The 72,089-nt window shown below is 46.0% G+C and overlaps 2 protein-coding genes across 2 annotated transcripts; one reads left to right on the top strand and one right to left on the bottom strand.

Annotated features, from left to right (window-relative positions):
- Window positions 1–19,506: 19,506 nt before the first annotated feature.
- On the bottom strand, window positions 19,507–59,470 carry FBXO15 (F-box protein 15). The gene is given in 10 exon segments (XM_049698136.1): window positions 19,507–19,880; window positions 21,347–21,471; window positions 37,868–38,010; window positions 38,976–39,058; window positions 40,236–40,362; window positions 43,532–43,741; window positions 44,309–44,551; window positions 48,065–48,169; window positions 52,195–52,305; window positions 59,343–59,470. Coding segments are annotated over 10 exon segments (1,545 nt in total). The 3' UTR covers window positions 19,507–19,610.
- A 684-nt stretch (window positions 59,471–60,154) lies between these two features.
- Window positions 60,155–67,598, top strand: TIMM21 (translocase of inner mitochondrial membrane 21). The gene is made up of 6 exons (XM_004280007.4): window positions 60,155–60,737; window positions 64,226–64,288; window positions 64,384–64,481; window positions 66,737–66,810; window positions 66,897–67,002; window positions 67,098–67,598. Exons 1-6 carry the CDS (start codon window positions 60,437–60,439, stop codon window positions 67,191–67,193), a joined length of 738 nt encoding a protein of 245 aa, XP_004280055.2. The 5' UTR covers window positions 60,155–60,436; the 3' UTR covers window positions 67,194–67,598.
- The last annotated feature ends 4,491 nt before the right edge of the window (window positions 67,599–72,089 follow it).

The raw sequence follows: 72,089 nt of genomic DNA, 5'->3' as shown, positions 1-72,089 counted from the left end.
TCCTCTGTTCAGACCTTCAGGTGTGAGGGATTGGCATGGGCGGGCTGAGGGAGGAGGGGATTGTATGAAGGTCAGAGGAAGAGACTTCCATGCACTTTTGTTCTTTCACAGTGTTCTTGAGAACTGCCCACTGATGCAGTAAACGAGATTACAGGTATATGTACATTTATATATTACAAAGGTTTCTAAAATTTAAATAAACCCAAACTTTATATACATTAAAATACAATCAGGAAATCACTGTTTAATTAATATAAGTCTGTGAAATATGGTATGTCCTTACTAAGAAACAGTAAAGATCTTAAAATCTAATATAGATAGATGATAGACGATAGATAGATAGATATGGATGAAGATACGATGATACATATTGATGACAGTTTTAACTGTCATATGAAATATTTCAAGCACAGTCACTTGGTTACTTCTTAATATTTTGCCGTAATAAATATCACTTTATTTTGTTAAGTATTCTCAGTCCCTCAACCCTCTTTCATCTCTCTCTACCCAAATTTAAGCACTTATTTGAAGTTTATCATTCTCATGCATGTTTTTAATGCCTTAAATGAATTTTCTATGAATGCATGTTTCCATAAAGTATATGCAAGCTGGTTTTGAAGGTTTTTAAATTTTATATAAATTGTATCCCACTGTCATGCTATGTCTTTGAGATATGTTCATGTTCATGCATGTAGCTCCAGTTCATTCATTTTAACTGCTGTACTGTGTTAAATTTTATGAATATACCACAATATTTTGTTCGGTTTCCGGCTGATGAACATACAGGATTTCTCCAATTTCTTGCCATCACAAACAACAGCGTCATAAATATTAAACATCTCTCCTTGTGCACATGTGCACAAATCTCCCACCGGTATATACTGAGAAACAGAACTGCTGGATTGTAGAGTATGCGAAATTTAAGCTTATTAGAGACGCAGAATTATTTTCCAAAGTGGTAGCACCAAGCCCACCAGCAGAGCATATGAGTTTCTAGTCTCCACATTCTCACCAATACTTGGAATTGTCAGATCTTTTCATTCCTGCCAACTGAAGAGTGTGAACCGGTTCTCACTCGGGTTTAACCTGCACTTCTCTGATGCTGCGGATCACTGTTCGTGTGTCCAGTGTGGATCCACAGTCCCTCCCCTGTGACTTGTCTGTCTATATCCTTTGTCAATTTCCTATCCAGTCTCTGGGCTTCAGCTTACTGCTTTGAAGGAGTTTTAATATATTAAATATACTTAAATATATTTAAGTATATTTACTTAAATATACTTAAATATATTTATACTCAATAAATACTTTAATATATTTATCAGTTACATGTTTTACAAATCTCTCTCAGTCTGTGGTTTGTCCTTTCATTTGTTTATGACTGGAAGTTTTGTTTCCATACAGTCGATTTAATCCTCATTTTCTTCTATGGCTTGTATTTTTTATGACTTTTTTATTTAAAAACCATCCCTACACTGAGGTTAGATATTCTCTGATGTTTTCATTTCAAATTTGAAATTCTGCTTATGTCTTTGGTCTACCTAGGATGTAGTTTTGTGTAGAGTGTCTAATTTTAATTTTAGTTTTCTGCATATGGGCTTCCAATTGCTCCAGCACCACTTACTGAATAGTCCATCATCTCCTTCTGGTTTGTAAGGCTACCTTGCCATAAATTGCTTCCACTGTACACTATTTTTCTTCTGTGTTCTCAGTTTTGTGTGTTTATAAATCAGTGTTTTACCCTTCAGCTAATTTCCACACTGTTTTGATCACTGTAGCTACAAGATAAGTCTTGAAAGCACCTCCAGCTACCTTCTTCCTGAGAACTGTCTTCTCCATTCTTAGTCTTGTAGTTTTCCATATGGCTTTTTATAATAATTAGCTTGTCAAGTGTAAAACATTTTTTGCACTTAGATTGCAATGGTATTGAATTTGCAGATTAATTTATTGGGAACTGACACTGTTAAGAGTCGGTCTTTCCATCTATAAAAATGGTAACTCTATATTTACTTAACGTTTCTGTTGATGTCTTTTGACAGAGTTGTAAGTTTTTTCATAAAGGTCTTGTATATCCTTTGTTGGGTTTTTTCCCAAGTACCAGAGAGTTTGTTTTGTTTTGAGTGAATTTCTTGGCAATTACAATAATATATTATATAATTAAACTTTCTGATTGTTGATTTTTAAAAGGAATTAAATTGATTTTTACAGGTAGATATTTTATCCAGAAGTCTTGATGAAGTCTCTAATTTTAATAATTTCCCAGTGGGCTAGTTTGGGGTTTTGATGTAGAAAATCATATCATTTGTAAATAACAGTTTGATTATTTCTTTCTAATCCTTATTCATTTTTTTCCCTCTTTTTCCAGTACTACTGCACTACCTTGGACCTCCATCCAAAACCCTTACACAAAGTTCACCAATGGACAAAACTAAAGCATTTAGGAATGCATACTTTTTTTTTTTTTTTTTTTTTTTTTGCGGTACGTTGTGGCCTCTCCCGTTGCGGAGCGCAGGCTCCGGACGCACAGGCTCAGCGGCCATGGCTCACGGGCCCAGCTGCTCCGCGGCACGTGGGATCTTCCCGGACCGGGGCACGAACCCGTGTCCCCTGCATCGGCAGGCGGACTCTCAACCACTGTGCCACCAGGGAAGCCCCAGGAATGCATACTTTGATTAGTAAAATATGAGGAAAACTAAGGACGTGACAACCTAGAAGTCAGGACAGCGGTTACCTTAGGGAAAAGAGAAGGCGTTTTGATGGGAAAGGCACCTGCGGAGAGTTGTGGTAATACTGGGTGAGGGTCAGTCATGGTTTTGAATTATAGTGATCCATCAATCCAGGTATTTTTCCCGCATGCAATTTTTATATATGTGCTACAATTTACAATTTTTAATTGTTTTAAGGATGAACCGGACAGCAGTCTCTGTTTTCACATCTCCAGAACAGTTGACCAATATTGGTATTATCTGGTCCTTGAATATAAAGTGAAAACTCAACTTTAAATACTTTGAACTTGGTGGGGTTTTTTTACATATGGGGGTTTGGTTATTAATTGAATTTTTTAATGATTATATTCGACTCACATGTTCCATTTCTTATGGAATCAATTTTTGCTGTATCTTTCTAAAAAATTATTAATTTTGTTTTCCATTGAAATACACTAGTTCGTAATGTTATCATATTTTTAAGTTTCTGTCATATTGGTACTTTTGTCCTCTTTTCATTACTCTTATTTTTTATATCTACCCCTTTGAGGCTGATTTTTATTTTCCTGTATGTACTTTGTTTTGTACTTTTAAAATTTCTTACAGGGCTTCCCTGGTGGCGCAGTGGTTAAGAATCTACCTGCCAATGCAGGGGACGTGGGTTCGAGCCCTGGTCCGGAAAGATCCCACATGCCGCAGAGCAACTAAGCCCGTGCGCCACAACTACTGAGCCTGTCTGTGCTCTAGAGCCCGCGAGCCACAGCTACTGAGCCCACGAGCCACTGCTACTGAAGCCCACATGCCTAGAACCTGTGCTCCACAACAAGAGAAGCCTGCACACTGCAACGAAGAGTAGCGCCCGCTCACCACAACTAGAGACATAGCCCGCACGCAGCAATGAAGACCCAATGCAGCCAATAATAAAATAAATTTAAAAAAAATAAAATAAAATACTCTGTAACAAAAAAAAAAGTAATAGAAAAAAAAATTTCTTACAAAAAGCATGTATTACTTTTATAATCAATAAGAATCTAAAAAGTCTATTTCAAATTTAGGAGGAAAAAAGTCAGGCCTCTGGGAATTCTTTCATATGCGAAAAAGCACCTCACCAGTCAAAAAATCTCACACTAATGTGTCTAGTTCACAATCTAACATTTCACAAATCAGATTTGTTTAAAATGTACTTCTGTACGTGAAAATGGATGTCCCATGACACCTTTTAAAATAAAAACGATGCAGGTACAGGGATGACTATCAAAGGAAACAGATTCACCTGTGTGTCTGCATTGTCCCAGGGCTGCGTTGGCTCCTGTGCGGAAAGGGAAGCTCATCGACCCCGTGTCCTCACTCACGGTCCTGAAGACACCGTTTCACTGTCTTCATGACCATCGGCTGTGGTGTCTGGAGTGGTGATTTATGAGCTGTAAGGTTCCCAGATTACCATGAGGAGTGGATGGCATCCTAGTCATGTACCTCTTCCAGAGCCTGGCTCCGGCTGAGGAATTTCACAAGAGCTATGTTCCCCCAAAACAAAGCTATTAGCTTCTCTGGACACACACGACCATAAAATGTGCTGGGAGCAGAGATTTGGACACAATTTCCAGTATTCATTTGCCTCTAAAAATAACTTGCCTCGTCCCATAATCAAAGCACCGCTTTTCCAACGGACGTACCAGAGATTTAATTGTTTGAGTCAAGTCAGGAAAAGACGCGTAGTTGCATTTGCTTCTACCAACTCACTTGGATAGCACATTTGTTGACTCCCTACCAGGTGACAGACGACATCAGTGCATCCCAGTAGCTCCTCTCCTTTGATGAAGGGTGAGGCCTCACCAGCTCAGCGTGCCCCGTCTGCGGGCTCCGTGAGCTCGCTCTCCTGCTCAGCATCCACCTGTAAGTGCCACCCTTGAGGTCACTCTGCAGGTGGGCCACAGGGTCAGAACCAGGACACAACAGCCTTCACTCCCTCGTCGGTGCGCAGGTGGTAGCTGGGAACACTGCAGCCGCAGTGCAGCCACAATGCTCTCAGCTTCCTAAAATGGAACGTCCTCAGCTGCATCCTGGCTCCCTCATCCACACGGCCAACGGCTTCCTTTCGAGTTCCAATGCTTCGGTTGTGCAGGAGAAGGGGGAGGATGACGTGGCAGCATCCACGCCATCTGCAGCTGGCTGTTACATATACCAGATTCCCGACCCCAGGATCCCATCACTGGCTTCCTTTCACACGGAACAACGTCTCTGAGATTCCAGTTCAGCAGGTGGAGAACAGAGTTACGAGCCCATTTTTAATTCAGGGGGAGTTTCGATTTGCTCACTGAAAGCTGTCCGGGAACTTTCATTTGAGCTCTGATGATTTCGGCCTATCTTCAAGTTAAATAGACGTTGGAGGGTGAAAACAGGGAATTTACTGTTGAGCCGTAGACCAATTTTATTACAGGCTGCGGCACAGTAAATGCTGTAAAGAGGCAGGTAATAATTTGTACCCACTCCGTACTCAGTAAACACTGGTTGTATTGGATTCGATGACTTGGGAAGGAGCTGAACAGAAGCAGCTCTCCTCTATCACAGCTGTGGTTTCTTCTGTATTTCTCGGCACTGGACCCTGTCCTCCACTGGACTTTCTAAGGAGGCACATTATTAGCTCCACTGGGATTTCTCCTCTCATTACTGCGCGATGTCAGACTGCACGCTGCACCAGTGGGACAGGAAGAACACAATTATCTACCTGGTGGCCTTGATTTACAATTCAGAACTCTCAGGAAATACTTTCCCAGAAAATTATCTTTGTTAACGTTTCTAGCGTAAGGAGGGGGAGAGGGAGTTTGCGGGCACAAGATATGCTGGCACACTGAGAGTTGCATCCGGTGTTTGTCACTACCAGCGGCTAAATCCACACCTACCTCTACCCCCACTTCCCCCCGGCAAATTTTATACAGGGAGGACCTCTGTCCTGTCGCACCATGCTTGGGCCACACCGGACGTTTTTACTTTCATCGCTCATTGATTTCTTTGGAGAACTCCACTCCGCGGGACCCAGGACACGCGGATTCTCGCCGTGTAGAAAATGCACGATTGCCTGCTCAGAGAGCGGCGTGCTCTGCCCATCATGGGACCACCGAGGAAACAGCACTGAGCTCCTGGTATCGAGCTCCCGGAACGTTCCCTTCTGGCTCCTCTACCCGACCGGCCGCATCTTTCCTAGTCAGGCCGGGCCCTCCTGGCAGCAGGAGACGCCTTGGCTCGGCCACAGCGTGGACACTCCCTCCCTGGAGGTCACAGTTCCCAAGAGAGGCCCTGGCTAGGCTGTGTGCATCCTGAAAGCAGGGAGGGTCTGAGGTATCCCCAGGTACATAGACCAACACCCCCATGTGCTAGGAGCTTAGTGAGGGTTTCATGAATGGATTAATGAATGAATGAATGAACGCACACATGCATTCCTCTTAGATTCCTTCTGCTAGTGGCAGTTTCTCAGGTGGAAACCTACAAACGTCAGTTGTGCCCTGGTGGACTCAGGGCAGATAGAGAAGGAAGAGTCTTCCTGCCCTGACCAAGCACCATTACACAGGATCGGATATCCATTCGTGGCTTTCAAGAGGGACATTATGTTTATTCAACGAGCACTTAGCAAGTGAGTCTTTTATGAGCTAGACCAGCGTGAAGCTTCTGGGACACTGTCCCAGAAAACCAGCCAGGGTGCAAGTCATCTTACCCAGCCTCTGCTTCTCTTTCTGAGCCCTTCTTAGGACCGTTTCTCGCTGCGACTCCCCACTGCTCCCTCAACCCCCAATCTTCTTGACCGTGACCCCCGACCTGGCTCACTCCACACTCTCCCGGAGTCGGGAGCGCCGCGTAACCTCTCCTCTGCTCTGGTTCCTGACGCTCTGGTGACGACGTCGGCCGTGAGGGGCTGCCTGGAGACCGGTTCTCGAAGTGGGGTCCCAGGAGCAGCAGGCTTGCCTGCATCCAAGAACCTGCCGGCAGTGCAGGCTCCAGGGCCCCACTGCAGGTGTTCTGAATCAGCAATTCTGCGGTGGAGCCCAGCGAGGGCATTTTAACAAGTCTCCCCTGACTCAGCCGTGAGCTAGACGGTGCGAACCCCGGCTCGAACCTAACCTAACAACCCCGAGACCCTCCTGGGTGACTCTGGCCGAGAAGGGCAGTTCTGGGGCTCGGAAAAGCCCTCAGGAGGGACGTGTCTGAGTGGAGACTGCAATCGGGGCGACAAGCACTGGGGACGGGAAGTGGGGACACTGTGCCACCAGGGTCCCCAGGGAATCGGCACCAACGGGAGACAGCATGTGTACGAGTGATTTGAAAGAACTGGCTCGGTTGTTTGTGGGGACTAATAAGTCCAAAATCCATCGGGCAGACCTGCAGACTGGACCCTCGGGCAGCAGCTGTGCTGCAGTCTTGGGACCGAAAGCCACCTTCTCTGCAGGCAACCTCAGGTTACTCTGAAGCGGCCGCAAGATAACAAAGGGTCATCTGCTTCACTTAGCGTCAGCGGACCGTAGGTGTTAACCACCATCTACAAAATACCTTCCCAGCAGCAGCCAGGTTAGTGTCGGATTAAACCACAAGTACCCTAGCCCGGCCGCCGTGACACATAAGACCACCCACCACAGACTCCAGGGTGGAGATTTTCTGACGACCAGCATCAGAGCAGACGGTCTCATCTAAGACTGCAGTTCCCCGGGACCCCAGTCCCAGCAAAGGCAGAAAACCTGAGGTTTCAGCATTACGTCTCAGCCCAAGGATCACATGGCCTGAGGGTAACATCAGATCAATTTTGCTGCCGACACGAGTAACTGAAGTCACAAAATAGTTATTGAACAGCTACTAAAGACACAAAATCAGGCACTGGGGATATCCAGTATGTAAGACAAAATCCCTAACCTGAAGTTTATTGAAAATCATTAGCATAATTATTAAGGAATCTGAGTTTGATGAATATTTATTAAGACATTGTGTTCTTCATTAGCCTATCTACTGCTTTAATCATTTAATTACATTAATTCCCCCCCCCATCAAGAGAAATAGTTGAAGAATTATGCACGGGGGCAAAATCTCCTTCCCCAACATTCCTGGAGAAATCTGGGAAACAGGACAAGCACTTCTGCTCCCAAATTTCATTAGGAAGCTAAACTGTCAGAAAGTACTGCACAGCGCACAGCGTAAAAAGGAAGCGCTAGTGCCAACTTGGAGGCTGTGGCTTAGACACAAGGCATGGGTGAGGGATCTGCCTCCTCCATCCCCACAGTCCCCTCTGCCAAGTTCCGGGGCACAGACTGTTCCAAAACGTTCCCTGTGCCCACCTAGCAGCTCCACGTCTGTGCAGAAACAGTGGAAAGGGGGAGGACGGGAGGTGGAGTCTGGCCCCAAAGCCACGTCCAGTCTGTGCCTGAGGCTGGAAGCACAGAGGGGACAAGACCCAGGATCCTAAGTTCAGGGCACAGTAAGCTACCCTTTTGTAAACAGAGCCACTCCCTCTAATTAGGGCCTCACTACTCCAAGTGTGATCCCCTGGGAGCTGGTGAGAGATGTGTTAGCTCCGGGCCCACTCGAACCTACTGGATCCCAAAATGCACTTTATCAATATCTGCAGGTGAAGCATCAGCATATCAGGACACACCTGAGAGCTGCCAGTGGGCAGACGCGAGGAGGTGAGCAGAGGAGAGCTGCAAGGGTGAGGGACACACCTTCTCCTTCCAGACACCCCTCCTTTCAAAAAATATTTAGAGATTTAAGCCTGTAAGCCTAACAAAACCAACCTAGAGTAGGGGTTGTGCTACTCAGAGGAGAACCTCAGCTCCTGGGGAACTCAGACACCTTGCCCCCCAGCCCATCCTCCACCCACCCCGTCCCTGACCCCGCTCCGCACCCCCCCACTCCCTACACACCCCATCCACGACCGCAACACACGCACGTTTTCTGTTGTCCTTCATCACCTTCCCGGGCTCAGTTCAGCCACTGCCTCCAGTCTTCCCTGACTTGGATCAGAGCACGGCAGTTATTAAGTTAAATCTAAGGCAACAGCCGCTTCCACGGAGCGGGGCGCTGGTCTGCTTTCACCCCTCCTAGATAGGCAGGGTAAGAATTAACCTCCCGGCTCACGCCAGCCCTCGCACTGCACCGAGAGGCCCTGTGGCCCACAGTGATCAACTCTGGAATCCACTGCTCCTTTCAGGGGTAGGGACAGACTTCGACAACTAAGCGAGTTTAAGAAACCTGCCCCAGGTCACAGAGCCAACGCGTGTCAGAGCCAGGTATGAGCTCAGATCGTCCTGCGTGGGCCGGTACCCTCCAGGCCAGGCCGCGACGCACGAGCTCTCCTAAACCATGACCCATAAATATCCCTTCCAGCCCCACTGAGAAGACAAGTGCCTCCTGTTAGACTTTTGCACAAAAACATGTTTCACCCTATTTCTACAGGACGGCAGGAAGTATACACACCTAGGGTCATTTACAAAGGGAAAACATTATGGGTTGTCATGTGTGAAACCAACTAAGCTGCGTCCCGCAACATATTAATTTAGAAAAATTAATAACAACGAGCTGTATAATGTACAAACTCTTTCGATGTTATTTCGATAAACTGTGCCCATCTGAGCTGCCAGGCGACACCATCACAGCCTGTTGTCCAGGACTCAGCCACACGCAATGCCCCTAACAACACACAGCAGTACTGACGGCACCTGGAAACACCTCCTGCCTAGCGGGTACCAGCTGGCGCTGCATATGCTACCCAGGCACCGGCACGGACTGAAAACGGGAACTGCCGAGATCACTGACAAACATCAAAATGATAAGATTACACCCCAAAAGGCCTGTGAGAGACACTGTAACAATGATAGTATATTTGACTCCACTGAGGGAAAAGGAGAAGAACCCCTGGACTCAGGGGTGCAGCCTGCCCCTCATACCACTTCCCCCCGCCCTCCCTGTTCTCTGAGCACCCATCCCACTGCCCCGCCCCCCATCTCCGTTTCTCCCCTCTGACTCCCTCTGCCTCACCTTCTCCCTGGCCTCCACTTTCCCTTTTCACACTCTTGTTCAGAACCTTTCATTGATGGTGAGCATTTGGATAAACGAGCTCCCTCCTCAACGTGAAAATCAGGTCTGCTGAATATTGAATAGGAAACAGCTGGGGATTTCTTTCACATCTTTTTCATACTTTCTTTTCCATTTTCTTTCCTCCCTTCAGGCCCTTTTTTATGCTCTTCTCCCGACCCGACAACCTCAATCTTACACAACAAAAATCAACCCGTATTTGCCTTCCCAGCTCCCGCCCACCGAGCCCGACCCTGGGCCGGGCGGCTCTACAACCGGCTTCACCAGTCAGTGCGGTAGGTCGGTACCGCTTCAGCTTTGCATCTGCAGCCCCCAAGGCAGTGCGTCAGCACCCAGGGCAGCGCCCCGCGCTGAGTAGGTGCACAATAAATGTTTGCTGGGTTTCCTTCTTAGGGTCACTGGTCGTTGCTGAAGGGGAAAAAGCTTTCCCCTCTGTGGTTTAGGATGAATGCCGGGAGGTATGAGCAGGACCTTGCAACAGAAAGGTCCCACGGGCTCTGGGGTTCAAGGAGAACCCACGCGGCTGAACCCCAGAGCCCGCGGGGAGTCAAAACGCTCACGTTCCTCTGCCCTTTCTCAAATTTCATAGGCTTGAAGGCAGCCCTCAGTAGTCTGTCCAAGGAGCCATATGCCAACTGCTGGCACGGGGCCAGGTTTCAAGCCCGCACAGAACATCAAGGGGGACAGTTCCCTCCACGGTCCAGCCACCCACGGATTGGTGGGGGGACACGCCACACACATGGCGTGATGCTCCCCGCTGCGATAAGGTTTTGAACATAAATCACAGTGATTAAGGTGCATGCTTATAATTCTTAATGTAACAACACCCTTGTGGAACAAATGCAATGGTGACATAAACCCGTGCGATTACTTCACCTGCTCTCTGCCTCCACAATGAAACTTTTAACCTCTTCCTAATTCCGGTGTGGAAGGAGTTCCATTTTTGCCCCCACCCCCACCCCATGCAACAAAGTTTTGCCACCTGGGGACTTTCTCCTACAGAAAGCTTTGAGAATCACTTTAAAAGATAGTTATAAATGTCCCATAATTATCTCCTCGTGCAAGAGAGAAGAGAAGAGCCTCCAGCTCACGCTGGCCTGTTTCAGGGGCGCGGAGAGCACGTCGTGAATAGGAGCATCAATTGGCCACTTCAGAGAGCTGCCGCAAAAACAAATCCCTCCTGCATGACCATTCGCTCCACTTACGCAGAAGAAAAATCGGGGCAAATTAGCAATTTAGTTGTGGAACAGTGGCCAACAGAATCTTATTACAGAAAGAACATATCTTGTTCTGGAAAAATGGGCGGATGGGGTTTATAAACCTTTATGAAATACCACTTAGTATCTTATTCCATGACAACTGCAATTTCTTGTGCCCTAATCGAAGGCAAGAAATCAATATGCATTGGAAAAGCACAGGAACCAGGGGCAACAGAGGACCACTGGGCTGTAGGTTGTATGTAAATAAAAGATCAGATAATTTTTATTGCAGGCCCCATAGTCTAGTTACATCGGAATTTAACAGTAGCGTTCACATTACCATGACCTAAATTTCAGGTTTTTAAGTGTTTTATTACATTATAGCAACGTTGATAGAATTACAAATAAAATGTACTAGAATCCCATGACTTCAACAAATCAAACTGCATTTCTGTGTCCATTTCTCCTGCTGGTCCCTGCTAAATAAAAATAACTTCTGCATAGCTTAAAGCGCACTTCAGGGAAGAAGTACTCGACATTTGAAATCAATACAGAAGGTTTTAACCCCATCATTTTGACCCTGAGGCTGTTTAGACTCTGTTTATCAATAAAAACATTTTCCTTAGAATTTAGCAAAATTAAATGCCAATAAGTCAACATAATCCTTTGACCAGCTTTCTAGAGCACACAAGTAAACTGTGTGCATATTTTCATTTTCATCAGGACCAATCCCTTTCCATGTATGTTTCACAGCACAGATTTAATGCACTGATTTTGGGGGGTGCCTATCAAATTAACAGTTTTTCATCACTAAGCATTTTCTTACATGCTCATTATTACTTCCAAGTCTAATGTTCTCAGGTGATGATTTAGCTACCATCAGTCTTATTTTGGGTTTACGATTTCCACCAAGTCTAAATTTCCCTAATAATGTATGTAATCAAAATATCACTGCAGCTAAAATGGTCGAGTCCAGACACTCTGCTTTATTTATGCATACATTACATAAATAGACTTCTCTTTTTTCTCGTAGGGGTAATCACCCATGACTGACTGAAATCCCCTTAGTAACTTAGATTACTCCTCAGGCTTCCTCAGCTGATGCTTTGAGACCTGCTTCAGCTTCCCAGTAAAAACAACAGAGGTAGGACCAGGTGGGATCAGACTTCCTCTGTGCATCTCTGTGGGGCACTTAGAGGCCGGTGTTGGCACAGCACAGGGAAGAATACTCAGCACGAGTTAGCAGAAGAGGGAGTATGTTAAGACCTCCCTGGTGGTCCAGTGGTTAAGACTCCGTGCTTCCACTGCAGAGGGTATGGGTTCCGTCCCTGGTCGGGGAACGGGGAACTAGGATCCCGCATGCCACGCAGCAACCAAAAAATTAATTAATTAAAAATAAAGAACACAAACGCGAGTAAGGATTGTTAAAAAAAAAATTTTAAAAAAGAGGGAGTATGTTCCTGAGACAATGAGGGTCACGTTTCTAAAAGAGTTAAAAATGGTGCCCGAGTTGAGTGCCCATCAGGGATGCCGGCACGTGGAAATACTGCCCAGACTGTCTTTTTTTTAATAGTGGTGAGAACGCTTAATCTAAGATCTACCTTCTTAATACATTTTTAAGTACGTAATACAGTATTGTTTGTTAGCTACGGGCACCATGCTGTACAGCCGAGCTCTGGAACTCATTCATCTGGTGTATTGATAACTGGAACTTTACACCCACTGGACAGCAACTCCCATTCCCCCCTCCCCCAGCCCCTGGCAGCCCCCATTCTACTCTCTGCTTCTGTGAGCTTCGCTATCTTAGGTGCCTCATGTAAGTGGAATCATCCAGCATTTGTCCTTCTGCGACTGGCTTATTTCACTGAGCATAATGTCCTCAAGGTTCAGCCCTATGCGGCAGGATTTCCTTCCTGTCTTAGACTGAATAGCATTTCATTGTACGTATACACCATGTATTCTTCACCATTCATCTGTTGGGGGATATTTAAATTGTTTCCGTAGCTTGGCTATTGTGGATAGAGCTGCAGTGAACGTGGGGATGCAGAAACCTCTCTGAGATACTGATTTCAATTCCTTAGGCTATATACCCGGAAGTGGGATTGCTGGATCACATGGTAGTTCTATTTTTAATTTTTTGAGGAACCGCCATGCTGTTCTCCATAGCAGCTGCACCATATTACATTGCCACCAACAGTGCACGAGGGTTCCGGTTTCTCCACACCCTCACCAACACTAGTTGTCTTTGGGGGTTTTTTGATGGTAGCCACCCTAACAGGTGTGAGATGACATCTCATTGTTGTTCTCATTTGCATTTCCCTGATGAGTCGGGTTGAGCACCTTTTCACATACCTGTTGGCCATCTGTATCTCTCCTTTGGAGAAATGTCTATCAAGGCTTCCACCCATTTTTTAAAGCAAGTAATGTGGGGTTGTTTGTCTGCTTTTTGCTCTCGAGCTGTAGGATGCCCATACTGTCTCCCAGAGGCTTTCTTATTTTGCTCTTCACACTTAGGTCTACAGTCTAGCGGGAATGTGTTTCTGGGCACGGCGTGGGTGGGTTCCTTTTCTTTCCTCCAGACTGCCACCTAGTTGTCCCAGCGTCAGCCATTAAAGTCCCCTCTCCTCCTCTGCCCTGATGCCACCTTTACCACCAACACGTGTCTGTGTGCGTCTGTTTCTGACAGAGTCTGAGAAGGCTCTGCCTTCTGCTCCATCTGTCCCTTCTTTCCTTGCACCAAGGGGCACCCTCATACTTCCCGGCTTTACGCCGAGCCTTCCTCGTGGGAGAGCAGGCCCTGCTCCTTGGCCTCTTCAGAGTGACTGGGTTAGTCTTAGTGTTCACATGGGTACATGCCAGTTTCACTGGTTGAAGGCGTAACCCCTTTGAACAGCGGTATCCCTGTCGGGCAGGACTGGCTTCACTGCACGTACTTATTTACGTGATGCTGTCTACTTGACGGCATTTTCTCAAGTGTTAGATGTCCCCGATGGTGCTTATACCTCCCGGAGCAGCGGGGCACACGGCAGAACACGGTCCGCGGATGTGGCACAAGTGAGGCCGCCGGCTTCAGACACAGGCAGGTCCTGGCTTCGTGCACCTCTGGGTGTTTAACCTCTGAGCCTCGCTCCTCACTGGACGATGTCACTATCGTACCATCTACCCCACAGGGTTTCCTTCAAAAGGTACCGGTAAAGCTTGTTGCACAGTGCCTGGCACACGATAAGCTCCCAGTTTTTGTAAACGGAAGTTGTTATTATTCATCACGATGAACTGCTCGCTTTCTCCGCAGGCAGCATTAAGTCGGTGAGAGATCACAGGTGTCTCATCTCAAGTCCGTGGACACTTTTCTGAAGCAGACACATAAAAATGAATGTGTGTCTTACACCCATTTCACTGTGACTCAGTCACATGACTGTATGTCAATCAGCAAACACACATTTGCCTTTGGTGCAGTTCCTGGAGTTCACTGTATCCCGAGAGGCTGGAAAGTGAAGTGAGAGGCTTAACTAAGGTCAGCAGTCAGGGCTGAGGCTGAGCCAGTTCAGGAAGACTCTAAAATCCCACCTTCCGAAAGCAAATCCCAATTTCTACACATTTCTCAGAAGACACACTCATCCTGTGTGTCATCTTCAGGGACAAAGTGGCATTTTACGTGCACCTGAAATGATACGTGTGTGAGTCCAAGTCCCCGCCTGAGCAGCTGGCTTCTCTTGCTCCGCTGAAGGGCCCATCACTGTCTACAGCTGGCCTCTTAGCCCACTGTGGCCCCAGACCAGCCCTTCCCTTTCCCAACCTCCCAGCAGTGGGACATGCATCGCAGAGCCGCTCCTGACCATGCCTTACTATGTTACTCCACAGCAGCCCCTCGCTCCTCTGGGCATCCTACCACCCACCCGCTCCACCCCACCTCGTGCTGAGTCCTACCCTGCTGTGCTCAGTGAGCATGGCTTTCAGCCCCAGTGGCGTCTGCAGCCCAGGGCTTGCCTAGCGGAAGCTCATAGAAAATCCACGTGTTACTCCTTGAAACCGCAGGAGACCACAAAAGACGCCCTGTGCTGAAGCTGGATGCCATATTATTCCATGTACAAAATACACGCGGTGTGTAAGACCAACACTTCTGCATGCGGTTTTTTAAAGGCACATTTCTTTACACTACAAACACTGGAAAAACATTTTGCACAGAGTGACCTTCCTGTGTGAACATTTTCTTTCTGCAGCAGTTATAACCATTAGACTTATAAGGAGATGTTAATAAAAATAATAGACAACTGTCAAGTCACGTATAAAAATCATCTTTGCAAAGGCCAGTCAGATCTTTGGTCTGATTTTAAATCCGACAAGATTTTACATGTGGAGCATACTTCAAATAAAAGTATGTCTCTTTGACTGCATACTAGTGGTAGGTACGTTTCTCTGTGTGTAACTCACACTTGTTTCCTTTGCCAACTGCATAAGGAAGGGTTTGCACCCGTTACTCTTCTTGAATTGATTCAACTCAACGAGCCCTGCTCCTGGATCCTTTGTATTTAAGATATCGCAGCATAAGTCCTCTCGCTTTGCAGACAAAGAGGCTTCCTGACAAAGGACTATGATTAGCAAATGCTTTTATTTCGTGCCTGATACCGTAATTTCAATACGTATAATACTAAGATGGCCAGACCCCAACAGGGCTAACTTATTTATACTGAGCAGAATCTGTGGACATTCACGACATGCAGAACTAACACAGTGTCAGTATGTTAACCCTTGAGAAATCCCACCTTCCCCCACGTCCATTCCTGCAGCAGGCGGGGTGCGGGACCCACATGGCCCAGGCGGGGTGCAGAGGCTGCACACGCAGGAGCAGGGGCGCAAGAGGCATGAGGCGCTGGGGCCCCGGCAGAACGGAGAGCGTTTCCTCAGGGCACGGCACCCCACCACAGCAAACGGGAACCGGAGAGGGGGAAGCACAGGCCGACAGGAAACTGGGTTGGGATGTAGCCTTTCCGGGTCCCTCCACTGTGGACTGACTGTCCTCTCCTTTGTTAACAGTACGTATCTTATGGCAAGATACTCTGAGACTACATCAGTATCCTGTTTCTCATCACACTTTCACCCACTAACTTAGCGCTGATGATTCTTGCTGTAGTTTTGCCAAATGGTGAAGATGAAAACTTTTTTGAAAACTAAAATTGATAACCCCAGAGACTGGTGCGCAGGGCTGCAAACTGCCGCCTGAAGGCCAAATTCAGCCTGGTTGGTAAATCAAGGTTTTGTGGAACACGGGCCCTTCACTTGTGTACTGTCCGCAACTGATTTCATGCTCGACGGCACAGCGGAGTAGGTGCAACAGACACCGTACGTTCCACAAAAGCCAAAACTACCATTGGTCCCTTTACAGAAAAAGTCTGCCAACCCCTGCCTTAGAGAAGAGACTGCATTTATGAAGCAGGTACAGAATGTTTTATATGGAGCTAGAAAAAAATTCGTATAAAGTAAAATCCTGGTCATCAAAATAAAAAAGAAAATTAGCTAAAAGGGTTGAAAAATAAAACTGAGACACTATTACAGAAAGCACAACAAAGGACTAAGAGACAGAAGATGGAAAAAAATAAGAGACTTCACAGGATCCATCCAGAAAGGATTATAGTTGATTAATAAAAGTTACAGAAAAATACAAGAGAAAATACTGACAGATTTTTTTAACCCATAGCTGAAGTACACAAATTCTTAGATTAAAATGACCCATAATGAAGGATAAAGACCCACTCCAAGGTACCGAGCATAAATTCCAAAAGCTTCCAGAGAGAAGAGAAAAAGAACAGAGCACATGCAAAGGAAGACCAACCAAAATGGCGTCATATATGTCAAGGGCAACCACAGGATAAATGCTCACGACAAAATGTCCTCCAGGTTCTAAGAGAAAATATTCTTCCTGCTACAATCTGTACCCAATGAAACTATCTAACAGACGTTCTCAGAAATTCATGGATCCCAAATGCATCTCTTGTGTCACTTTCTTAGAGACCGATAGAACGCATGCCACTGAAGAAAGGATATACAGCTGACCTCTGAACAACATTGGTTTGAACTGTGCGCATCCACTTATACTTGGATTTTTTTCAACAGTAAATACGACTGCACTCCAGTCTGAGGTTGGTTGAATCAGTTCATACTGAGGAAGCTCAGATATGGAGGGCTGACCTCACGTTATACTCAGATTTTCAACTATGTAGAGGGTCCACATAGGCACTGTTCAAGGGTCAACTTTAAATCAAGAATGAAGACAACATTCCATAAGGCAGGATTCACACAGGAAACTTCCCAGGATGTGGGCTGTCCAGTAGGGCTAGAGAGAAGTTTAGATTAAAGCAAACAGAGGCAGATCTCAGGGGATGAGCCTGGCAGGGGAAGAAGTAGTAGAATTTAGAGATTATTTGACATGTTTAAGCATTTGGGGGGGAACACTGAAACAATGACCAACATATGAAAGACTGGACAGATCTTTAAGGAAAATTTTAGGTTCGTTGAAAACCAGGTAAGTAGAAAAAGAAGGCAATTACTAATCCAAGAAAAATAAAAAGTTGTAAAAGAGAGAAGCATCCCTGGGAACAACATTATAGACAGCAACAAACCACAACAACGTATTTTCAACTGCAGGAATTATCTGGTATGATGCAAGAGGGGAAGCAGCTGGTGTAAAAGAGATATTTTATCTACTGTAAGTCAATATATGCCCAAATTGACAAATCCAGAAACAGCCACAGATTATTTTAGAAGTATGAAGACAAATAACAGCTTTACAAAGCTGAACATTATCCCAGACCCGTGAAAGGGCAAGTGGGGGCCAGGCTGAGTCCTCCAGCATCACTTGGTGACATGTGGTGTGCACGCACGGCTTTGGAGAGGCGCCATGATGGTGACTAGCTCGTTCACCCCTCCCCCAACACCGCCCGATAAACCTTCCTTCAGAAGCTAGCTCAGATGGGAAGGACTCCCACCCCCATCAATCTCTGCTTCCTGCACGCTCCCACAGCTGCTGGTATATCCCTTATAGTAGTTTCCATGGATGTAACCAACAGCTACTGAGGATGTATTACGAGCCTGGCGTTGCATTACCTGGACCAGCCGACTGGGATGCAGACAAGTGCTGTAACTGTGAGCTCCCGCCTACAGGTTTCCCCACGGTATTGCCAACGTGAATTACCCGGCTCCCATTCCATCCAAATACCATTCAACCGGGGATAAAGAGAGCAGCACTCTTTCTCCAGGGCTACCTCACTTCTACTACTATTTTCTAGGACATCTAGTCCCACCACCATCTAACCCAGTGAGTCCAAGGAGTCACCCCACACTATTCTGTGGCTGTTTCCAGTTCAGTCCTGCTGGTGATGCATGGCTTCCGCCACCTGCCTCTCGGGGCATCCTGTCCTCTTCTACCTTCATCTTGAGCTCACGGCTCAAACCACTGCCTCTCCACCCCCCAAATGCCACTCAGGTGGGGCAGGGGCTCCACATCCCCTTGTTGGCAAGACCACGAAGTAGCATCGCCCCGTGCTCTCAGTGTCTGACACGGACCTCAAATTTCTCCCTCCCCAACATTTGCAGCCCAAGACCTAGGACGGCGGGAGGGTGAGGATGGCTTCAGAGCAGGGATCCTTTTTACTCTCACGTTTCTTTGGTTGAGAACCTTTTCTTTTATTGCTGTCTTCAAGCTCTTTATTCTACACACAAACACCTCTCAAGAGAAAACTGATATTTCAATAAGAGAAGAAGAGAGATAGAGGGGGGAGGAGTTTAATCGTGTATGCCCCTGTGGGAGCAACACCGCATTTCAACGATCACTTCTGAGAACAACTTTAAGTGGGAGATAAAAATATGACAGAAAAAGATAATCGATACAATCTCAAACAAATTTAGAACCAGATCCCTGAAACACGTGATTAGGTGGATGTGACCTCCATTTGAACCCCAGGTGTCTCCGGATCCTCCGAAAGCACTTCTGCAGAGGGAGCGTCCTTCCCTCCCCGTCCCACGGATGCAGAGCTGGGTGTCTGAACTGCATGTGCGTCACGCTTCGCTCTTCTAAGGGATAACAACTTCCTCTGATGGTTACAGGTGCATCTTTCCTTGTGAAGCAGGTCACCTGTCTATTTTACTTTGCTTTATTGAACACTACTGTGGCTGTTAAATGCCATGAATACAGCACTTTCTAATTTTAATGAATACCATGAAGTTCACATTGAAATGTATTTCTTTATTTGGGGCTCTAACCAATAAAGAAAAAACCCTACGTATACCACACACACACACGCACACGCGCACACACACACCCTCAAGAGAAAACTGATCTGTTTTCAGTCTGATCCGTTTTCTTGTTTTTTTAAAGGGTAAGTGCAGAGGAGAAGCAAGTATCTTTTTTCTTTTTCTTTTACATGAATTTCCACTGTGATGTGCTATTTTCACGGTTTTAAAATTTAACTTAATCTTCTAACCTTAACTTTAAAATGACTCAGAAATCATGATTTCTAGTGTGAAATAAGAGGACATCGAACAGACTACTGCTTTATTTTAACTTCCAACAAACACCAAGAACAAAACCAGTCAGTCCAAAAGAAACAAACAGCAACAATAATTTGCCGCCTACTGCTAATGCTCAGTATTTGGTCCCAAACCAGTGGTTTATCTTTGCCACCCGCAGGTAGAGCGCCAGGCTGACGATAAAGTACTCTCCCGTCTCCTCGATCCACACCAGCTCCAAGTGCACCCTTCCCTCCGCGTCTGCGTAGTCCACACGGTACGTCTCCCCCAAGAAAGCAGGGCCGTCAGAGGGCCCGGGAGAGGGTCTCATGCACACTGGGGAACTGAAACACCAGAAGGGTTTCCCATATTCTTCCAAAAGAGTTAAGTCCATTACAGAGCAACTCTACAAAATAAACACAGATGTTCGTAAGTGTGAGGATAAAATGGCCAATTAGACCTGACTTAATAAATGTAGATGGAGCCTCGTCATGAAGGATTAAGTGAAGGAGGAGGGAGAAGAGGGAAGAGAACAAAATTACAGGAAGCGGGAACAGCATGTGACAAGCATGTGACAGTCCTCGGCAGGGGGTGTGGCGGGGAGGTGGGGAGGGCGGCCAGGTCAGCTCTGGCCATCACTGAACTGCTGCGCCTGCGCGTAGCAACCGGCACCAACAAACGCAGAGACTGCCTTTCCAATGGTCAGAGCTGGGATAAAGCTTTGTTTCCTGTACGATTACAACACTTCCCTTCCCACCCCACAGTGGGAACTGAATATCTGCTCCTCGATTACCAAGGAATACAAAACAAATTATATTATTTTTATATTATGCTGACCCTTTAAGTCTGCCATGTTGATATTTTGCCTTTCTAGGTCCTCAAGGTCCATTGTGACTTCAACATTTTAGCACGTGTTTTTGTAAGACTCATCTAAATCCACTTTAAAAAGTCAGGTCTGTGCTCCTGAAGACATGAAATAATATTCCTTTGTATGTGATAAATCTTTCCCAAGGTTTAAACAACTGCTCACAAATAAACAGAATAAAACATCTCAGTATATCAAATAGCAAGTGGATCAAGAGAGAATCCTTAATGATACTGAAGTGCTTGCTTTTCACGCTCAACAACAACGCTGCTCTTGGCCTCAGCCACCACCCCTAGTCACTGTCACAAGGCATCCATGCTTGTAGGCAGAATTAAGCCAGCGTAACTGCGGCCCTCTGCATCCACAGCAGACGCATCCTGTGGAAATCCTGTTCGTCCCACAACACACAGATGGAGAGGAGTGACAACCAGGGCACCCACAGGCACAGGGATCACAGGAGAAGCGAGACTGCGTGAGAACCCTCCTCGCCGCCCCCCCGCCAGTCCCCGGCCACCACATCCTCCCTCCCCTCCGTGTGGCTGGTTTGTGATAGAGGTAAAAACTGATTTAACTGTTCAAGGAAAAATCTGTATGCTGGAACTTATAACTGCAATAAACTTTAAGTTGGTGTCCTAAGATGTAATTGAGAAGTAATTAAGATGTTTCTGAGTAAATGTTACTTGCCTGGTCCAACCTACGGCTCCACTCTTTCTCCACAAAACGAACAGCCAGAAGGACTTGGAGGGAACAGAGGCTGCAATCAACACCGCTCAGCAACGCACTGCGCGCCACCTACGCACCAACTCCACCACGCCCAGTGGAAAACGAAAGGCCCTCAATACACGTTGGATAAATCAATCAACTGATCGCCACTGGCTAAGAGGACGTGCACAAATCTTTAGACACCAGAACAATAAATCTAGGACTTTCAAAGCAGCATCATACATATATATCAACAGACACATTTATTATACAGAAACCAGGTACTTTAAGAAAAAAAAAATTACCTTTATACAGCCATCAAAAATATTAGTTTTCCAAGAAAGGCCAACTTTTCCAATAAGAGGTAGGTGTTCGGTGCTATTTTTAAAACTTATCACACTGAGCTTCATATATTCATTTTCAATGTATCCTGAAAAGATCAAAGATTTTTAAAATTACTATATGCCAACCAACGCAGGACAATAAGTCAAGATCCCTCAGATCTGCTGCTCTATAAAGGAAGCCTCGTGGAGCTAAGTACTGGGTTCAGGGGTGGAAGGAGACCCTGACACAGCTGACTCGGGCATCTGGCTGAGGCGAGGGCACTACTATATCCACCTGCATTCCTGAGACAGAGAAATGAGCTTGTCTCAATGGTGAGACGGGGAGATGCCTGGGGTGGACAGGACAGCACCCTGTCACTGATGGGGAGACAGCTACGAGGCAAGGGTTCCACTGATTTGATTAAACAAACCGCTAGGAAAATGGGAAACCAGAGCCGTGGAACTTAAGAAAACCGAGGCCGGAAACTGCACAGAAAAAGGGCATTAAATGTGAGGGAGGGGAGAGACGTCCAGAGAAAGGAGGGGTGAGAGCCAGTGAATGTGGAATGCGGTCAGGGAAGGAGCCCAGCGCACGTCTTCGCAGGACTGTATGAACAAGCAGAAATCCCACCACGTGCTGACCAAGAGCTGAGACCAGAGCCCTGCCCTCCCTGGACCAACGCAGAGCTGCCCGGGAGCAGCCTCGCCACCCAGGGCTGTCACGGCCCAGGTGCACGCACACCCGGGGGCCTACAGGATGGCTGAGCCCCGTGCAACTACTTTAATGCGTCCTGCAAAGGGGAGCATCACCCGTGACGAGGTCACAGGCCTTCACTCGCACGCAAGCTTTCTTCAGAGGCAACACCTGATCAAGGGTGAGATGTGAGTCACACGCAGAGCAGAGAAAGGAGAGCAGAGAAAGGCACATGCTCTCTGACCCCATGCTGCTCATTTCATGGGACAAAATAAAACCAGAACCAAGCTGCCCTGGGAGCCAGAGCCCCGTTCTAGAAACTCTAGACGGTGTCCTCACGGAAGTGCGGCCAAAAGATCAGGACCAGGACACGAGCTCTGGGCGGGAGCCCCGCGAGGCGGCGAAGCTCCAGCCCTGGAAGGCCTGTTAGCCAGTCTGGTCCAAGGACAGAGGCTGCCCACATTCCCTCCTCTGCTGCTGAGTGCTCAGCGAGAACCGTGCAGCTTCTCAGGCGAGGCCTCGGAGAAGGCGAAGCAACGACATCCTGAACAGCAGATGTGGCTCTGCTCTGCCCTTGGTCACCACACAGCCACGTGCAGGACTGCCGGCTTGTCCTCAAGACATGGCAGAAAGTGGACCCCACGGTACAGCAGCCAATAACAGCTCAACGGCAATTGTCTGAGTTGATAAACATGAAATCTCTGTAGGAAGCGAGGACTGTTGCTACTCTGTTATCACCAGACATCCTCCCTGTAGAACAGCGAGAACACTGTGGTATCTTAAAAGGTCAGAGCTCTTCCCACTGACCCTGTGTAACTGCTTGCTTCTCTAAGACAGAACAAGGTGAAGCTCTCTGTACACGTAAGCGATCTGCACACAGAATGCATATGTGAAGGTGAATGCAAATAAAATAGGTCATGTTTTTGAGTATTTACTGTACACCAAGCATATGTTACATACTTTGTGTACAGCAGCTTAAAAGAATACCTTATACCTTAGAATACCTTAGAATAGCACTATTAATTAGACACTGCAATTCTCTGAGCTCACAGGTGAGAAAGCTACGCGCCGAGAGGTGAGCAGTGCCTTCCTTGCCCGAGGCCACGCGGTGGTCAGCGGAAGAAACGTGACCCAGACCTGTTCTGCGTCTGGAGTCCATGTTACAACAGATTAAAACAGATATGAACATGGGGACACATGATCACCCACTGGTTTCAATACTAGCTGAGAATGTATAACGTAGATCTAGATTCTCATGGAGTTTTGTTTTCATTTTACTGCCAATAGAGAAAAATCTAAGAATGCACAGACAGATGCGCTGGGGAGCCGTTTATGGGTCCCAAAACTGTTGCTGATTTGCCCATGCTCACTACCTCCCGTTCCCAGCCCTCCCGTAACCAGGTCGTGAGTGGCCTGGCTCCTTCCCTGAGACGCGCCCCTGCTCACCTGGGTCAGAGTGAGCCGTGGGAGCAGGTAGAGAAAGGAAAATGCCTCTGACAGACGCAGGGGCAGAGGCCCAAGTCCTCGCAGAGTGGGCACGGGCAGCACTCTGGGGTCGACTACTAGGTGTGACAGGGCGATGTTTTCACAAGAGAAGCCACAGTGTGTCACACGTATACAAATGCAGAGTCTAACTCTTCCAGAGAGACGGTGAACTACTGTATCCTTATACACTCCTGTGCTGCTTAAACCATTCAGAATAAATTCTGTTGTTGGAGACTCTAACTTTAACCTACCAATACGTAAGGCCATCCTCAAAACGCAGAGAAATACAATGCACGGCTCACCACTCTTGGCTTCCCGCGACATGCACGCACAAGCACGGACTTCAGAGTCGTAAGGAGCTAGTTCCAAACCTGCCCAGGCATTTGCTAGAGGTATGACCATGGCCAAGCTCCAAGCCAAGCAAAATGAGACACAAATAGAGAGCACTTTATAAAGCTTTGTGATTAGTGGAACAAGTAGTAAACAGTAACATTACAGGGTGAATTGTTATAAATGCCAGACTAAGGTTGCTAAGCACCTTAACGTATTATCTCAACCATAATACTCCCTCTGAAGAGCCAAGCCCACTGCCAAGCAGAAAGATGTACCATGTTCATGGAATGCAAGACTCAACACCGTTAAGGCATCTGTTTACCCAAATTGATATATAGACTTAATGCAATCCAAATCATAATCCCAGCAGGCATTTAATAAATAATTTACAAATAAATAATAAGATGTGACAGGCTGATTCACATGGAAATGCTAAAGACCTAAAACAGCCACACAATCTTGAAAAAAAGAAAAATAAATGACTCCAAGACTTACTATAGAGCTAAAGCAATCAAGACAGTGTGGTATTACCACAAAGATACACAAACAGATCAACAATATAGAACAGACAGGTCCAGAAATAGACCAACACTTTTACAAGCAACTGATTTTTGATGAAGACATCAAAATAATTCAATGAGAAAAGAAAGCCCTTTCACAAATGGTGCAATAACAACTTGCTATTCATATGGGAAAATAACATGAACCTCAACCCTTACCTCATACTTCACACAAAAATTAAATTAGGGATAGATCACAGACCTAAATGTAAAAGCTAAAACCATAATCCAGCTGGAAGAAAGAACATCTCCATAACCTGGAGGAGGAAAAGGTTTTAAGACAGAAAAAAGAAAATACCATAAAACAAGAAAATAATAAATTAGATTTCATCAAAGTGAGAAACTTCTGATCACTAAAAGATACCACTAAGAAAATGAATAAGCAAGCCATAGACTGGAAAAAAATATTTTCAAAACATATATCTGACAAAGGACTGTCATCCAGAATATATAAAGAGCTTCTATGGTTGAGAAATAAAGAAACAAATACTGATTTAAAAAAAAAAAAGAAAACACCACAAAAGGATTAAAGACACTTCAAAAAAAGATATGCAAATGAACAATAAGCACGTGGAAAAGTACTCAGCACTATTGGCCATTAGGGAGAAACTACTGCTACCATACACCAGATGAGCTAAAATTTAAAAGACTAATAACATCAACGGTTGCCCAGGATACGGAGCAGCCAGAACACTCACACACAGACGATGGAGTGTGAAATGGTACAACAACTCTAAAAAGAAGAAGTTTGGCAATTTCTAATACATAAAAATTTCTTATACATAAAAAAAAAGACTGGCAACTTTTAATCCATAATTAAACCTGCTCTAATTCGACTTCCCAGTCCTAGGTATTTAGCCAAGAGAAATGAAAACATATGCTCACAAAAAAGACTTGCACAAGAAATCTATAGCAGCTTTATTCATAACAGCCCAAAACAAAAACAACCCTAATTCCCTCTCTATCAACAGGAAAACTGGTGAGCAAATTCTGGTATACTGGGCTTCCCTGGTGGCGCAGTGGTTGAGAGTCCCCCTGCCGATGCAGGGGACACGGGTTCATGCCCCGGTCCGGGAAGATCCCACGTGCCGTGGAGCGGCTGGGCCCGTGAGCCATGGCCGCTGAGCCATGACTGCTGAGCCTGCGCGTCCGGAGCCTGTGCTCCGCAACGGGAGAGGCCACAGCGGTGAGAGGCCCGCGTACCGCAAAAAAAAAAAAAAAAAAAAAAGAGACGTCGGAATGGGAGTGAGAAGGAGGGACAGAAGGCTGCTGGACACATCCAGTCCCACTGACACGCACCAAGCCCACCCGGGAAACTGCACTGGGAAGAAGACCTACCCCTGGGTTTTTCAACATGAACCCTTCTTGCTAAGCCAGCTTTAGGTGAAGTTTTCTATGTAGAAAATTAGGTTCTAGGTAGCTTTCAAACAAAAAATAACTTTCCCATCTATACAGAAGTGTTGTTTTCTTTTAAAATAATTTTTGAATCAGAAAACATGAATACATTTATAAGTGGAAGAGGAGCTGATGGAAAACTGGTTTGAAATAATGAACAGATAGGAGACCAAGGGCTAAATAAAGGTCCCGGAACAGGCAGGAGCAGGTATATTTAGGAATGGAAACTGGAAAATCTTTTGGCAAGACAGTGAGACATCTTTTTCTCTGAAACAGGAAAAATCAAGCCTACAAACAGACCGTGCCACCGTGGAGATGCGCTGGCAGGTGAGGGAGGACGACCAGTCTCAGCACGGCGGGTCGTGAGCCTTGAGAACGAGGAAGATGAGTGTGACTGTGTTTAAACAGCCTTTCTGCGAAATACAAGGCAGGACTAACAAGACTTGATTAGAAGATTTCTGAGTAGCAACAAGGGATGAGTTGAAGTCTGACAGCCCCAGTGGACATGCGTTTGTGACTTCCTGCAAGGAACTGCCGGGCATTCACGAAGTTAGACTCTCAAACAGAGTCAAGAGTCCGGAAATGCAAAAGAGGAGGAAGAGGGCTCATCACATAAAGGTTTGAGGCGCCTCCTCACAGGTCCCATGTTACCGCCGGGGCTGGCTTCAGGGGCGACAACCTGTGTGGATACGAGGGACCCCTCCTGGTTTAATGTGCTGCTGTCAGCATTTTGAACTTAATAATTTTCTACCGAGGAGCGCCGCGGTTTCATTTTGCACGGGGTCCCACAAATCACATGGCCTCTTCTGCTTCAGGGCAAGGACCACTGACTCCCTGCGAGCACTGACATAAAACGTATGGAGATCAGCGTTCTCCTGCTCTGTGAACAGAATCTGTAATGCTGATTTTTCATAATGAGTCACCAAAAGTACAAAGCAGGAAAAAATGTACTAACAACCACTGATGAAGATGATCTGAAGAATTATCTGTTCTACGTTTTCTAGATAATCACCACCTAGAAAGTACTGTATTATTTCTAATGCCTTCCCGTTATCACAAATGCTTAGAGAGGATAATCTGACCTAGAAACATAGAAAGTAATTAGTAGCAAGGGAACAAAACAGGGAACAAAAAAGTGTCTATTTTTGGAATCACAAAAATAAAAATGGGATAACATGCTATGTATGAAAAGTATCTTAAACAAACACTAAAAACTTTAAAAGTAGAATTTCTTAAAGAGAGGTTATCTGGGCTAACCAGTGTCTGCTGCTCAAAAGTTGAACAACCCTACTTTTTTCATAGAATAAAAATAAGTTTCTCAGGTCCATAACTTCTTTCAAACCCCTCAATATTTTCTATTGTGTCTTACAGAATAAGGCACTGAATACTTATCATTTAATCAGTACTTTAATGAAAAGCATATTGCAGAATCTCTATAGGAGATAGAACAAATCTAACAACAGGTAATGGAAACATAATCTAAACATATTCCTTCACAATGGCAGCACAAAAATGAGTTGAGAAAGGTGAAGGACCTACATAAGAAAACATTTCTCCTAAGGGCAGAGAAGAAAACTTAAAGAAATGGAGAGATAGTCCAAAACCCTAAATAAAAACACATCAATTCCTTTCAAATTAATGTCCACATTCAATACAAATCTGATCAAAATCCAAATAAGACATTTAACATCTGGCCAGGTGACTATCAATTACATCTAAAAGAATAAGTGGATGGAAATAACTGAGAAATGCTGGATGAATGTTCACCAGTAAGAAATGTTACATCGGGGGAGGGACACATTTTCATAACACAGTTCACAAGTAAAGCTTGAACTGCCTTCCTGCCTGGTGGAGACACAGGGAGAAGGGGTGCCAATCCTCAGCAGAGAGAAAGAGCCCGAAGCGCAAAGGGCACAGGAAGCTGCAGGCTGCGTGTAATCTTTATGTTAATCAAAAGGAAGTGTGGGTTTAAAAAATGAAGAGAAATAATGTAAAGGAAACAGAGGTGAATATTCGCCTGATCTTGGCAAGTGAGTACTTTCTACGTGAAAAAATTTCGGAAGAAACAAGGAAGAAAGGACTGATTACGTACAATTAAAAACTTTGGAAGGATCCAAAGCAACATATACCAAATTAAAAGGCAAAAGACAAAATGGAGAAAACACTTGCAGCAAATATAACTCGTATAAATCTTGTAAACATTTAAGACAATGGAACCAATCAAACACAAATAGATGGAAATTCAATCAGGAGAGAAATGTAAAAACAAGACAACACTAGCACATGCCCACCTCCTGGAAGCACTCCTTACTTCCTCTCACTTCCTCACTTTAGTCCTCAAGGAACCTTACATGGAAGGTTCTCACGCTGCTGCACCATCACACACTTGTGACAGGTACTCCGGAATCTGGATCCTACGAAGACGCCCCTGAAATAGCCTACCAGATAGCTGCTACGGTAGCCATAAACTTCTGCTACAGTCAACAGGCTTTTTTAAATAGCCAACCTAACATTCAACATTTGCAAATTTAAAACAATCAGATGTCATTTGCACCTCTCAAATCATCAAATATTTTTCAAATTAATGCTCATGATAATAGTGCTATAATCATGAAAATGGAGACCTAAATGCCCAACAGAAGGAGACTGGGTCAATAAATCCTGATAAAACCAAACAATGGGTTGTCACACAACTTTTCAAAATCTAATTTTTCCAAAGAGTACTACTTAGTGACATAGGGAAAAAGCAAGCGCTGTTCACACAATGTGGCCCACAAATATAAATACAGCTACAGATTTGAAAATGGACCAAAATATAAACAAGAGTTGTCCTTGGGTGACTTTCATTTGCTTCTTTAGAAGTGTTCATATATTCAGAATTTTCAAATCCCATAATAAGAAAAAGACATTAGTTTTTAAATGCATTTTTATAACAACTCAAATAAGTGACAGAAGCAGCATACCTTGTTACTTAAAAATTCTTTCCCACTACCAAACGTAAAACAGATAGCTAGTGGGAAGCAGCCGCATAGCACAGGGAGATCAGCTCGGTGCTTTGTGACCACCTAGAGGGGTGGGATAAGGAGGGTGGGAGGGAGGGAGACGCAAGAGGGAAGAGATATGGGAACATATGTATAACTGATTCACTTTGTTATAAAGCAGAAACTAACACACCATTGTAAAGCAATTACACTCCAATAAAGATGTAAAAAAAGAAAAAATTCTTTCCCTTTGCTTCTTTACCATCACTCTCCCTCTCAATACTGATAAAAAGACTACAATCTGCTGTACTATGTAAAACCTTTTTCCCTCAGCTTCTGAAAATTGGTAATAATTAGCCTGATACAAAGATCAAAAAATATGCATTCTTTCATACTTTGCACTGCTCATCATGCTCTTTTTCAAGCTCTATTAACACTTCAAAGACACAGCTGGACTACTTCCCGTCTGCTGAAGCTTCCACTGGGCTGCACCCATTCTCATCCTGAGACCGTCTATTCTTATATTCTTAGCAAGGCCTGCCTGCGAGGCTGGCCCTTGGCTGGTGTCTGGGGATGGATTCCAGGAATGCCCCCGCCTCACCATCCCTCACTGACAAGAGTGGGTCACCTGCCTGAACAGTCTGTACCAACAATGTGGTTCCTGCTGAATACCTTTCCACCTGGGAGTCTGGAGTTTGGGTGAGCCAGGCAGCAGGTGCCCATGTAACCAGCCCCAAAAAGAACCCTGGGTGCTGAGTCTCCAACACACTTCTCGGGTGGGCAGCATTTCGCAGGTGTTCTCATGACTCCTGTGTGACCGCACATCCTGGGAGTGGACCCTTGGAAGCCTGCACCTCCTTCCCCTAGACTTCACCCCTTGAGGCTTTTCCCCTCCACTGACTTTGCTCTGTACCCTCGGGCAGCAATAAATCTTAGCCATTAATAAAACCATACCTTGAGACCTGTGAGTCCTCCCAGCGGATCAATGAACCTCCCAGCAGATCCACTGGGTCTTGGGGACCCAATGCCAACAGTCTACCCACATTTGCAAAAGAACAGAGATCATAATGTGCACAGGAAAACCCACAATGCACTTTAAGAAGCTTACTTCAAGTTTCCATTTACAAATTATTTCTCTTATAAATCCAATTCAGGTAACAAAATATGTCTTCACTTAAACATCCTTTTAGTTTAATTTTAGTGGCAATACCCAAAGAAGCAGGTAGCAAACATGGACAGGCTCAGGAATCATGAACCTTCCTTTGAAAAAAAAAGGTAATACTGTTCCTTTTAAGAAAATTCTTAATGCAGCCATGACTCGTCAAAGTGACAGAACACATGAAAATACAAACAGAAAACATCCCAGGTCCTTGGGGGGAGGAATATGACAAAGTTCCAAGGAGAAGCAGTCAAAGAAACCTTTAGGGAAAGAAGAAAGGACCTGGATTCTCTGTATTCACCGTCAGCAGCGCTGAGAGGTAGGACATCCTCTCCCTGGACAGCGTCTGACTGAGGAGGATAATGTCTAGAGCTCGAGCTCTGCACTGGCAAACTGGAGGACCAGGCAGAGCCACCAGCACGGAGCCTGCTCTGACCTGAAAGGCAGACAAGGTGAACAGTACAGCAGGCGTGGTGTCACCACGTGGGAGCTGAGCCCACCAGAGAAGTGTGGGAATTCACAGCCCAGAGGCGTTGGCTGTAGCCTCACAGTGGCCAAGTGCAGGGTCCCAGGGTGCTCATCCCCCAAGGGTAAGCTCTGTGTCTCAGGGATCTCACTCCAGCTCCAAGAACCAACTAGGGTCTTCTGGTTTGATTTTAGTAACATGTATTGCAACTGCAACAATAAAAATCCAAAGAACCTGGTAGCACAGTACATGAGACAGAGTTAATAAAATAGAAGAGAGGGATATTTCATTCAGAGAAAATGCTGTGACCAAGAGGCAGAGAGCATAAAACGGCCAGCACTCACTGAGTGCTTCACTGCGGCTGCTCTGCATGAATATAAACATGGCGTGAATCTTCTGATTATCTGTAGTCCCTGCATATGAACTGACTGCACAGTCATTTCTGGAGATCATTTTAGCCCATCATAGGCAAATTATTCTACACAATGCATTCTATACTAAAACTCTAGAGAAATATATACATTTCCTCTAAAGGATGAAGGCATGCTCAGATTTATAGACATATCGTGGTACAACTAATTAAAATAGCTACGAATTGCTATAAGTCCAATATCTATCAGAATACCTGACAAGAGAATCTGGAACTGCAAAAGATGTGCACGGTACCTTGGGCAGCTGCTGCTTCAATGATCCCATGCTTTCTCAGTCACTGTAGTTTTACTGTGTGTTTAACATTTGGTAAGACCAGTAGCCCTCTTATTATTTTCAAAATTTAATCAAGACCTGGATGGTGGTCACACAGTTGTTTGCTTTATGATAATTTGTTTTATGCGTTTCTCCTTGTGTCATTTAACAATACAAAAAAAGTTTAACCACGCAGGTGGCTTCAGAGTTACGGGTAATGGTCTACTTCTTACACTGTGTGGCGGCTACATGGGTTTTTTAATTGCTTGTTTTTCTGTAGTCTAAACACACATCGGACAGAGAAAAGATGACACTACCTCACACTTAAAACTTTAAAACAAAAATTTTATCAACCATGCCATATTCATGTGTATTCGTAAATGGATTTTAGAGTCAACTTTTCAAGTTTCATAATAAATTCCCTTTGGGATTTTTTAATAGAACTGTAATGAATTTGTGGACTAAATTGGTACAGCCTCAGACGTTTTATTTAAAGATGGAATGCTGGAAGCGGTCCTACGAAATGACCAAACTCAGGCTCTGTCCATCAATTACGTCATATTTAAAGTTGTACCTTTCCAGTCCCTCCTACCTGGGTCTGGCCCACTCCCCATTAACCCGTCTGAGCGCCACCACTAGTCGCTTTACGCCGGCCCCGGCCCCCCTTGGCCTGCCCCTCCTCAGAGCCCTCCAGGAGCCCCTGGAGCCACCCTCCCCAGGGCCTGCGACCTGGCCCAGCAGGCTTCTCTGCACCCGTCATGGAGGGCAGGCGACACGCGTGAGACGTGCGCATCCGCCGCCAGCACACCCCCTGCATCCCACCAGCACACCCCCTGCATCCCGCCAGCAACTGTCAATGCACGCACCAGACACACAGATGGGCCTGGTCCCCTCTCCTTCCTGCCACTCCCCGTAGGCTGCCTCCTCAGAGCCAGGCGAGGATGCCCCCAGCTCTAGGGATGTGATGATAGAACATTTATCCTTGATGGGGTACAGTGCTGTCACCCCCTCCTGCAATGACATCGCTGGAATTTACTAAATATACTCCCTGGTACCACAAGACAGTTTCTCAAAAACTGTAGCAGGCGTTGGAGTCTGTACTCCGGTGAAATGTAACAACTCTGATGGCAATGGCGCCCCCTGCTGACCCTCATCGCAGAACTACACGCAGAGGAAGCACCTGAGTCTTGTGTGAAGTCTTAGGGTGAAAGTGTTCCTCACTGTGAAAACAACAGATGAAGGTGAATTATTCCCACAGAAGTTTCCTGTCCTCCTTCACTTTACCTGGCCTCCTGTGTGTCCTAACAACCATCTCACCTTCTCAGGGGTGTGTCAGCACTCCAGCAGAGAAGGGCCCCACCTGATACCTGTACAATGTCAACACCTTGAAAAGGCAGAGTCACACACACAAGAAGATCCACTCTAGAAGCACATCACTGCAAAGTACGGTGGAGAGGAGACAGCGGCCAGGCTCGGGTGCAGATGGAGCTCCGCCATGCAGCAGCTGCTCGTCATTCAAGAACTGGCCTACGGTCCACTCCAGCCGCCCTGTTAACAACACGGGAGAGATCACAGTGCCCAGCCCACAGGCTTGCCGTGGAGATTAATACAAATATGAAACGTTCAGCAAGCACCTCTGATGAGCGCCCATCCGTTTTCTCTGTCACCATTGTCCTGTCCTCATCATCATCACGGGCACAGCTTAGGCATGAGGGACACACACAAAGCTCCATCAACATGATGCTGTATTTGCTGAGAACGAGGAGAAGGGGAATCCTCTCCTCTGAAGTCCTAGCATCTGCCTAAGACAGACCTCAACCCAACCCCTGGAGAACAGAGATCGTGTCAGGTAGGAAATGCTGGAAGTGAAGGGCCCCTGAGGATGCAGGGCTGGAGCCCTGGAGAGCGAGAGAACAAGTTCTCTGCCAACACCAGCCCCAGGCACACGAGTTTGTGCCCTGGGTATAGACAGGGGGCATGTCAGCAGTCCCCTCGACAGTGTATACCGGGAAAAGGGATAGATTTCATCCTCTATTTTAAATATCAGGATAAAGGTAAATGGGTTAAAATACAGAGAAGATAATTTGGGCTCAGTGAAAGGCCACATTTTCACACCTTCACAAAAGCGAGTGGGCTGTTTCCGGGCAGAGCAAATTCAAGCCCAGGAGGGGTCATTCTCTAGATCACCTCACCAGTCCTTCCTAACTCCGAGAGTCCAAGATTCTGGGCATAAAGACCACTGAAGAGGGCTTCCCTGGTGGCGCAGTGGTTGAGAGTCCCCCTGTCAATGCAGGGGACACGGGTTCGTGCCCCGGTCCGGGAAGATCCCACGTGCCGCAGAGCGGCTGGGCCCGTGAGCCATGGCCGCTGAGCCTGCGCGTCCAGAGCCTGTGCTCCGCAACGGGAGAGGCCACAACAGTGAGAGGCCCGCGTACCGCAAAAAAAAAAAAAAAAAAAAAGAAAAGACCACTGAAGAAAACCTGAAAATTAAACAATCTAAGCAGTCAACTCAAAAAAGCTAGAAAAAGATCAAAATAAACCTAAAGAAAACAGATGATTTCTAGAAAATCATATAAATACTAAAACTGATTCAATTAAAAGTAGAAAACCTGATTATAACAGAATCAGAAACAGATTTAAAACATAAAAAATAAAGGAAAACTGTACCCTGAGTTTAAATGGAAAATGCTAAAAACCAAATAACTGAAACCAGTACCTTAAAAATAAGCATACATGTGACAAGAGAAGCTTATCTTAGGGATTCTAGGATGTTAACCAATAGAAGATACATTAATGAAATTCACTATAATGGTGTAAAGGAGAAAAAAAATCATATCATCAACAGTTGCCCAAATGTATTTGATAACATTTAACAATTATTCCTGATTTTTTTCAAAAAATCCAACAAATCCAGGAATAGAAAGAAACTTCCTTAACTTGTAAGAACACATAACAAAAACCTGGAACAAACATACTTAGCGATAACGTATTTTATTAACTTAATTTCCCATTAAGTTGGTAATACCCTCGTAAGAGGGGAATTTGCCAGTGTTCTTCAAAATTACATCTGCATTTACCCTGTGAGCTAACAACCCTACTTCTAAGCAAGCCTCCCAAAGACAAGTTGCCGAAACATGAAGCAATGTGTGAACAACGCTATTCTTTGTATATTCGCTGTTCCACCACCTGTAACAGCAAAGACTGGAAACCACGGAAAAAAACATTAACAAACTACCTACCTATGGATGTTTTAAAAAGAGAGAATGAAAAAGATCTGTATCTCATTCTAAAGACTAATCTCCAGGGCTTCCCTGGTGGCGCAGTGGTTAAGAATCTGCCTGCCAATGCAGGGGACACGGGTTCGAGCCCTGGTCTGGGAAGATCCCACATGCCGCGGAGCAGCTAAGCTCGTGTGCCACAACTACTGAGCCTGCGCTCTAGAGCCCACGAGCCACAACTACTGAACCCTGCACGCCACAACTACTGAAACCCATGTGCCTAGAGCCCGTGCTCCACAAGAGAAGCCACTGCAATGAGAAGCCCGCGCGCCTCAACAAAGAGTAACCCCTGTTCGCCACAACTAGAAAAGCCCGCACACAGCAACGAAGACCCAACACAGCCAAAAATAAATAAATAATAAACAAACAAACCAACATGCCCATTAAAAAAATAAATAAATAAAGACTAATCTCCAGAATAAATTATTAATTGGGAAAAAGGAAGGAACTTAAAAGGGAGTATAGTATGCCGCATTAAAAAAAATGGAAGAAATATGAATATATTGATATATAGCATTATGTATTCAAAAAGAAACATTTAAAGAACAAACCTTAGCTAATATAAAGGGTTAACTTTGAAGGGAGGAAAGGAAGAGAAGTGAAGGGACAAGAGTAGAAGTAAATGTCTCTGAACTACATTGCTTTGTAACTTCAACTTTGGACCATATAAATGTTGTATGTAATTTTTAAATGTCAAAGTAGGAGCAAAGGAATCCTGAAAAAATAAAAAATCAACTGAAACAAATCACTCTAATTGTATATCAAAGAGATAGCATACCCACAGACAGCAGAATTATTTTAGGTGACTTAACTTTTTCTAACATGACATATCTTAAACACATAAAGAACCACAAGGAAAATCTTAATTAAAATAACATTCAGTAGGTTATTACTAATAATTTCAGTACTGTTTTTGAAATTATCATATATTTTGATGTTGTTCGGCACAAAGACTTTGAGCAGAAGAAAAGAAATATAAGTGTATAATAAAAAAGGTTAATTAAAAACCCCAAGATCTTTAATTTAAATGAATGTATGATTTATTTCTACGTATTATAAAATCTACAAACTTCATAGCTCTGCCTACTGAAAACCCTAAAAGAAATGAAAACCCAAGAGTAATGTGCATCCCCAGGAGGCAGACTATGGTCTCTAAATACCATAGTGTAGTGGGAACGAAAAGGAACCAGAGCTCCTAGGGAAAATGGCCAACTCCAGGTCTGGGTAGGAAACAGACAAAATGAGCCTGAGGTATCTTGTCCTGTTAGAACACAAGCAAGTTACCAAAGATGACCACACTCATATCAAAAGAACAGGAGATGAGATGAGATGACAGCACAATTTGAACATCACAGTAACAATAAAAATAATAATGACTTCAAATGGACTAAAAAACATAACCTCTATTTTTTTAAACCATGAATTCATAATACCTCCCCCCCCAAAAAAACTTGCAAGTTATCTTCAAAGACTATTAGAGCATTAATCACTATGTTGTAAATTAATGAAGAATTAAGCATGTACCATGCCTTTCCTATATTAATTATATTTCGTGGTAATTAAATAGTTGATAATAGAAAAACCCTTCTTTATAAAAGAATGCTAATAACAGATGTAAAAGGAATGACAGAATTAGGGGATCATCATTTTACAATCTCTAATAAAATGATGGATATAAGTACCCATCATCTGGTAGACATTCATGGAGAAATTTACAATAGAAGAAGCAGGCTGAAAAATCCCTGAACCCACTGATCAACCTTAACCTATTTAATATTTAGGCAAATTGCTTGAAAGACGCAACATACCAAAGCTCACACAAGAAGAAATACATAACCTAAATAGCCATACATCTGTGAAAGAAATTGAAACTGTAGTTTAAAACCTTCCCACGAAGCAAGCTCCAGGCCCTGATGGCTTCACAGGTGAATTCCACCAACCACTTAAGAAATACTGCCAGTTGTACCCAAAATCCTCCGAAAAATTCGAGTGTTAGGAATACTTCCCAACTCATTCTATCAGATCAGCAGTGGCCTGAGACCAAAACCACACAAAGACATCACAAAACAATTAGGAGATATAATATCAGAAATAACAAAGATGAAATACTTACTAACAATCTTAAGAAATGTGCAAAATTAGTATGAAGAAAATTCTGATACACTCCTACAAGACATAAAAGTATTTCTGAACAAACTGAAAGACACTCCACATTTATGGGTAGGATAAATCAACGACGAAGATGTCAGTCCACCCTAGGTTAATATACACATTTGTCACAGCTCTATCACAGGTGCCAACAAGCACAGAAAAATCTAGAATCTTCCCGAGACAAATGCAAAGACGGCTCAGAGAAGAAAGAAAGGAGGCTATGAAAATGGCACAGAAGCCAGCCTGATGTGGATCCCACTGACCAAACTGGGGACTTCACAAAGAACAAACTTAGGTTCACAAAGAATAATGTCTGTAATTGATTATAAATTACTGAGTAAATAAAAACCGAAGAGTCCAAAGTGACACTAAACAAGAAAGACAGAGAGGAGAGAGTGCACTCAAAACCGTTTCCCACCACAGGAGGCGACAATTACATCACTTTCCTAATCTGAAAATTGGTGGTTAAAAGAGAAAAGATGCAAGCGTTTACCCTGCCATTACAGGAATCCACCCAGTTGATGAAGGAAAGCTCTTTACAAAAGCTCAGCTAATAAATGTGGACACAATGACATAATTTTAAAACCACCATTTTCTAAACTCAAAAAAACTGATTTGGGCAAGGAGTATTAATGGATGTCAAATCCATTAGCCAGAAGAATTTTGGGAACAGGATATTCAGAAACGAAGTGCATAGTTTCCCCTGTAAAATACTCTTACGACAAATGTTAAACTTCAGTCTATGCAAGTCTCTACACCAAACTTCAAGGTCATGGGATACAGAGGAAAGAGAGCAAGAGGAACCAGTCAGAGAAACCAGAGCAGGGCACACTGCATTCCCGCTTTTCCTCCTCTTGACTGGTGTCCCTTCTCTCCTCTGTCCGCCCCAGTCCGTGTCTCGGCTTCCGTGAGCGTGATAAACACGGTGCAGAACAGAGGGCTCACTGCCTTTACTCTCATCCTGGACGGGCTCGACACTGGCCCTGCTGGCAAATCGACCAAACTCCTCGGAGAAAGAAGAGCAGAAATTGGGGTGGGAGAGGGGGGATGCGGTAGGGCAAAGCAATAAGTGCCAGGAGAAAGGCTGAGCAGAGAATATTCCAGAAGGCAGAGCAGGGGTGACGGTGATGATGGAGACAGAGCCAGCAGCTGAGGAACTGCACAAGTCCTAGTGATCAGGGTCTGGGAGGACGGAGGGCCAGGACACGGTTAAGGGGCCAGCCAGGGGGCAATTCTTAACTCAGATATAAAACGTGGTCCCCTCGCCTCTCCAGCCTTGGAATTCCACCCTGAAACAAAAGACTCAATGAGTGTTACCTTTGCTGGTGGAGAGGTTGCCAAATGTGCCACACAGGCAGAAAACTCCCCCGCTGTGCATATCAACATGGAGTTGGTAGCCACTCAGTCCACACTCCGGGCTGTCATCCTAAAGGGGGGTATGAGGAGGCAGCTCGTAGGGGCTAAAAAGCAAAACAAAATGTACCTGTCAACACCAGAGGTAAAATGCTTGAATTGGAAATACTCTTTAAAAAACTAACACCCCTTCAAAGCACTAGCTCTCATCAACCCTCTACAGATTCCCAATCACGTTCAGTGCCACAGACGCAGAAGAATGGCCCCCCGTTCCTTCTACCAACTTCCATAGAAACGGGCAGAAGCGTGTGTTCCCTGCGCATCCGCAGACCACCATGACAGAACATGGTTCTGAAATCCACCCGGGGCAGCAGCTCCGCTCTGCTCCGCAGTGGTCTCGGCATCCAGGGGGCTGAATGTGCAGCAGGAAAATGCACCCAACAACAGACCTACAGCTCAGGGACTCCCCCGGAAGAAGACCCAAAGCCACAGTGAACGAGCTTTCATTCGGTAAGAAACGCGTTACTATATAACGTAACAAACTCAGAAGCACTGGGGAGCATTTCACGTTAAAAAAAAAAAAAAAAAAGGCATATGGGAGTCTCAGGCCCAGGGGAAGGGTGAGAGGAGCAGTGAGCCGGAAAGCATGTCCCCTACCTGATGGCCCGAAGTCCATTAACAGACACACTGTCCCAACCAAGCAAAAACACATCTGCAGGTCAGGCCAAGTGGGCCACAGGTCTGCCTGCCTTTCAAGACATGAAAATGCGAACCACTGCAGAGAACCTGCAGCACCTCAGTGCACTAGCACCTGGCAGTAATGAAGCTTCCCTGCCCTGTAAATCATACTCCACAAGGTGCGTCACCCTGAACCCAAGCAAATAAAGCAAACAGCTACTGACGGATAATCCAATGTTTTTAGCAACAGCTACATAATTTTGTCTGTTGGCTTCTGTCTAGTGATTAAAGACAGAATGTCTTTGTAGCTATTCTCAGGATATTAAGATGGTATCAACTCCGGAGCCTTTATGCTGACTGTACAAAATTTAATACACCGCATACGAATACATACACAGCAGCCGAGCCTAACGTGCTCCTCTCCACAAGGTGATGGAAATGAAGATTTGCCATAACAAAAGCCAGTTCTTCCTCCCTCTGAAAAAGAATACATTTTTCAACTGAAATATTTTAATTTTTCATAAGGTCATTGTGAAGATCGCAGCACATTCATCTTACAGATAGATGTGGTTTCTTACAATCTAAGATTCCTGCAGCGCCAATGCATTATCACTGTCTAATAAGACTTATCTGTCACATTGATAGCAGGACCACAATGCACCCAAATACACAGAGCATGTGGTACCGAAAGGATGAACACCCTAGTATTTATGAAACATCAAAGTGCTGTCTGACATACGATGCCTGTGGAAATACATTTTGTTAGTCCCAGGTTGTTTCAAAGTCTTTTCAAAGATAAAGAGAAGGCTGGTAAGAACTTCACAAGGTTAATCCCACACACACTCAGCAGCTGTGGCAGGACCTGTTTGACTTGGCAAACCCAGTGGGAGGGATTAGACTCCAAGTCCACTCATCAGCAGGTCGGGCAGCAGGAGACAGGACAGGATGGCACAGGAGCCGACACCCGTTTCTCCCTGGGCACAGCTGCCCTGCCGGGGGAAGGTGACCCAGACGGCAGCCTGAAGCTGCCCTTCTCCAGTGGCCGATGGGACGATCGGGTCAACCAGAGTCCTGGCTTCCGCTCGGCCAACCCGGATGGACCAACTCAAGAGCGCAGAGCGAGCCAAGTGCTGCCTGGCCCCCAGTCACCTTGTACAGAGGGACTGAGGGAGAAAGACGACCCGACGGCAAGAGCGGGACGAGGGAAGAAAGGGTCCGGAGGCTGGCGTGGGGACCTGGGTTCTGCCTGGCCGTCGTGTACGGATGTGAGTGCTATCCCCAGAGTCAACTTGGGAGCTGCCATCCTTACATAGCTCCAGGCGAGATGCATCTGAGGGCCCCAGGTGAAATGCACAGGAGACGCTCTGGCAGAGGAAGGGCGTGAAAGGAGCAGAAGGATGGAATGTGGACCAGCTGGAGGAGGAAGGGGAAAGTCCCAGGATGTTAAAGGGGTAACGTGAACCAAAGCGCCCGGGCGGGAAGGGCTCATGTGTCACAGGTGAGGGTAGAAAGGCAGACCCGCCGCAAAGGTGCAAGGGCCAGGCAGCGGGGAACATGAGGTCCGTAGGAGGGTGCAGTCGCTGAACATCTAAAGGACTTAACCCTTGACCCCATGCACGACGGAGCAAACGTGGCAGGTACAGGCTGGGCTTACCTTCCAGAGCCCCACCACGAGGCCCGGGTGCAGGCAGAAGATCCGGATCAGCCTATCACAGCCAAGCATGGTGGACTCGGTTAAGTGACTCAGGTTGTACTTTGCAATTAAAGAATGCCACCGAGGTCTTTGAACATCATGCCAAAGAAAGGAGAGAGAAAAATGAGCTCTGGCTTCCCCCGTGTTGTCGATTCTCTGTGGCACACCTAAAAAGACTATTAAGAACATGCCAATCATGCACACATTGCTAATAAGGAGAAACAACTTGTATAAATAAAAGGCAAAATGGATAAGTCCAAATTTCTTACCGTCTATCTTATTCTCCCCACCCCCGCTCTTACTGTCACCTCTACGGCCCCGTCAGCAGTGAGCTGAAGAATCACACAGGTGAGGGAGAGGAAGAACTGTCTTCTGTCCTCTTCCCCTCAAAACCCAGCACAACGCTACGATCGCAATAGATTCTCAATGTATGGGATGCATAAGCAAAGATGAAATCCCTCAAATGACAAAAAAGTAGGGGGTCTAGTAGGCTGCCTGAAAGCAGGTTAACCTTCTAAAGTTATTATCAAGAATAGCTCAGAGACAGTGAAAACTGTAACGTCGGAAAATAAATTTAAACCAAAATCATGAGTGTTTTCATGAAGGAGATACAGCATGAACTGGATTAGAATTAGTGTCTAAGAGTAAGTAACTCAAATGTGTAAGAAAACACAACTCAGCTCTACTGTTCATGACACGTAAAATCAACAGAATGAAGCATTCTATCTGCTCTATCACGGCAGGCGGAGATGTCTGTCATTCCCAGAGGCAATTCAGGAAACCCTAAGGGAGAGGCAGTCTCAGTGGTCAATTAACACAGCTCAGCACCAGAGGAAAGTCTCCAAGGAGCTGGCGCCAAGGGTGCGCCTCCAGCACCTACGACACACACCAGCAGGTGACAGGTATTCAACTGTTCGTTAAGCAGAAGTTCAAAGCCAAGGCATTCCGCCGTGCACTGTCTCAAAGCAGAGGGGGCTGTAAGCGTGGAAACCAGATGCCTGGCTGCCAGACCATCCTGGCCCCTCACTCAGAGAGCTTCTCGCGCTGAGAACTACACTGGTCAGGGAGAGGCGTTCGGTGAGCGTGCGCGTGAGGGAGAACCTAAAAATATGCTCAGCACGGGAGAGCAGACTCGGGGGAAGCTGAACGCCAGGTTGGGAACCGGAGCTGAAACCTTAGCTTCAGCCCTACAGACTGCCTCAGCGTGACCTTCACCTGTGTCCAGGGAGACGGCCCCACCTTCGAGGGAGGGAAATGAAATGAGAGAACCTCCCCAGAGCGCACCGCAGCCACTGCTGTGACATCATGAGTGTGGCCACGAGGCGCCGGGGCTGGGAGAACACCCCTCAATGTGCCCGAAGCCCGCACCCTCAGACGCAAGGCTCCAGACCAGCTGGACGGAGTCCACAGAGAACATGCTGGTCTCCCTTTGCCTTGGCCTCACAGGTTCGTCCTGGTGCAGAAACTAAGGCTGACATCTACCCCACATTTCTCAGAAGTTCGGGACGCAGGGCATCACCTGCAGAATGGAAAACGCTGGCCACAGTGACAGCGTAAAGTGTCCGACCGGGAAGGCACATATGACAGGGACACACAAACTGCAAATTACATAGATAAGGCTTTCACTGTTTTAAAAAAAAAAGTCTCACGGAGGAAACAAGAAAGACCCAAATCAGAATCAGTGAGTCTCTCCTCTGCTGTCACACAGACGCGCACGAGGACTTGTTTCCGCACGACGAAAGCATCTGCTCACAAACTTGCGATAAAAGTGCCAATCAAAAGAGATTCCTGAAAAACACTTTCAGGGTTTGTTCACCACTGTTTATCAAGTGCGGTCTGAAGTCCATTGAGTTTTAATGTATATAAATTAAATAAAATGAATTTTCCCAATGAATTTTGGCATTTCTGTCACTGTGCAGTATCTAGTATTCCTGACCTGGATGACAATTTCAGGAACACAGTATCTTTAACTGAGCTTTACAATTCAACACTATCCATTTATGAACGTTCATGATCATTTAATTGATGTCAACAATTCTGTCCTAAGCCCTGTAAACCATATCTCATGATATCAAATAACATAGTGTTCAAACTAGTACAGAGGGTGCAGACTCATTCTCCAAATATAATTTCATGGTGCACAAAACCTAAAGACCGCATTAGAAAAATTCTGGGGTCCGTCATGATACCATATAGAATTTCAGAGATTTATGCAAATAAAGGTACCATTCAAATGTGTCTGTACGCAGGGGAACCGGGAAAGAAGGTGGTTCTTCTGTGGAGATGCAGACCCTAAAGCGAGATCTCGACACCTTCCATGGCAAGGGCTGGGAGAGAAGCCCGCGGTGGGGCTGCAGCTCACAAGGCGGTAAGAACAACGCCCGCAGATGCCCTGCAAGGTCACAGGGGCCTGAAAGAGGGAAGGAGGCAGCCGGGGGCAGGAAACCAACACTGGAGAAGGAGAAGGCAGCTACCTTCGCGTTTCCATACATTTTATGTCAGGAGGTCAGGGTGCTATGTGTGCCACAGTCCAGCTTTTGGAAGAAAACGACTAGTGGTGAGAAAAGTGAGCATGGGAGAGTTCTTGGGAAAAGCAAAAGCCTGGTAATGAGTATGAACCCAGGGCAAAGCCATCTCATGACAGAATAATAATAAGTACTCAGTAAGCATCAGCAATACGACACACACGCATCTGATTTATGCATTTGATGATGAAGTGTTTCGCTCTTCTTCACAGCAGCCACGCATGCTGAACCCTACATCACGACTGTCATCACCCCATTTTACATACGAGAAAAGAGAGGCACAGAAAAGTCACCTGCACAAGACTGCAAATCTAGCCAAGTTCAACACAGAAGCACATAAAAAAAATTAATGACTTTATGATCTAGTGTTTAAACTATGATTACTGTATCCCTTACTAAAGAAGGAAAATATAATAGCTTTATATATCTTTGTGTTAACATGGTTAAAACTAAAAACTTCCAAAGGCCGGCCATCTGTCATCCGGGAAATTATTATGAGAATATCATTCCCTAAGTTATAGATAACCAAGGTATGAGGAGCCTAAGCTCAGGCTGTCATCAGTGTGAGAAACCCCTGCTTTTCCTATATGACAGTGATCCAGAATGAAGGGAAGGCTTTAAGATGCAATCAAGGTATATACACCACTGGTATTTTTTAATGACAAAAGGAAGGCCAACTGGCACTTACATATACGAAGTCCTCACCCAGAGGTTCTGCTGATTAGTACTTACCCATTTTTCATGGGGGTTTGAGACCGGTTCAGAAACACTGGCGTCACCCCACACAAATCTAAGGTCGACAGTGTGACAAGACGTGGCCAGTCTTTGCCATACCACATGGCCGTGACTGATGAATCATTGAAGGAAAGATCAACGTGCTCCAGGATGTGTTCTTTTCCACTATTTTCTTTCAATATAATTACCCAACCTAAACCAGATATTCTGAAGAAAGAAAAGCAAACAAAAATGTCTGCCTAGCAGCAAAAAAAACACAAAAAACAAAAGAACTGCAGTCTATCACATGTCAACTCTAAAGCACCTGGTACCCTAAAGGCCAAAGCCAAAGTTCCTAGAACACGCTCGACATAAATTTTCAAGTCACAACAGTTCTCTCTTAGGACTTATCTCCTCACCTAACAAACACTGACGGAACAGCTGCTCTGTTCCAGGAACTGGTGATACACAGATAAAGAACACGAAGGGCTCTGCCCATGGAGGGATGCCTTGAATGAATCTCCTGCTTTACTACAGCTGACGACCAGGCTGCTTCTGCTTTTCATAAAACCTCTGATCCAAATATACGAATAGGAAAATACTATGTATTTTATAGATACACAAAAGCACAAAATATCCAACAGTCCCTCACAATACAAACCACACATCGGTCCCATATACACAATACTTGGAACTTACACCACCCTTCTTCTTTAAGGTGATGGTGCATCTCAGTGTTTAACGGCCCTCTCACGACCACCACACGCCCACCCGCAAGAAGCCACGCCTGCCTACCTGAGGGCCTCTTTGGTCTTAACTGGGAGGCCTGTGCAAGGGTGGAGAGGTTTGAGAACCCGAGCTAGAGCTGCTTTTACAGACGCTATTTGTTTTGTAATATATTCTTTCTTCCAATATCCAGCTTCTTTATCCGCAGCTGACAGTGAGTTCATAGACACGGCTGTCTTCTCTACTGAATTAACTTTCCAATTAGATCGTTTAGGTGAAAAGGCAGTTGAGTAGATTCTGATCCAAATAAAGCTGGGGGAAGAGAGGAAATATGTTAACTGTCTAAGAGACACTGTAATGCACTTGTAATTGGAATGTATTAAATTAGAGACATGCAATCATTTTTAAATAGTCTATTTCCATGAACAAGTCAAGCTGAACACTTACAGTTGTTCATATGTTAAACTGAACTGTAGTGTGAGGTAAGCGTTTTAGATTCACCAACCCTAGAAACACATACTAACAGGAAAAGCTTGCTTCCCAGGGCTGAGTTACAGTGAGTGATCTCATATTATTTGGTACCATCCCTAATAAGAACTGCCGTCTTACACCAGTAATTGAAGAGAAGATCAATTATAGAAAAAAGCAGGAAGTGTATACAATATGATTCCCTATCTTAAATGCATAAATGTTTCTGAAAAGAGCAGAAAGGAGTTTTAGATAGATAGATAGATAGACACAGATATATACACACACAGAGACATGTCAACAGTAACTGACATGTTTGTAATTGTATGTTCTTTTTCCTTTCTATATTTTAATTTTTCAACAATGAACATGGACTGCTTGCACAAAGAGGAAAGAAATAAAGATGATTAATGACAACTAACAGTGACAGTTCACGTTTTTGAGCACCAGGTGTTGAGCGCTGCTTCAGCACTTCATATGCATTAACTCACTTCATCCCCCCAGCAAACCCATGAAGCTGCAACTACTACTGTCCCCACTGAACCGATGATGTGACTGAGGCCCAGATGCAAAGTGCCCTAGGCCAGATCTGTACGTAAGTGACAGAACTGCCACTGAATCCACGCAGCCTCAACCCCTGAATGTCACTGCCGCTTCAACAGCGCAAAGAAATGGGTTCAAACAACTGTATCCACATTCAGAGAGCCAATCAGCCACAACGCTGGAATTCGACTCCACACCCTCGGTTGGTTACAGTAACCATCCTAACACTCCTGTGATGAACCATTTTCACACACATTATCTCACTTAATTCACGGTCAGGGGAGCCTCAAGAGAATGAAAACGTCTTACGGAATTAAAATATTACATATATTGTTCCCCTTGATTCTTTATAAAACACAAAGTTCAAGTTTAGGATGCTTCTGACAGTCCCCAACCCCAAATACATTCATTTCTTGATCACAAAATGCTCCACCTTGTTAAAAAGCTAAAGCAGATCTAAGGACAAGAGCATATTTGTCTAATCTGACTATCAGTCAAGCACAGAAGAACTTCCGTCAGGTTGTTCAGGACATAGGGCCAGTTTAATGTTTTGATAAACAGTGTTTCCCAGAGGGCTGGAAAATAACCCCCCACGTGACGATCCAGATCCAGCCCGATGTAGGCCTCCCTATTACCCCACGCAGAGACTGCTGCTCAGGCCAAGGGCTGCCCTACGCAGGGCAGGGAGGCAGCGCCACCGAAACGGCAGGGCGCCAGGGAGACCCCACCCTTGCAGCGGGTCTCCGGAAAGTCAGCAGTGTAATCGGCTACAGCAGGGCTCCTGTCCTCTCCTCAGACAATGCTTAGAAAGTACCACAAACTTTCCAGAAACATTCATCGTTTACCTATCCAGTTGTTAATACATCCTTTTATGAAGTCTGGCTATGAAAGCACACTCTTAAAAATACAATTCAGGGACTTCCTGGTGGCGCAGTGGTTAAGAATCTGCTTGCCAATGCAGGGGACACGGGTTTGAGCCCTGGTCTGGGAATCCCACAGGCCACAGAGCAACTAAACCCGTGTGCCACAACTACTGAGCCTGCGCTCTAGAGCCTGTGCTCCGCAACAGAAGCCACCACTATAAGAAGCCCACGCACAGCAACGAAGAGTAGCCCCGGCTCTCCACAACTAGAGAAAGCCCACACGCAGCAATGAAGACTGAACGCAGCCAAAAATAAATAAAATAAAGAAATTTGTAAGAAAATACAATTCAACTGACACAATTAAGATTCTCCTGCAAAAAAGGAAACAAACCTTATGAAGGCTAACTTCCTAAGAAGTTCAGCTTTTCAGAGGACAGCTACTTCCAAGCAAGTGGGATGGGCAAGTATGCAGAGACTCTCACTAGAGCTGAGCCCACGCATGCACTGAGAGGTCCGGTGCCCGCCCCGTGTGGGTCTTGGATAGAGGCGATAGAGACTAAGAAACTTATAATTTATTAGTTTATCTAAATAGTCTGAGTTCTATCCTTGAGTAAGGTTAAGAACCTGCAAAAAAGCTACAGTTTTCAACATTTAGTTGACCCCTTCCTTGAAAAATGCCTCACTGCACTTTGCTTTAGTGAATGTCTTCATCTCTTACTAAGGGTCTTTAAGAAAGAGACACACAAAACTTGCCCTACATTCATTCTAGAACTATTTCAGGAATTGACACTGCGTGTATACTGACACAGACGTGTATTCTCTAATACAGGAAATATCTTTTTAAATTAAGAGATAAGAAAATCGCCCTGCCCAACCAGAGAATAATACGTGTCCCCTTCTTATTATGAGAACTTGGCTGTTTGTTAGTACAACCTGGAGAAATTTTAAACACAGATTCTAGAACACAGAGTTAAAATCTGCAGAAATGTACATCCCGGGGATCCAAATATTTTTTTGAACTCTCCCAGCTTTTCTAATGCAGCCACTCCATGGACCGGCATCTGAGAACCACTGTACAGATGTTTCCTGCTCACTGCGTTCCAACATTCAACAATATCACAGCCCTCCATCTGTTACTCTCCGTTTCCTCACCCTATTAAACCACCAGTGAAATCTGCATTCCCCCTTATCTTGCTCTTTTCCCTGGTTGATACGGGGGTTCCATGTGGGATCAGTATCTGTCTGATCTTTTGATGTTCAAGGACAGAGGGACCTCAAAGCCAAGACACCACAAACCTCACCAGAAGTTTGCAGGATTCCACCCTCTCGCTCCCAAGATAAACTTCTGAGCTGCAGACAAAGATCATAGCGACAAAACAAAAGAAGGGGTTTCATCCCTCTTTTCATAGATCTCCGCTAGCCCAGGGATGCTCCACTGGCCTCCTGCTTCCAGGGCAAAGGCTCCCTGAGCGCATGTTCTCTCCTATCCCGCCTGCTTTACGCTTCCCCACCAAGCAAGTTCCATGGCCGGCCAGTTTCGGTTCTCCCCACACATACCTAAGGAAGCCCCTTCCTTGTCTTTCTTTAGGGTCTGCTCTGCAAGGCCCAGGCTGGGGTTAGGCAGGGGCAGGCTCCACATTGCTGCTGCAGACTGTGTGGGTAAGTCTGCCTGCCTCGGGGACAGCAAACCCTCCCGGACAGCAGACCAAAAGCCACTTTCTCCAACAGTTACACCAGCAACAAGCTTCACCTTTTTCAGTTCATGCAAAGAGATGCAGAGAAATGCAAGCCTTTGAAAATATCACACATTAGACATATTTCTACTCATGTATAAAAGTACTCTTGAAATTCTTTTAAATTCTAAAAAATGGTTTAAAAGCTCCTACTAGTTTTCACGACTTCCATCAAAACACCATCAAACACGACAGAGAGATTTGGTTTTTCTCCTTACTTGTCATTGGCCAGGTGATAAAAGCGCCTGTTCACACATCCGGCGCGCAGCAGGGCCACCGCATCCAAGTAGGACAAGATCTTCAGCAGGATTTCTGAAGGCAAACTGAGAGAGGGAGGAATCAGAGAAACATCCAGAAAACAACTGGCTGTGCATCTCCAAATGGAAGGCAACAAACAGACGCTTCCTGCACAAGAGGCACACTGCACCCTCGTCTTCAATCATTTCTCAATTGATACGCTCTGCTTGTTACAATTCTCATGACTTAAACCAATGCAGAGACCCAAGGGTACAAACAGCTAATTTCCTTGGTATTTTTAATCAGGTTTTCACACTGGAAATGGAAATGAAAGACAGAGGACGCACTCGTGGCTACAGGCAGACCTCAGATATTACTGCAGGTGGGTTTGGTTCTAGACCCACCACAATAAAGCGAGTCACAGGAATTTTTTGATTTCCTGGTGCATATAAAAAGTTATGCTTACACCACACTATAGTCTATTAAGTGTGCATAGCATTATGCCTAAGAAAACAATGTACGTACTTTATTAAAAAAATACTTTATTGCTAAAAAATGCTAACCATCACCTGAGTTTTCAGTGAATCGTAGCAGTAACATCAAAGATCACTGATCACAGATTGCTGTAATATAGTGATAATAAAAAAAGTTGGAAATATTGTGAGAATTACCAAAATGTGACACAGAGACAAGAGGTGAGCACATGCTGTCAGAAACTGGTGCTGACAGACATGCTGACACAGGGTGGCCACAAACCAGCTGGTAAAAAACGCAGTATCTGCAGAGCACGATCAAGTGAAGTGCAGTGAAACGAGGTCTGCCCGTATTAATAAGAAAAACACAACCACCCCCGCTTCCAAAACATACGAGCGGAATAGGATACGTCAGCTTGTTCTCCCCCAGCCCAGGCGACACCCGCACCCTCCTCCCGCTAGACCTCACCCCTGTGATGCTTCCTCTGGGGCTTCAAGGAGACGCCAGGCCCCGGAAAGTTCTCTGAAGTGTCCTTTTCATTTCATTCATCTGCCCAAATAAATAGGATGTTGAGATGCATCCTTAATCTCCCATCTATTTCTATGATCTTAGAATTTTACAAAACACTGTAAGAATCTGAAACGCCTAGAAAGCATGACTGGTGTTAGAAGTCAGGAATGGGCACTTTTGAACCTCAGGCGAAAGGAAAAATGAAAAAACAGCTACAGGAGATTGTACTCGGTGGCGGGGGGAACGGGAGAGAGAAAGGGACAGAGGAAGGCGAGGGGCAGGACAGTCAAAGAAAACCTCCCCGAGAAAATGTAACTTGTGCATGCTCGTTCTCAGGGTGTGGGAATTCACGGTCCACACTGAGCACCCTCTGCAATCCCCACTCACGCTGTCCTTGCTCCCTGTTCCCACAGAGAAAGCCCAAGCCCTGCGGAGCCGCGTGCGGACCCACGCTCAGGTGCCCAGGCCCGTGTGTGTCCAGGGACCCAGCCCTTTCAGCCCTGCCTCCCCTCCGGCCGCTGCTCTTCCCCAACATCCGTATCAGCCTCCGAAAACCCTCCCCCGAAAGTGCACCGAGACAGTGCTCTCCTCGTCCCCCATCTCCTCTCGCTGCCAAGCTTCTGTCCACACCTGCTGCCTCCACCACCCTGCCTCCCACTTCCTTTTGGCTTTCTACATTCGGTGTGAAATATACACACACTACATGCGAAATAAAGTGCAGCCCATTGCCCGCCACTGGCCTGGAACAGCTGCAGAGGCGGACCCGCGCCCAGCACCGCTGAACCAGCCACCCCTGTTCTAGCAGCCAGCCCCTCTCCCGGGTCACATGCCACCCCCCTCCCTTTCTGGGACCTCGCTGGTCTTTCCTGCTCCCCGGTGGTTCAAAACGTCCCGGGCCCTCTGAGCTCAGCCCTGAGGCCCCTCCACTGCCACCTCCACACTCTCCCCGGCACCACCGGCATCCTCGCTGCCTGTGTCCAGTGCCCAGCTGTCACTCTGCCTCCCACCCCCAGCACTCTCCAACCCCACAGGCAGCACCTCCACGGACACACCGCTCAAGCCAACAGTCTGGGATTCCCGCCTCAGGTCTGTTTCCCCAAACACCCACGTCTAGTTCATAAACGAGTCATGTCACTTATGCCCCAAATGTACCTCAACTTGGCCAGTGTCTCTCCATCTCCCCTCCTCCTAGACAAGGGAGACAGGTAAACAAGGTAATGTGAGAAATCAAATGGCATCACACCTCCGTGCTTAAAATCCCACATCATGGACTTCCCTGGTGGTGCGGTGGTTAAGAAGCCACCTGCCAGTGCAGGGGACACGGGATCGAGCCCTGGTCCGGGAAGATCCCGGATCCCACATGCCGTGGAGCAACTAAGCCCATGAGCCATGACTACTAAGCCTGCGCTCCAGAGCCCTCGAGACGCAACTACTAAGCCCGAGCACCACAACTACTTGAGCCCACGTGCCTAGAGCCCGTGCTCTGCAACAAGAGAAGCCACCGCAATGAGAAGCCCATGCACCTCAACAAAGAGTAGGCCCTGCTCGCCACAACTAGAGAAAGCCCGCGCACAGCAACGAAGACCCAACGCAGCCAAAAATAAGATAAATAAAAGAATAAATTTATTTAAAAAATCCCACACCGTGAATAAGGTCCAGACTCCTCCCCATGGCCTCTGGGCCCCTCCCCCTTGCCCACCGACCCTGCTCCTGCAGCAGGTCCAGGCCCCCTCTCTGCCCACCTGGCTTCCCCTCTAGATGCTCTTCTCCAAGCCCTTTCATCTCAGTTTTCAGTTCTCAGCTTAAATGTCAGCTCCTCAGCAAAGTCTTTCCTGACCATCCTAGCCCACTAATCTGGATTATGGAGTCCATTTGTTTTCTTGAGAGCACATACCCCAATTTATAATCTATTCCTTGTTTTAATCTGTGTTCCCCCCACAAGACCGTAAGCCTCATGAGAACACGTGTGAGCGGCTCGCCACCTGCATTCTCCTCCAAGCATAGCACCTGGTACAGAGAAGGTCCTCGGATATTGATTAGAGGGACCAGCTGGATGCGTATCTGTCCTACTTGTCCTATCAGGTTATCATATGACAGATTCTATTCCCAGAGTACACAAAGTTTAAATCAATGTCCTTAATTAAATCTTTCTTTTTTGTCCTTTTCTTTCTTTTCAAAATCATAGTAAAAGTATGTACACTGTTACCTGAGCTAGTTATGACATGGTATTAAAAGCCCAAAACTTGAAGTCAGGCAATTTACGTTGTAAATGCGTAGACCAGGTGCACCCCCCGCCCTGCACTGTAAGACGCTACAGCAGCGCCAAGCTTCCAGGACTCCACACAACACTGAGCGTACAGCTGGTGCTCCACAAACATCAGTACAGTACAAATCCACAGCATTTCAGCTTCAATCTCAAATAATACATTTTTTTAAAAGTTTCTACAGATCTTGCTGCTGAGGGTCACAGTACAGAACCTGCCATAGCAAAAGAGGCTCCCAAAATCATGAAAGCTAAAAAAGTCAGAGATCTCGTAAGATTTCAGAAGAACACACTTTAATCTTCTTTCTCGTTTTTCAAGGGTCTTTATCAAATGGGAAGTGAATAATTCTGAAGAACCTTTTTTAAAAAGGAAAACTAAATTTACTTGTCACTTTTAGAAGTTTAGCTTCATGAAACTAGTCTAATAATGACAGGCCGATGACTCATAATCATCCTCTCCGTGTTGTGCATTCTTCCGACACAGTTCTATTCTTAGAGAGCTCAAAAGAGCAACCCCATGGGCTTCCCTGGTGGCGCAGTGGTTGAGAGTCTGTCTGCCAATGCAGGGGACACTGGTTCGAGCCCTGGTCTGGGAAGATCCCACATGCCACGGTGCAACTAGCCCCGTGAGCCACAATTACTGAGCCTGCACGTCTGGAGCCTGTGCTCCACAACAAGAGAGGCCGCAATAGTGAGAGGCCCGCGTACCGCGATGAAGAGTGGCCCCCGCTTGCTGCAACTAGAGAAAGCCCTGGCACAAAAACGAAGACCCAACACAGCCATAAATAAAAAATAAAATAAAATAAAAAGAGCAACCCGGTATATGCAGCACCCCCAGAGCAGCAGACCACCTCTGCTCCTTACCCGTCCAGAGAGACAGAGCAGCCGGTGCAGGATTTCCCACAGGGCTTATCCAGCCGGGCACGGTGACCCAGAGAGGCGCAGCCCACGACCAGCCTGACACCTCGCCCGGTTCTGAAAACAAACATGGAAAATACAAAGTATAAAGGCGCCTGTCCATTCCCCTCTACAAAACATAAAGGATTCATAAACTCCAAAGACTACTCACTATGAAACTTCATCTACAACAAGGGAGGGAGGGAGGGAGGGCAGCAGGGAGGATGGTGAGACATTCAGCGTCCTGAGTAAACCTGAAAACTGGACTCAGTCTGACTGACGTGTTTTATTATAGGCTGTCAGCATATCAAAGAGCTGCTATAAAGTGTACTGAATGGAAATAAAAAGGGAATAGATAAAATGCATCAGCTGTCCAGTTCCAATAACACAACAGAAACCTAATAAAGATAACATCCACAGAGTAAAAAAATGTAAATTTGTGAACCAGAGCTGCCACCACAGTCTCCGAGTTTGCCGACCTTTGAGGAATAACGGCTGGTTCCAGCTCTGGCAGTCGCAGCCACAGGAGGACCACACACTCATCCTCAAACTCGCTTACCCTTTACATCTCACATTCAATGGAACACGTTTTAATTGGCATTCTTTTTATTTTAGTGGTAAATAATAAACGTAAAATAATAGTGAATCTTATAGTCAATGGCTTTTAAGACTTAATGAGATCTAACATTTTATGCAGTTAGTCCTTTTCAGAACCTCCCAAAATAAATTTTTATTAAAATCAGTCCTCAAGACCAGCAGTACTCAACAGCAGCTGGGCAGGGATCTGAAATGCCCAGAAAGTCACCAAGCTCAGTTTCCCACTTCTAGGCAGCAGTGCACAGAGAGCGCTCCTGGTGGGCACACGACTTCTCCTGGGAAGATCTGGAAGCTTCCTTTTTACCCCCTCCCCAATACACACACCGATAACTGCCCCACCTCCCGGCCAGCATGCTATTTCAGAAGTGACTAAAATCTAGAGTGCGTGTATCTGTATGCTTAGTTCGCCAGCGCTACGGCTCTGAGGACGTCCTTTGTTCACCAAGGGTTTTACCACTCCCCTACCCCATTTTTCCCACCAAGATGACTTCCTGGATATATTTAGACTATCACTCAAAAAGGATATAGGCAATGATTGGGGGCAAAAGGAGGGGGGCCTAAGAACTTGGAAGTAAGGGCAACAGTCTCTCTGGAAGTGGAAGCATGAAATCCACACGGACAGATCTGAACAGAGGGTGGCCCTCAACCCCAAGCATAACCTGCTCTTAGGAGGCACGGGGAGTGTATCACCCATGGACTCGGAGTAGCCTGGTGCCTGCCACGGAGATGGACACGCCAAGATGTACGCGTCAGCAAGCGCTCAAGTCGCCTGACGATGCCCCAGGTGATTCTGACCAGCCAGAGGATGAGCTTCTCTTCCCTTAACAGATTTTTCTCTTCAGAAACAAGCATAATGGCTGGCACACAGTAAGCCCTCAATAAACATGAGATATCCTCTGCACGCTGCCACCTCAACCCAGGAGAGGCTGAAAACGGGAAACCATTCCAGATCCTGCTGCTCCCCACGCCTCTCCATCCCAGCTTCAGCAAAAGGCACTCAGGCGCTCTTCATCTTATCTGACTTCCTAGCCAGATGCAGAGCAGTAGGGAAAGGGCAAGGAGAAATGCTAATCTGGAGAGCTTTGCAACGCCCTCTCCCCCTTTGACCAGAGAACTCCGCCTGTGCTGTAATTTTATACTTCTGTTGTTTCAGCAAACATTTCCACAGTAGAAAAGCTTTAAGTCCATCGCCCTGGCTCTAACAGTAATCAGAGGTAAACTACAATTTCCTAATTGTATTAATTTCCTAGGGCTGCCTTAACAAAGTACCTTAAACTAGGTGGCTTATTGTCTCCCAGACCTAGGGGCCAAATGCCCAAAATCAAGGTGCTGGGAGGGCCATGCTCCCTCCCAAGACTATGGGACAGAATCCTTCCTTGCCTCTTCCAGCTTCTGATGGTTGCTGACAATCCTTGGTGTTTCTTAGCTCATGGCAGCTAAGCTAACTAACTCTAATCTCTGCTCTCTCCTTACAAAGCCATCTTCCCTCTTTGTGTGTGTGTCTTCCTATAGAACAGCAGTCACATTCAATTTAGGACCCACCCTAATCCAGCATGACCTCATCTTAACTAATTACATCTGCAGAGACCCTATTTCCAAATAAAGTCACATCCTGAGGTTCTGGGTGGACATGAATTTGCGGGGGGAGATGGGGGCACTATTCAACATGATACACAATTTTTTTAAGTATTTTTAAATGATTTAAAAGCATTCCTTATTTTAAGTGGTTAACTAATCCTGCAAACTCTATATGACCTGTGTTACAGATTCAACGAAAATATCTGCAGGAGACAAAGGTTTCTGACACTTAGGCTTTAAACAAAAGGAATTTCTTTTACCCGTCCATCAAATAATAACAATATCTACCCAGAGTCCCCCAGGTGGTGACCCTTAGACCACTACAAGTGTGAAGGGTCATGCCGAGAAGTCTAAGAGTCTAGACACACACTGATGAAGACTGATGAAGGACTCTCCCTGATACACTATTTTTTAACTTAAATGAACACTGCTGTGGTTGATCAAATATAAATTTGTCTAGAAGCATCAGTAAATTGATAACAGCTTTTTGCCATTATGTATTTCCTCAATCAAAAGATGCAAAAAAAAAAATCAAAACTATTACCCTAAACCTTTCCAAGGGAACTGAAGAAAAGTAAATCAATACAATCTATTGATCAGTTTCAATCTAGCAAGTTAGCAAAGACCAAATAAATGATAAGGACAAGGGCAGCTCCGCTGCAGACAAACAGGCATTCTCCTTCACTGCTGGGACCACAGATTGGTGCAAACACTATGGACAGCCAAGTCCTTAAAAGGCACAGGTTTTTTTAAGCCAAGAATCTCACATCTAGAAATATAACCCAAGGCAAAAAAATGAGCCCAAAGACTTCACTCAGGAATGTCCATCTCAAAGCTGTCTGCACCTGGAAAAGTACCAGAAACTGTATAGACATCAGTTAAATCCCACGACCTCTGTAAAGTGAGCCACGATCAGCCAATAAAAAGGGACAGTTTCAATACAGGTGGAAGTGTTTGCACAAAAACAAGTTCGTGACATCTCCCAGATGTCTGCACGGCCAGCTCCCTCACCTCCTGGATACAGGCCGCCATTCAAATGTCACTGTCTCCCTGAGATCTTCTAGCCATGCTCTCTAAAAACTCCAATCCATATCCCGCGCGCGTGCACGCGCGCACACACACACACACACACACACACAATGCCCCCCCAGCACCTACCGCCATCCGACACCACTCATTTTGCTTGTCTACCTTGTTTGCTGTCATTGGGGTGTAAGCACCATGCTGGCAGGTCTTTTGCACGAGTTTTGTTCCCTGCTGATTCCTCAGCACCCACAACATGCCCAGCATGCAGAAGGCATTCGATCAATATCTGCTAAATTAATAACATCAACTGAAAAAGGCTATATCAGTATGTACTACATAATCTTATTTTTGTATTTCTCTCTTAAGGGAAAATGTAAACACATACCTACAAAGAAAAACGATCTTCGAGGGAAGATAACAAGGTATTAACCGGTAATACATCCGATTCACAAGACTATGGAATTACAGGTGGTAGTTTTTAAACGGGGGCTGGAAGATTGAAGGGACAGAACACCATGTACTTTCTAATGTTTCTTAATATACTGAAAATGTAATGAATTGTGGGGGTTTTGTTGCTTTAAAACTGAGAGCCCATATACAAGAAAGTTTGGGAGCACAGTTTCACAGCACCATCCTTTAGGCTGGAGCCGTGGTTTTCAAAGGCCTACACAGCATTCTGGGTACCAGGCCCCCCGAAATCTTGGAGTACAGCCTGCAGAAAGCACAAAACTTCTTTGAAGTCTCTTATTTAATATTAGAAGTTAATGCAAATATTGCATTCTACTTGATATCTTATCATAAAAATGTATTATATGACTCACCAGTTATTTAACATTTTCCCCCAAAGCTGTTACATTAATTTTCCAGGTCAGGAAGGCGCCCCCTGCCCACTGGCTCCTATCTGTTCGAAAAGTACAGCCTATTTGTTGCTGTTTTGTTTTTCCATAATTAAAATAGATCTCCTGAGTCCCTCCTTTCTAGAGCAGAAGACTAAGTCTCTAACGAGGCAGCCAACACTGACTTCTTCAAGGTCCCAAGCTAGAGGTCAAGAGCCCCAGGGCCCTCCCCTCCTGACTGTCCTCCAGCGCTCCTTCCACCGTGTTACTATAGTTACTATACATCTTATCAGTATGGATTCTGGTACCATTGAAAGCACATCTCCATTTCTCCATAAAATAAACTAACTGCACATTTTTAGGGGCCACACAATTAACAATCAGTAAGTTCCATGCATGTGCTCATGGAGCTTGATCCCTAGCAGGGCCCTGTGGGGCTCCTGGACACAAAGCCTTTCTGTGCCCCCCATTTCTTTGATTATAGGAAATAGCCTTCATCCAGCCTCCTTGACCTTCCCTGAGTTCCAACCGGCAGATTCAAACAGTTGCTAATTAGGGAACGGAGGGGATACAAGACAAGGGAGAAAAAGCCAAGGAAAACACTAGTTCAGCCTTGGGGCAAGGTCCTGGTGCCCCATCAATGGGTACACACATCTTTGAGCTGTTCTGCAGATGCTAAAACGTCCTCCAGGTGGGAGAAGTCAACCATTAACAAAGGCATGCTGCCCACAAGTACCCACCGAGACACCAGACCAGTTGGAACCAGGTTGATGATGCCGACTCCCACTTACCTCACCACCAACCAATCAGAACAATGTCCACAAGCTGATTACGCCCTCTTTAAACCATTACTATAAAACTTCTCACTACCCTCTGGAAGGGGGTCACAGTTTTCGGAGGCGCTAGCCCCCTGTGCTCCCTCTTCGCCTGGCAAAGAAATAAAGCCACTTTTTTTCTTTCCTCCTAAATTCTGTCTCTCTATTTCTATTCGGCACCGGTGTATAGAAGCCAAGATTTCGGCAAAAAGCTCTGTACGTCTACAAAGTTAAGTACACATTTAGCTGATATAATTAGTAAGATGACATTTAGTTTAAAACCGCCTTTTTTCAAGTGACAAACTTTACCTGATTGCTTTGAATTAAGTTTGGTATTTTAAAAACCTACTTTCTGGGCCTGATTTTTAATATCTGACAAATCAAAGAAATTAGACCAAGTAGAAATTAAGCCAACTTGATATGCTTTCTGCTATATTTCTTACAGTTTAAGGTATTTATTTATACAAATTCACATTTTGGGTTAAAAAGGTTGACACATATCACACATTTTGTGTGATTCCTTGTTAAAAACTAATTCTTCTGCACTGAGACATTAAAAATAACCACCTACGTAGACCATAATCATTCTTAGGAGCTGACTTTTCTTTACCAAAAAGAACTTACATCTCACCAAATCACAGGTTGAGGTGCTGACTCCCAAGCCAGGCATAATTACAGGCATTCTAATTACATCATTTCAACAAAAAGTTCACTCAACTTTCAAAGTGATAAAAGATTCATCATATAACAGTCATTTCGCTTCCACTAAAAGCACATTATATATAAAGACTACTTTTAGTAATAGTGGCAAATTAATGTAAAGTTCAAGCTTCCTATTTTAAATTCCTGTCTTTCTCTCCTACATAATAGAAGTTTTGCAGGCATTGTCACCATTTTGTCACGAGGCTTGTGATATGTCTAGCATTACAGCTATTTTCAAGAACCAACTATTACCGTAATACCAAGGGAGAGGGCCCTGCTTCTGAAACCAGTGTAAGTAGGGTTAGCAGATCCCAGGATGGACAGAGGACATAGTCCTGGAGATTAAGGGTTAAAAATATACCTTAATTAGTTGAGCTGGTAAGTAACAGAATACTTTTCTATGCTTAAACATAGGCATCTGGTTTGCTAGAAGGCATATTATGCCTGACTTTTTATATCTATAAATGGAGAATACCTACAAGGAAAAAGATAGTCCTCAAGAATGCAAACAGTCCTTAGCATTATCCCTCCACTTGGTAATCTAACTGGGATGATGCGTGCAGAGCTGGGACCAGCTCACGATAAAAGAAAGAGGCATTTAACAAGGCATCACGACAGCACGTGGATATTTCTGACAAACTGGATCACTCGCTTTGAGAAGTGAGCCATTATCCTTGGAGTTAAGCTGAAGTTCCTTTTGGAAAGCAGCTGCCGGCTCCACTACCCGCTCCTTCCCCAGCTCACTCCTCGAAGTTGCCTTCTCTCACTGTGGAAGAGGACCACCCTTCAGGCCCATGGTACCCCAAGAGAAATGGAACCTAGACGAGCCTCCAAACACCAGAACAAAGAACGCCCCACGCCCCCGCGCTTGGGCATGAAGACGGCATTAGAGGATTAGAGGTAGAGCACCAAGGGGTAACTGTCTAGAAGGCATCCCTCCAGGTTTGCTTAGAAACTCAGACCAGGCCTTGACGTCGGAGGTGCAGCTCCCAGACCAACCTGCCTAACAGAGTTACCTGGTTAGGGGTTGAGTCCTCCGTTCGTGAACTGGGAGCGGGAGAGAAAACCGATAATGTTTGATAAGAAGAATCTACTTCTCTAAGTTATAAAGTCATAAAAAAGACAAAAGGTGACTCCCGGTCCTAGAATTAGGAAGCAACTTTGGGAACGCGTTCTGGAGGGGACCCTGCCAGCGAGCCGCGGGTGGAGCGCGGAGTTGCGCACCAGCCCCCGCAGGTGAGCGCGTTCACGCGGCGGTTCACCGCGAGGGCTCCTCAGGGTCGCGGGGCTCGCACGCCGCCGTTCCCCGCAGGGCCCACTAACCGAACGGAGGAAAGAATACTCCCGGGAAGCTCCTCTACTTGTATCGTGACTTGGGGTAACCCCACGCTTCCAAGTTTTAGAGGCTTCCTCCCGCCGTCCTTCCAGAGCTTTCCCGCGCTAAAAGGAGCGGCGAGCGACCCGCCACGGCGGAACCAACGAAAATAAAGGGAAAGGGAGGCGGGGGAGTGAGGGGCTTTCCTCGCAGGGGCTCCCCGGGCGCGCGCCCCCCGAGAGTCACCTGAACCCCGAGCCCCCGGCTGCCTTCCCCGCTCTCCCGCGGGCCGAGCCGTCGCCGCCGAGTGGCGGGGTCCGCGCCATGAAGCTGCGCCAGGGCGGTTGCAGTTGCCGGCCGCGTCCGGTCGCCATGGAGACCCAGCGCATATGCTGCTCGGCGCGCTCCTCCTTCCGGCCGTCGCACCGCCCCGGGCCACGCCCACCCTACGCCAACGCGCGCCCCATGCGCGTGCGCAGAAGCGGGGCAGGGCCGAGGACAGTGCCGCTTTTCCACGGGCTCCAGGGGCGGTTCTAGAAACTTCCGGGGCCCGGCTTCTACGCACGCCCGACGTGCTGACGCCGAGGATGCCAGGCGGCCGCGTGGACTTTGTGGTGGCATTGTCCCTTCCCACCTGCTGGCTCTGGGGTAGTTTGCACGGTTTCCTGTCTGGTTTCCTTAGGAAGAACAAACGCAAAGGCTACATCATCTGCCCATAAGGAATATGATAGCGACAATCAGAACGAGAATTTCTGTTTATAGGGGGCTCTCTAGGGGTCGCAGGAACAAGCAGTTTATAATTGCTAAATTGACTTTTGCAAGTTCTATTTGAATTAGCGCCAGGGGCACAAACCCCGCCACCACCGACACGGCCCCGCCTTCTTGTCGCGCCAGGGACTGCGGCGCGTGCGCAGGGGCCCGCGCAGGGGAGTCTGGGAGGCGGCGAGAGGTCAGCGCGCGCTTGGTCGCCTTGCACTGTGGGAGATGTGGTCCTTGTGCCTTCCCCGCTGCGGCAACTCTGGGAGAAGTGACGCCCTCAAACTACTATTCCCAGGACTCCTAGGGGTTTCCCCGGTTGCTTTGCAAAGGCCTGACGGGGATGGGGTGAATGTCAGCATAGAAAGTAATCAAATCACTTTAATTCCAGTAAAAAGAGGGCCGAAGGGAAGGAGGACATCAACTCTTTTCGGGAGACTTTATCTTGATTTACGTTGCTGGAGCCAGAATTATCGGTGTGAACGGGAGGATTGGAGTCCGCGTCCGGCTGGGTGTGTGGTGGGTAGTGAAGGTTTACTCGTCACAGCTGGCATCTTCCCTAAGCGGAGCGGCTTTCCGGGAACATGATTTGTACTTTCCTACGAGCTGTACGGTGTACGGAGAAGCTGCACAGGTCCTCGGGGGAGCGGTTGTTTTTGGCACACTTTGTACTTAACAAAGCGTGCTTGAAGACTGAGCCCAATTGGAGATGGGAGCCGCAAGAGCAGAAGAGAACGGTGCGACCTAGGTGTCTTTTGGGAGTCACCCAGAAAACCATCTGGACGCAAGGACAGAGCCCGCAGAGAGCGAAGGAGGACGGCAGCAAACAAGTGTCTGTGCACAGAAGTCAGAGCGGGAAAACCGCCATCTCAACGTCACAGAAAGGTAAAAGGGAAGTCCCTGTAACGGTCAGTCTTTCAGCAAACGTGATGAGGGCTGCCAGTGCCCTTTTACACAAGTTCAGTGCTAAGAATAAACAGTTCACACAAATTAAAAGGTAGAACCGTTAAACACAGTTTAGAACCAGAGAATACAGGCCCACAATTTTCTTCACAGATCTGAACTCAGATTTGAAAGTTGGTTTTGATATAACTTTGCTGAATTATGTCTATAAAATTTTTCTCAACTTTTCTTAGTTTGGTGACAGCTATATAAAACTTAACCATTGTTTAGAACTTTATAATAAACAAGTAGATTTCCCAGATGTTAGTTCATCTCATTTGAGCCTCAAATTTACTGTTTCAGACAGACATTAGTACTCATTAGTATGTATAAGGCATATTTCCCCAATTTCACACAACTAAAAATTGAATGCAGATTTTTCCAGTCTCAGTTTTCTGATATCCAGGACAACCACTCCTGTATCTTTAGTCTTTCAGAATAGCACTGCCTCTGGCATTCCCCCTTAGATGTGATACTGCTTTTGATTTACTATTTTGGTCAGTAAGAGGCAGTTTCACAGGCTTTCATTGGACTTTACCCATTATGGTAGCTTTTAATCTGCCTCAAGGGAACTAAAGTAGGGACTGTTGTTGCCAATTACTGAGAATGTCCATTCCAGTTATACGTTGGGAATCAGGGAAATGACTGCCATGTAAGTCCATGGCCCAGCTGTGAACCTTTTACAAGCCAGGCTCTTTATTATACAGCCACCATACGTACATAACAGAGGGACCATAATGACTCCTTGGGGTATTGATGTCAGCTCAGACTCTGTCCAGCAGACCTTGAAGTGTTTGGGTGTCCCCCTTTTCCAGCATACAGTCACCAAGTGAATGGCCGTAGGGCTCAGGTGAAGGACGAGGGGAATCACATATACTTGCTCAGTATAGAGGCTGGTCTTCCTTCAGTAAATGGATTCCAGGTCTGAAGACTGATTCACGTCCAGAAATTGAGCCGTTCATTATCATGGTTGCTCCCACCTGGCTTCAATGCCACGGCCGTCCCCATGGCGTCAGGGCGCTTTGTTCTGTAACGATGTGAAGTGTTTTCCAGGCCCTCCTACAGGACAGTCGGCTGGTGGATTTTGCCCTCGGTGTATTATACCCACTGTAGCGTGCCCATAGTTTGCCATGGCAGTTCTGTCATTTTTACTTCACTTAATGTGGATCACGCTCATCTTTGCAAGAGCGAACGTAGTCATGCACCAGCTCCCAGGCTGCTTGTCAGACTTGAGTTTTTGCTCAGAGGAGAGTACTGCCCCTGTTGATCTCCTCTCACTTGTCCAGTTCTGTATTCTGTGACCCTTCACGCTGCCGTTAGGATACAGCTGGCTCTGCTGGTGGGGCTTCCAGCCCCTTTGGGGATGGCCCGTTTCCTCTTTCCTCCCAGTTATGTTGTAACCTGGCCAGAGCACATGTCTCGCTAGATGGAAGCCCCCGCCAGGTCCTCAAGGAGGAAGAAGAGCTAGCCTTTAACTGGGAGGCATGAGCTGCTGCTTCACGCCAGAGGGTTCAGGAGAACCTGCGGACTCAAGATTCTGGAGTGCGTCAGCCTTGATACCCCCTTGCCAAGCTGCAGGCTCCCTCTCTTCCCAAGTCACGACCTTGGCCTTGGCACAAGAGACCTGGTGGGGTGAGAGTCCAGCCTCTCTGCTACTCTTTTGCCCTGGGCCTGGTCCTCAGCTTTTTCTGCCCTCTGGGTGCAACAAAGGAGTCTCCTGTTTTGCTGTGGAGGAGGCGTCTGACTTTCACACTTGACCTTCATTGGTGATCAGTTACCTCGTCCTCTCACTACCTTTCTCCAGCGCATTGGCAGCCCGCTACCACAGCCATCCAGTCCGAGTCCTTATAATTGCTTATTCCCCCTAAATTCCCAAAACGCAACACCCATCAGTGCACTCCCTCCCACCGGTGCTCCAGGCCACCAGCGGTGAGAGCCGCGGCAGTTGTGCGACCACTCCCTGCCGGGCCTCAGCTCCTCCTGCCACCAGGGACAAGTCCTCGAGGCCAGCCGGTGGCCAGTGATCCAGCTCCAAAATCCCAGTTTGGAGCTGCTTCCTAGGACCACTCCTGTAGTCCCGTCGTAGGGCGAATTCCAGGGAAGCAGACTCAGTGGGGTCTGTGGGCAGGAGGTTTGGGGGCCTCCCGTGGGGAGGCTGGGCTGGGCTGAGGGAGAAGCTGAAGCATGGGGCGTTTGCGATAGGGCCTCCGCCGGTCCTGCAGGAGCTCGGGGGCTGGGCTGGCCCTTGCAGTCCTCTCATCTCAAGGTGTGGGGCTTGGGCACCAGCCAGGCACTGGGTGTGGGGAGGGCCAGGGCCTTGGATGCAGGGATTCTGCCAGCCAGAAGCCATGTCAGCTCCCCGCACCGGGGGTGACGGGAGCCTCGGTCCTGCGGGAAGCACGTGGGTGGTCACCACAACACCCCTCATTGCAGAGACAGATGGCAGGAGGGGTTCTGTGTGAAAGTATACGGTCTGAAAGGGTCAAGAAGAGGAAGGTAGACGATGAGCAGCTTCTGCTGAAGAATAACATGATGCTTAAACTTCGAGAACGCGCGGGCTGAGTGATACTCGGTGCGGGCTTTGCATGTAGTACATACAGTCGATGTTTGTGGTTGAATAAACGGGGAAGAGCCTTCCTGAGAGCCTAAGCGAAGCAGCGGTGAGTGTGCTGGGCAGGATCGGGAGCAAAGGTGTTGGGGCAAAGGCCTGATCTGGGTCACAGGGAACGTCGCGGCTCCTGACCAGCGCGGGGTGCCGTGTTCTCAGCGTGCCGCCGGGCTCACAGCGGGCAGTTACTGCTCATTAAGTGTGTTTTGTGACCTCGGTAGAGAATAGAATGAGATGGGTTATTTAAAAAAAAAAAAGAAAGTGCAGTATCTGTGCGGGTTCTTCATTTTCTAAAGCAGTTCGATTGACAAATCTGCCTGGCCAAGCAAAGTCCTGTTCTAAATTCAGTTCTGTTTTGTTGTTTCACAGCCAGCAGGGTGGCAGGCTGGGAAGGTCACTGACTGTTGAGGGTCGAGGCCCATTTTGACTGCAGCTGACAAAGCCAACAGGTCTCTTACTGTGTGAACAGCAGACCGTATCCAGTGGTGCCTAATCAAGGACTGTTGTTTCCACTCAGAGGGACTGGATCACTTGTTCAAAGGGTTTCCTCATCTTAGACAATAAGGGGGCATTAAAATCATAACGCTACCTAAAGTAAAGATTCGATTCCTAAGCCCTGCTCCCAGAATCCTGCCGCGGTTCTTTCAGAAAGTTTCTTCAGGCGGTCCTGATTCACAGAGATTTGACAATAGCTGCTCCAGAACATGTACCGACCCCCTCATTAGGTCCTGAGCCCACGTCTCACCTGCTAGAGATCCTGAAGCCAGAAGCATCCCTGCTGGCGTCCGGCACACATGTAACCAGCGGTGTTTTCTCTTTACAGTGAGAGAAGCTGGAAGAGACTTTACCTATTTAATAGTGGTGCTTATTGGAATCACCATTACAGGTTGGAAACACAGCAAGTATAAAAGCCCTGAATATCTTTCTCATTTTCCATTTGTCTCGCTCTCGCTTTGCTTGAGCTTTTTCTTTGATTTTCAGGTGGCTTGTTTTACACGATCTTCAGAGAACTCTTTTCTTCATCCAGTCCTAATAAAATATATGGGAAAGCCCTAGAAAAATGCAGATTAAATCCCGAGGTTAGTCCTCAAGATTGCGTTACACAGACTCTGATCAGGGAGAGGAATGTGGTGGTGGGAGGGGCAGGCAGAGGTCACGTGCTAGTTCTGAGACTAGTGGATTTATATAATAATAAAACCGTAGTGGTTGGATTGTGATTACGTTATTAGCTCTTTGTTCTGTACTTGAAATGCTGTGATTACGAGTAGCACCCAAAGGTCCATGCGGCGGTGTTTCCATCCTAAGGGTACAAGAGAGTTGTTGTACTAGTTGTCATCAATAATAAATGTTTAGAATATACCAGAGTATTAAACTCACTAGTCTTTTTAAAACCCTGATTCATGATCTTGTGATCATAATAGTAACTGTTGATGCTTATTGAGAGCACATTATGCACCAAGCACTCTGCTCAGTGTTGGAGCACATCGTCTTTATTGAGTCTCACAAGAACCACTTGTGTTGGGTGCTACTATTATCCTGTTTGCAGAAGGAAACTGATATTTAAAGAGATTAAGTAACTCCACTAAGATGACTGAACCGGTAAGAGGGAGAGCCAGAACCTCAATCCCAGTTTGGGTGATTCCACACTTAGGCTCTTAAGCACAGCCTGCCTGAGCCACGCCCTGGAGGATGCAGATGTGGAAAAGCCACCTCCATTCTTTTAAGGATCCCGTCCAGAGGAAGCTTTTCATAAGGCTTTCCAGTCACAGAGAGAAAGTGCGTGTAGCCTGTGCAGTGCCAGATTTTACTCCTGGGTGGAAAACGTTGGCACTGAAACATCTTACTCATTGACATCTTAATTCTTGTACTTTGAAAGAAAGTGGCAGGTGGCATCATAAATATCAGGGCTGCTTCTCACACAGACCAGGGAGTAAATGTCAGAGAAACAGCCGTGAGGCCCCTGGGGAGGGGAAGCTTTGGAACCCGCAGATCCTCTCAGCATCCATGCCCTGCCCTGGGTTTCCCTGGGGCACCACCTCCAAATGCTCCATGAGTGTCTCTAATCTTGTCAGGGTGCAAACGGCAGGAGCTAAGGCCTCTGGCATCTTTCTTTTTCCTGGACTCAGGGCAGTCTGAGAACTGTGGAGGAGAAGGCAGAGGGGGAGGTGTCCCTCTGAGTAAGTTGAAACTCAGCAGGGAGTAAAGGAGGTTCCCATTAGAGTTATTGGGGGTCCTAATTACCCCTGACAAGAAACCCTTTACAGGGTCCAGAAATAAACACGAGCAGTAGCATAATTACATGTCAGGGCGCATCTCTAAGAAGAGAGGAAGAGTTGCTGTGTTATTCACAAACTCGGTCTTTCATAGATCTTCAGCATTTTGAACAAAACAGAACTTCACAGAATAAACACAGAGAGCGAGGTATTATTAAGGTCATAACTTAATTTGCCGCCTAAAAGAGCTCTATGAAGAATAATTAAACTTCAACAGTTCGATTTTGTTAGGATTTATTAGGGGCCTATTGTTTGCCAGGCACTTTGCTTGGTTGAGAAATAGAAAATACTTATGTTTTGATACAGACATGTTTAATCTATTAAATTATTTGAACAATCGTTTCAGCTACACAGTTCTTAAATATGTCTCATCTTACATATTAGTCTCTATATGTGCCTGAAAATTTTGATACTGAAGATGCCCAACAGACCAAATAAGAAAAATTTCCAGAGTTGAAGCAATATTTGTTTTAGTTTGATATCACATTTCTGTTTTTTTGAAAAGGTTCCGAAGTATTTGCATTTTAAATTCAGTAAAAATTACATTTACACTTCATTGTGAGTTCTCCCATTGGGAATAATGGATTCCTACCTCTAGATCTGGTTTGTTTTAAATAAATCATTACTTGTTTTTATTTGTGTATTTAATAACTAAAAAATTATTTTGATCTCATAGCTTTTAGTATTAGACCCCATTGGGTAAATTTCACTAAAAATGTTCAGACATTTAAATATTTGAACACTTTGTTACATCGTGTTTCTTTTTGTAAAAGGGGAGTGGAAACAGCTCCACTTCAGCCTAACTGTTCTGAAACTACAAGTAACACCATAAAGTTACCTATTTCATTCTCTGTGCATGAAGAGTTTGAGTGTTAATTATGGGATGATTTTTGCATAATAACTCTTTTCCCAGTTTTCTTATCATTGGAGATATCATTTTGAAAGAGTCCCAGGCTTTTTTTTTTTTTTCTAAAATAAACCACTCAGTTTGTCAGAAAATATTTCCCTAGGAAGCTTAAAAAAAGTAGCCCTGACTGAGGAAGCGTCACCTTACTTTGCAGGTGCTAAGTGTCTTCGGCGAGCCCCTTAAAGGCTATGGGGAGATGACGAGACGTGGCAGAAGGCAGCACGTCAGGTACTGCAGGCGGCTTGGATTTGAGAGCTTGGGGTGATGTTTAAGTGGGAGGAATTCAGGCTTGTGTGTTTTCATTGTCTTGACAGTTTTATTGAATACGTAAAAGATGGGCTGAAACACATGCGTGTGAAATTCTACATCCAGGGCTCCGAGCCCGGGAAGCAAGGAACTGTGCATCTTGAAGTGAAAGAGGTGAGATCGTGTGGGGATGGGGTTTCTTGAACGCAGACTCAATGTAAAGTGCCAAAGAGCAGGGCAGCACCTTGATACTCATTATTTTTTTCCAGAACCCAGAAAGTGGCGAATATGAATTTCAATATATATTTGTAGAACTTGAACCATATTCTAGAAGAACTATTGTCATTGAAGATAATCGATCTTAAGACAATTAAAAGAACAAGCAACCACGTGTTTCCTTACGGATGTGGAAAAATGCACATGAAGGCTCTGATCTTCACAGCCCTCTTCCAGAGTCTATTTCGAATAAAACAGGAAGGAGTGTAGCTCATAAAAGTGAAGGCAACTGGGTAGTTGTTGCATTTAGACAAACTGAATTAGAGGTTTTCTTGTACAGTGAAAAATCATGAAATAGAGCACACCTTATGTTAAATCATTGAATTGCTGATCATGAGCGGTGTTTCTGCTGTACTTAACATCATCTTTTATGATAAGAAATTTTTGTTATTAAAAATTTTACACCACGTAAATAAGAAAATAGAGGTATTTAATGCTTTTTCATGTTGTATAACTGTAAAAAGTCTGTGAAATAAAATTGAAACTAACAGAAAGATGTCAGAAGCAGCTTCCTGCCACATATTTTGGAATCTGACTTGAGAAACACTTGAAAATATTTGAGAAATATAGGGAACCAAGTGATACACTCTCCAAAATTATCATAGATAGGTGTACGCGTTGCATGTTTTTTATTTGTTGTTTTTCTGTTTTTTCTTTTTGCGGTACGTGGGCCTCTCACTGTTGCGGCCTCTCCCGTTGTGGGGCAGAGGCTCCGGACGCGTAGGCTCAGCGGCCATGGCTCACGGGCCCAGCCGCTCCGCGGCATGTGGGATCTTCCCGGACCGGGGCACGAACCCGCGTCCCCTGCATCGGCAGGCGGACTCTCAACCACTGCACCACCAGGGAAGCCCAACGTTGCATGGTTTTTAGTAATCTAGTTTGTCTCATGTTTCCCCCTCTGTGAGTTGGGGTACTTGTGCACGGTAGGACACGTGCACGCTCTAAGTTGGGTGGCCCTGGGCTCTCACCAGGTGTGTGGGCCTCTGCAGGTACCTTAGTGTTATCAGACCTCGTTCTGTCCCATGTACCCGGAGCCAAGTACAGGATACGTAAGAGCAGAAACCTGGCAAGTTTGGGTGGAAGGATGATTTTTAAAATACTGTGGTATGCAATCTCAGTTATGGTCTTAATGGTTGTCTCCCTGCAAAATTCATATGTTGAAATTCTAAGCCCCAGGGGGTGGGGGGGGTGCTTTGGGAGGTGATTAGGTCATGAGGGTGGAGCCCTCGTGAATGGGATTGGTGTCCTATAAAAGGGACCCCACATTTTCTAATAAAACTTTTTTTGTTACGACCAAAAAAAAAAAGGGACCCCACAGAGCTCCTTCACCCCTCCCCCAAGTGAGGACAGAGTAGGACATCTGCAGCCTGGAAGAGGGCCTGAGTGTGTCTTTAGCCTAGTCTCAGCCTTAGAGTTTATCTGCCTTATTACCCTAAATCCTCAAGCCTCCCCAGACTATGCATTAGTGTACAGATAGGTCAAAACCCTGTTTTCTGCTCTTCTCCACTATAATAACATTGTGTTCTTTCAGTAGCCTAACTTGTATCTAATTTTACCATTTCGGCTACACCTTTTTCTTCTTCCTGCATACATTAGTTTTAATCCATCCCCTACTCCCTGTTCCCACCACCCCTGTGTGCTGGGTGCTCCCAGAGGCCTTCGGCCAGGAAGTTAGAATCGGCTTCCACACCAGTCTCTGCCCCTTGTCTCTTCCCAACTAATCTCCCTCCTCATGGCACAAGAGCCGCTTTCTAAACTCTGGTCTGATTGCGCCCTGTGCCCACTCACATCCTTCAGTGATTCCCAGATGCCCTGAAAACGGTAAATCCCATCAGGTCCCAGTACTCTGCCTCAGTCCCCTCCCCCTGATCCCCCCTCCCCCAAGCCTAGTCCAGCCACCCTGGACCAGCTCAGACTCCACGGGGCCACTCCTTCAGACCCTTAAGTTCCAAAGTTTCACTGGTAGACTGTTTTAAGAAGGTTATGTGTGTTTTGCTACTAAACATTCTCAGGCACTTGGAATTTTCTTAATGCTTAATCAGGCCAGTCTTTGGCAGGGTAGGATTTTTCCTCCCCTCAGTGGCAGTTTCAAAAGCCTTCTACAGCATTCCATAAAATTCCTTGGGGTCACAAGGCATTATTTTTGCCCCATAATTATTGACAGTGCATTTACAGCACACAAAGAAGTAGACTGCCAAATCTCCTGCAGTCCCGGCCGTATGTCTGCAAAGCCAGAAACACCTCTTTTTTTTGTGGTACGGAGGCCTCTCACTGCTGTGGCCTCTCCCATCGCGGAGCACAGGCTCTGGACGTGCAGGCTCAGCGGCCATGGCTCATGGGCCCAGCCGCTTCACGGCACACGGGGTCCTCCCGGACCAGGGCACGAACCTGTGTCCCCTGCATCGGCAGGCGGACTCTCAACCACTGCGCCACCAGTGAAGCCCACCAGAAGCACCTCTTGCCAGACATTCTCTCCTTAGGTCCTCACAGGTATAGGGGGCTGACTAGGGGCTCTAGTTTTACTGATGGGGAATATGGGGCTTTATTATTCGTTGGGAACCAGGAATAGGATTTCTCACTTATCCATTCAACCTTTTAGAGTCTTGTAACACCTGCTGGGTCCACCTGATGCAGAACAAGAGCGAGGGGTCGCTACCCACTAGGGGATTGGGACCAACCTCTTCTGATTCCCACTTTGTTTCACCTTCCTTTGCGCCTCCCAGACCCTCATAGTATCTCAGAAAGGACATATACACTATATGCCAACCAAAGCAGGGGACAGTGACAATAGAGGGAGCACGGCTAGGGAAATGGTCCAAGCGAAGGTCATGGGGCTGGCAAACACTGGACTCATCATACGAGAAAAGTCAGGACGAGACCTCCAGGAACAGGAAGCCTGGGGCCAAATCACGCTCCACCCACTGAACCGCGTAATCCGGGATGAACTCACCCCCTCAAGATCCTCAACTTATTCACACCTTGGGCCTTATAAGGTAATGTTCACAATGTGGACTTATCTTCCGGGGCCCAGCATTCAGGAGCAGCCAAGAGCATCTGCTACAGCAGCAAGGGGCTCGAGCTCATCCACTCTGTGTGACCTCGGAGCCCGGGATACGGTCTGACTCACGTCCTAAGCGTTTAACCTGATGCTGCCTTTCCCATTTCTTTACCTCTTTGCAATTCAGTTTCCTCGTCTCTCAAATGAGGACAGTAATAGCACCTCGTAAGGTTTTTATAAGGATCCCATGTGCTGGTGCGGAAGGCACTTCCTCAGCAGCCGGCAGCTGGTTAGACTGCAGCTATTGGAGGATCTCGTCTTCCCTTTAGGTTTAGATGGTAGACAGAGCAGGTACCATTTTCATTTTGGTACCATCAGTTCTTAGAGTATTTGGACGATAGTAGGTTTTCAAAAGTTCTATTAAAACTAAGGCTTAGAAGCATCTATAGATACCTCTAAAACAGGCAACACAATTCTCAGAGGGTGACTTTAAAAGCTGCTGAAGTCCTAGTATGCCAGCTCTAAGAAACAGAAGACTGCAAAAATTATGGCTGCAGTCTTGTCACAGTCCAGAGCATTCCTGCACCAGTAAAACAAAATAACAACCAAAATAACATAAATCTAATGCCTTTAAAAGATTGAAATTCCTCTAGGAGCAGGGTTGGAAAAAGGAAAACAGAATTCCTCTTCAGAACACACACACACACACACACACACACACACACACACACACACACTCCAGCAAAAGATGGTTCATGGAACAACCAACTTGTAAAACCACTTACTTCATAATATGATAAAACAAAAATGCAAAGAAAAGAAAGTAATATTTTGATCAAATAGTTAGTAGAGCCACAGTAAATGCTTTGATTCATGTCTATTGATTTGACCCTAAAGTGTTTTGTGCACTTTTAGAAAAGAACGTTTTTGTGGTAAAACATTTCTTTGCAGTGAAAATTGTGTAACTATTTACTCAAAAACTCCAACATAAGCAGCTCAGAATAACCATTGGCATTAACCAGACTTGTTTGATATTCTGCAATTATCCACGGACTGTGCAAGGTGGCATCCCAGGGCCACCCCTCTTCTCACCACAAGGCATGTGATGCTGCCAGCAGTCAGTGATTTACACAGAGGTTGTAAGGAAGGTGCCCCCCATCTCCCCTGACACCCAGACAACTTGCGGAGGTCCTCTGTCCCTCTTCCACCAACATCCCATCTCCAAATCCCCCACCCAACCTAGAAAAAATTAGTCAGTGCTTCTGGTTTACAACCATCATACTAAGATCTCTGGTAAATTATAAAATGCCTCTCCTCCTCTTTCTGTCCTCTCCCCTTCTTCATGGAATTAATGGCAGACTTTTGTTAAAAACAGTTAACAGGGGACTTCCCTGGTGGCGCAGGGGTTAAGAATATGCCTGCCAATGCAGGGGAGACGAGTTCGAGCCCTGGTCTGGGAAGATCCCACATGCCACATGCCGCGGAGCAACTAAGCCCGTGCTCCACAACTACTGAGCCTGCGCTCTAGAGCCCGCGAGTCACAGCTACTGAAGCCCGTGAGCTACAACTACTGAAGCCCGAGCGCCTAGAGCCCGCGCTCCGCAACAAGAGAAGCCACCGCAATGAGAAGCCCGCGCACCACAACGAAGAGTAGCCCCCGCTCGCCACAACTAGAGAAAGCCAGCACGCGGAGATGAAGACCCAACGCAGCTAAAATTAATTAATTAATTTGTTTAAATTAATAATTAAAATAATTTATTAATTAAATTAATTTGTTTTTTAAAAAACAGTTAACAGCAATGCAAAGACCTCATGAGATGTTTAACATGTGTCATTTCCATTGATTAAGATCTGAGCCATTTAAAAAATAATAATAAAAGGAAGCATGCCGAAACGAAAAGTTAGTTGAAAAGGTCAAATTCCTCAGCTGGAGAATCCTGACTTTACTGCAGGCAATCGGTATCAATCGGGGCATGTATTGCTCACG

The sequence above is a fragment of the Orcinus orca genome, chromosome 15 (assembly GCF_937001465.1).
Source record: "Orcinus orca chromosome 15, mOrcOrc1.1, whole genome shotgun sequence".
NCBI classification, from domain to species: domain Eukaryota; kingdom Metazoa; phylum Chordata; class Mammalia; order Artiodactyla; family Delphinidae; genus Orcinus; species Orcinus orca.
The sequence above is the reverse complement of the archived record's forward strand: the minus strand, read 5'-3'. Positions and strand labels throughout refer to the sequence as shown.

Coding starts and splice junctions, on each gene's coding strand:
- TIMM21 (XM_004280007.4), top strand. CDS start 60,437: ATGATTTGTACTTTCCTACGAGCTGTACGGTGTACGGAGAAGCTGCAC. Junction 66,811..66,896: donor GGCAGAAGGCAGCACGTCAG/GTACTGCAGGCG, acceptor TTGTCTTGACAG/TTTTATTGAATACGTAAAAG. Junction 67,003..67,097: donor TGCATCTTGAAGTGAAAGAG/GTGAGATCGTGT, acceptor ATTTTTTTCCAG/AACCCAGAAAGTGGCGAATA.